Source organism: Eurypyga helias, unplaced genomic scaffold (assembly GCF_000690775.1).
Source record: "Eurypyga helias isolate BGI_N326 unplaced genomic scaffold, ASM69077v1 scaffold2914, whole genome shotgun sequence".
Classification (NCBI taxonomy): domain Eukaryota; kingdom Metazoa; phylum Chordata; class Aves; order Eurypygiformes; family Eurypygidae; genus Eurypyga; species Eurypyga helias.
Genome location: NW_010246635.1, coordinates 5,429 through 77,517, shown reverse-complemented (window position 1 = coordinate 77,517; position 72,089 = coordinate 5,429). Strand labels below are relative to the sequence as shown.

The 72,089-nt window shown below is 40.9% G+C and overlaps 1 protein-coding gene across 1 annotated transcript; it reads left to right on the top strand.

Moving 5' to 3' along the window:
• Positions 1-32,626: 32,626 nt before the first annotated feature.
• On the top strand, positions 32,627-65,511 carry LOC104508737 (UPF0606 protein KIAA1549-like; the record flags this gene model as incomplete). The annotated part of the gene is made up of 9 exons (XM_010150458.1): positions 32,627-35,327; positions 36,972-37,060; positions 42,543-42,720; positions 44,264-44,391; positions 45,785-45,968; positions 53,141-53,200; positions 55,802-55,947; positions 63,256-63,433; positions 65,327-65,511. Coding segments are annotated over exons 1-9 (3,849 nt in total), but the record flags the coding sequence as incomplete, so codon positions are not given.
• Positions 65,512-72,089: the final 6,578 nt, after the last annotated feature.

Below are 72,089 nucleotides of genomic sequence, written 5' to 3'. Positions count from 1 at the left end.
ATGTTTCCTTGACTTGTTCCGTAACTGTAGGCAAGACCATTTACTCACAGTACTGCAAATATGATCTGTGCCAACAATATTTCAAAAAATGGCTGGCCTAATGCCAGCACCATTATCCTGTCATTATTCTGACAGTAAAGAAAGGCAGATGTGCTCCAGTTCGTACTGTCTGAAACACTGAAGAATGAAGAACAATCAAAGTACATCTGATAGGATTTTGGCACAACCTTATCTCGGGGGAATCTGGAGGGGAGGGTGGGGTTGGTTCAGCTCCCTTTTTACATCAGCTCATTGTATTCTCAACAATACTGGCTCATTCGTGTTGGTAGTGGAGCTAGTGGCGAAAATGGACTTTCAGGTACTAAATTAATAATTTTATGAAAATGGTGCTTTATAAAATGGGAAGTTTTACCCTAAAACATTGTTTTTCGAAATGTCTGTATGCTTCTACTGTACTTCTTCCTAACTGTGCAAGCATTATAGTAAACGGGGAGCAGTGAGGTGTTCGCATTAATGCTGGGGCCTTAGCTATCTTTGCACCACTAACCTTTGTTAGTTCTTCAGAGTGTCTAGAACACTTCAGTGCTAGGGCTCTTAGGGTTTTTAGGCCCTGCTATCTACCTTCTTTTGGGTTGCTGGAGATTGTTTGTACCATGGTTTAATCTAGATAAATGTTCTTGATTTAAACTGTGAATCCTATGAGAGATTCAGCATTGGAGTAAAAGCTGTGCCTTTGCACCATAAAACTTATTTTAATGTTTTTAACTTTTTGTGGTTAAAGCTGCATGTATCCCTCTGTCTCTGCTGTAGGAGCAGTGCTGTTCTAAATAGTCCTATGTCTTCACTTGATATGATTCGTCTGCCCATAAAATTCTTTTGGGGAATGGAGTGTTCAAAAGGTGTGGGTGATAATTTTGAACTTTAGCTAGCCTACAGTGAAATTTTGGAGGACCTTATAGGGAATAAGAATTGATGTAGACCAATAGCACTTTTTAGTAAGGTGTGTAAAGTAGGTCTGGTGCTGCTGGCACTGAATGCGGGCTAAACCAGTGTGTCCCCAGGGAGGTGGGGCTGAGGCCTTTGTGTTACACTTGACGCCGGTGTGCGCCTTAGTTTAGGTGAGACAGACATCCGGTGCTCCTCAAATAGCGCCTGTCACCTTAGCTTATTTTATGTCTGGGAAATGTGGGCCTGTGAGAGACTCAAATTAAATGAGAAACTTGGGAGAAGAAGTTGTGACAGCAGCATGTCTCAGTTGATTCACCTTGCCAGGCTTAGATTCCTGAAAGTGGCTTTACATCTATTGCTTTATTCAATAGTCAGCTCTTCCCAAAGTACCTGCTTGGCTAAAAACATTGAATGAATAATAGTGGTATTGAAAAAAGACACTTGATGTACTAGCAAGGGAAGAAAAACTTCCCCTCCCCCAAACATTTTACCCTTTTAATAAGGCAGAAAATGGTTTTTGTAGTTTGGTTATTCAAAAAGGCTTTTTATTATTGTGATTGTTATTCCATTAGTAATTTGATAGATGATCTCTTGAGTCTGCAAAGGAAAAGAATACAGATTTTAATACTTGTATGTTTGTGTACAGACAATTTTAGCTTACTGATGATTTACATAGTGTTTTCTTGGTTTTAAAATGCTGTGGAACATTAAAAAGCACAAATTATTTACCTCGTCCTGTAGGACTGTGCCTGTTGCATTAATTATCCTGTAAAAAACCTTTCTAGACCTTTGAATTAAAATGTAAGTTCTCATTTCATTTCTTGTTCTCTGTAATTTCCTGGTTTCTAGCTACAGGTGTTAATTATCGAGCTCTTCAGGGAGGTGGCTGCATGCTTCCTTCATTTAAGGAAATAATTTTTTTCTTAGAGCTCATCCACAAGTCATTTTGAGTTCTTTCTGAAGATTTCCTTTTGTCCAAATTGATATTTTGGTGGGAAATCAGGTGGTGGGAGAGGCATGCCAAAGAAAATAGTATGGGTTCTCTTCTGACTACCCTGATGGATACCAAAGTATGCAAAACCTGGCAGGTGGGGGAGAGAGAGAGAGAGTGTTTCTGATTGCTACGACTACTGTCCTGGCTACCTTTTATTTTTTCCTTTCTGTGAGAAGAATTCAGCAATATAACTGTTAAAAAGTTGTTTAAGATGTTGGTTATGTCCAAGATGGCTCGGCACAAAGTAGGCTTGGACGTTGCTAGTTCATGGGAACGCTGCTGTGCTGCTAATTCCAAACCCAGCAGTTCTGTCTTCATAGCCCTGTCGCTGATCTCGCGTGTCCTGCCTGGCCTGGGCTACCCAGAAAGGGGATTGTGCAGGCTGTGTTCCCTCCCAACTCACTACCGCAGCAGTTAGCTAGTCTGTGCCTGGACGAAGGAGAGTTGACCTACTGAAAGGCATCTATTTAGTGACAAGTGATGCAGTCTGTCTGACACAGTATTTACCATGAGGAGAGCACAGTGATTCCTAAATATGTTTTTATATTAGTATTTTCAATATTTTTTTTAATAAGCACAAATACAAAGAACAATAACTTCACAAGGCAAGAGGTGACTTGGACCCTTCTTGAGTATTGTTTGCTTTGTTCTCTAACGTTGTTATGGTTTCAGTGAAGAGGTGGTTCAATCAAGTATTGTTTCCATTGTGCTTTGAAATTCAGGCTATCTCAGTAGCGAGGAAGGAAGAGATAATAAGCACTCAGTTCATAGAAGCCTGACATATCTGTGGTGAGAGCTGCGGCTGCAGGAGGCAGGATGGCTTTTGTAGCAACTGGGCAGCATTGTGGATGGCTTTGGCAGTTCATTTGCATTGGGAGCTAAGGGCTTGGAAATACATTTTACATTCAGGATTTTTCCTGCATATGTAAAATAGCAATCTTAGAGTCTTGGAGGAAAAGAGGATTACCTCATATAGTTTCTCAATGCTTGTGGGTTTTTTCTTTAATTATTTTTTACCACTTAGCATGATCAAATCTGAGTTTATGCCATAATGAACAGTTCAGGAAGAAAAAGGTTAAAGACTGCTTGGGTGATCATACAGACACCTGTTAAGACTTAAGGCATTTGAAGGCAGCAGTGCCCCTGTTTTGAAAGAGACATGAAGAATGAGGCATTCCCCGCTGCAAACGAGGCATGTTACTGCATTGAACAGAAAAGGCTGATTATCCCCCTTCCAAAGCTGCTTCTGGTGGTAAATTGTCAGGATTTTCATCTTTTCCACCAAATCACACCTCAGAAATGATGAGGGTCTCTAACTTCAGTGTGAAAGTGGCTAGTATTTAGGGAAGATATTGCTGCATCATCTTTTATTCATTGTTCTGATTGGCATGGCTAACCATGTGATTTTTTTAGTATTGCTGAACCTTAAATTCTTAAACTCTGGTGTCTTGGACTAACTAGGGAAGTCCTGCTACCCTTCAGTTATACAGTAAGTTTTTTTTTAAGTCATATTAAATGATTCAGATAACTTTTCACGGTGACACAACCTCATTTTTAGACTCACCTCAAGAGTTTAAAACAACACTTTTATGAAAAAAAAATCATTCTATCTTTCAGTGTTCCGATTTCAAGGCAGAATGTCCAGTCTTGTCCAGTTGGACTTTAAAAAGCTGTCCTATTTTTTCTGTTTTCAGTGGGTGGCAGGCCCATATACAGTAGAAGACAAATTAGGTCACCTATATCTCAGCAGTATGCTCCACATGTCCTGTTGTAGTTCCTGGTTCATAAATAAAACTGAAATACTATTAGGAAGTAGCAAATGACTTTGCCCCCAATCAATAAAAATGTAAGAAGGGATTCCCAAAGTATAAAGGTTGTTCTTATTTAAAAAGTTATTCCAGCCTTCTTTATCAATGAAGAAGAAAATTCTGATTGTTATATCTGTTCTGATGACTAAATTTTTATTTGTCCAGATATTTCTCTCTAGGTACACACATGCCTAAATATATATTTAATAATTATGTTTATATAGTAAATTTTCATTAATTTATTATCTGCTTGAGAACTTCCTACCTTTAAAACTTTTGTTTACCTTAATTTTGTAATAATAACCTTATGTGTGATTGTGTTCTGGGCACCCTGCTTTTTTAGTTTCACTTTTCCTTTCTCTGTTCAGTTGGAATTCACTTCCTAGAGCTGCTTTGCTGTTACTTCTCCTCCCATGATACTCTAACCTACACCATTACAGTCTCACAATAGCTTTCTATATAGAAGACTTCAGACTATGAAATGTATTTTTACATCTGCAAAAAAAGGAAAGCATTCTTTAAGTTTCCTAGAACTTTTAAAACTGTATCTATCAGCAATTGAGTAAGACTGGTAACAGGTGACCTAGCACTTCTGCAGTGTGATCTGTTACCATCTTCCTGCCCCCCAGGCGCAGCCCCTTCCCCCCAGAAGTTAGAAGTTGTGCTTCCATTTCAACAACTTCTTTTCATTCCTCAGAAAATACGTTGAAATCAACTTCACCACATTTGATTTGAATTGCTTACCTGTCAATGTGGATTTTTCTCTACTTTCTGTTGAGAGGGAATGGTTGGAATATGAAATTAATCTGGTAAGTAATGGAGTAGCTAAACATCTAAACAAGACTACTTCATGAAGTGATGTGTTTAACATTCTTTCTCAGTGTGATGAATGTTCCCTTTTAATACTCTGTAAGCTGTTACTTTGACTGAGATTTTGGCCTCTGCTGAAAAATCTTGATGAAGACAAATGTTACAGAAACTTGGTCTAACCAGTCATTAGTTCATTTGCCGTTAATGATTTGGCATAATCGGATTTTCAAACACTTTGTGCTGTGTTGCAGATGTTTACACTGTGGCCTCTGGAGTCTTCAATAAGTAGCTGTAGGATGTGTGCAGTTTTTATTTAGTCAATAAAGGTGCAGTCTGTTTTGTATATACTTTATAAAGCTCATTTCCCATGAAGACAGTTGTGTGCCAGAGACTTGAATTATCTGATTTACATGTTCCTGTCTCTTGTTCAGTAATTTAAGCACAGCCCTGCTAGGTTAGATCAGAAATCCTCTGGGTACAATACTCTGCCCCTTTTCGGAGAGGAGTGGGTGATGTTGGGACTGCTCTGCTTGATTTTCCTCACAGTTCCTTCTCTTTATGTTGATCCTCACTGGCCTTGACAATTTTCACTTGTGTTCAGTTAAGTAATTGTGTTTTCCGTTTGTTTTTTTGGGGGTTTCTTTTGTTTGTTTTTTTGGGGGTTTCTTTTGTTTGTTTTTTTGGGGGTTTCTTTTGTTTGTTTTTTGGGGGTTTCTTTTGTTTGGTTTTTTTCCTTTCTCTCCCTAGTGGACATCTTAGGATGGATGGAGAGGAACATCAGTCTGTCTCTAAGGGGAAGACTCATAGGAATAGTGGTCACTTAAAAACAAAACCAAACAACAACCCACCACAAAAAAAAAAAAGTGGATCATTAAGCTTCTGTTGGAGGAGGGAGGGCGCGCCTGCTCCATCAGCATCACTGCCAGGTGAGCTCTGCCAACACACAGGCCCTGCCAAACTTGTCCATGCTGCAGGCAGTCAGAATGGAGTATGCACTCTGTGTACCCTTCCTTGTGGCTCTAGTGTAACATGTAGCTCTTTCCTGTTGGCATGAGATCTTTTCTTGATATCTGGACTTTTACCAGGCCCGGGAGGCCCCACAGCAACTAAACTGCCTCATTGAGTCCATGCTGTACAACCCCAGGTACCCTGCGTGCCTGCTGGATGGTCCGGCTGCTCATTCCGGTATCTGTAGACTTGCTGAATCCTTGCTGATGGAGCTGGTGTTCTCCTGGCTGTATGCACAGGTCGCTGGGTGGTCTGCCTGGATTCCTCCCTCTCTGCCTCAGGTGGGGGGCAGGCATATATTGCATCTGTTGGACTGCAGCACTTCACTCCTCCAGTGAAGACCTCCGCAAGCATTACTGTTCCTTTTCCATTTGTTTCTTTATCTCCATCCTTCCTCTGCCCAACAGTGTTTACTCCTGGTCCTTGCCACCCCACACATCCACAGCAATAGGAGGGGGAAGCTTGACCAGAGAACCCTTACTTACAGGTGTGTGGCTATAGCATGTCCTGCGTGCGCTGCTTCCTCTTCCAGTGGTGTTATGGGAATTGGTTCATCTGGTGTAGCTGAAATGTTTCCATTTCCGTGTGTCTTGGACACTTGCCACTTCTGGACTTTGCTGGAAATGGCACATACGCAGGCTTTCTTGTAAAACTGGCTATGCACATCTGTGTGACAGCAAAATGAGGTCACAGAATGCTTTATTTTGCTTATATGTAATCTTAGGGAGCACAACAGCATACCATATGTCATCAGTACAGGTTTTTCACTACTAGGTGGTTGACCAGCATGACTTAAAACTTGAGAACCTTGAACCTGATGAAGCACTGAGCTTTTGCATTTGGAAGAGCAGCACATATCAGGTCTCTTCTTGCTTCCTAGAAAAGTAGAAGTAAATTTTATGGAGCACATGCAATGTCAAGAGTCAGTAGTATTCTGCAGCAAGGCTGACTTTAAATATATATTTTCAGCAGAATATTTAAGAATCATTAAAAATGAAAATAATCTGTCTTTAATGGTGACTGGTCTTGGAAGAGGTTATAATTTTCCCTTGTTGGCACATTTGTTGGATTACTGAAACTTAGCTGCTTTGAGTAGACTGCTTCAAGTTTTAGATGAGCTAGCAGTTAAGAAAAGTAGTCTTGCTCTGCATATAGAAATGCAGCTGTTTCTTTTTAAAATACTAACATTTCTACTTCCTCAGAGTGTTGGGTTTGGATGAGCGATGTTCCATCACCATCAACGAGCACTAAGTGCAAAGTAGCTTCTGCCTGCCTGTGTCATTCTCAAAACACAGCACGTTCTTAAGAATAGTTTTGTGTAAATTGATGCTGTAGTTTTATATTCCAGATATGCCATCAAGCTGCATTTTTTGAATAGTGAGCAAAATGATGAGCAGAGGATGCACCTTCATCTAGGCCCAGGCTCTGATTCTGTCATGGCCTGAGATCTCCCTGTAAAAGCAGGCAGTGTTGGGAAAGGATGGGGGGTTATATCCCATTCAGTGTTGGAGAAATTCACCCTGCTTTCAGCCAGAATGGGTTGCATCACTGTCTAGCTCTAGCTGAATTGCAGATTTGCATCAATAAAAAATTAATTACTTACAGCCCAGCCTAAATTAAATATTTAAACTTCTCCATTGTGCTCCAACTTTATTGTTGTAAGAAGAACTTGTGCTTAAAGTTTGCCATTCATATTGGACAGGACCTCTCGGAAAATGTTCGATTTTTATGTTAAATAGTTTAAAGCCTTATAGGTTTCTGAATTAAAAGCCTTACTCAAGTAGCCATTTGCTAATTCTGTGATGTGCACCAGAGCAGAGTCAACTACAGTTTTGCTAAAAAATAAATAATCCTTCTCAATTTCAGCTGGACAGTATTTGACAGTTCTGCTCTTGAAATTGTGAGCTGTGCCTTTCAGAGTACTTGCCTCCAACTGAGTCTGAAAGGCTTCATTTTAGAGGAGAGAATACTGAATTTAGGGCTAGAAGGGAGCTGGGTTTTGAATTTCATTTCCTGCTCATGAAAGGAATAACAGCTAAGAGCTAAATACTTTTGTACAAAACCATTTCTCTTGAGTTAATGTTCTGCCAATAGCAAGAAAGAGAGTTTTGGGGGGCATAAATTAGGTCCTCTTGTTAGTTCAGGATGAATGGCAGGTTTGGTGGACTTAGTAAATCAGCCAACTAGCTGAGCATGCCATTGCAGGTGTATTTTATTTTTGTTCCTCTCTAAAAGATTATATACTGACATCTGCAAATACTCTATGTAGTATTCCTTGTGTCTTTCAAGGTAAAAGAGCTTATGTTTGTAGTGTTCCTGAACTGTTAGTGCTGATATCCACTTCTTCTTCTGTGACCAAAAGAGGGAGATGGTTTGAAAAAGCGAGTGATATTTATTTATTGATTGAAGTCCTTGCTGTATGGATGACATAAACGTAGGATTATTTAAAGGAAGAAGTAGCTCAGTAAGATCTTGGATTAATCTCGGAGAATCTAGGATTGGAGGTGTACCGCTGATAACCTGTTGAATTCTGTGAGTTTTTAATGTAGTTTATTTCTGGCAGAGAGCACATGGAAGCTTGTAGGAAGAAGTTCAATCTTAACACAAAGTACTTTTCTCTAAGTAAAAAGTAAGTATTATGTGAATTTTTAGAGTACAGAGAGAACATTTGGTTGCAGAATGTTTGACATACTTTGTAATCGGGTTCATTTGGGAAAGATGTAGGTTCAGTAACTATTAAACTGTTGTATCAGGTTACTAAAGTACTGACTCTTTTGTCTGACCTTTGCTTTGGTTTCCATAGTTATGCGTATTTATTGTTGCAGTTCCATATGGAGCAGCTGTAAACTGCAGTGTATAAGAACATCTGGTTATGCAAACCCTTGCTGATGAAGGGAAAGGGTTGGAAGTAAATTTAATGTACTAAAAGACTGCTGCCTTAAATGAAAAACCTTGCCTGCGGAGTTCAAGTATGGCATGAGTTTTGTTTCTTTTTTTAACATTTTCTGAAATAACACGTGTTTCTCATTGTATGGTTTTCTTAATGTTTCATACTTTTTTCAACATACATGACTACCTAAAAATCAAGAAACAAAATGCTCCTCATCTCTTTATCCCCATTTTTTAAGACTTCCATTCTTCTAAAGGTAGAAAGGGTTTGGAGAATGCCAGGCTGGTGAGCCTCTAAATATGTGAAGCTAGGAACTGCAAATTAAACTTGTCTGCAGAAAGCAAAGCCCTTTGGACTCTGTGAATATCGAAGTGTGATTATGGAATCATGAAATAATCACGTAGATAGAGAAAAGCAGTCGGTTTTACATTGATTAGCTCCTAGGGGAGTGTGTTCACACTCTAGGCAACGGCTAGTGTATCTTCTGGAAGCACTGGCACTTGCTCCATCTCTGAGCCACTAGCAGTTGGATCTTTTTGTGTATGTTATGTTCAGATGTCTCTGTCTTTCCAGCTGAATGACTATAAAGAACCTTTAATTTGCAACAGGTTACCTATTACTTAAGTGAAAGCCGCATTCGATGTATTCATTAGAAGTATGTAAATATTTGATATTCATATAATACTCAGACTATTCTTTACTGTGGTAAGGAGTTGGTTTTTTATTTTGGTTTGTTGTGAGACTCTTCTGGAAGCTCTTTATCAGCTTCAGTCTGCTAAGTCCTCTTAATAGATTAAAAAAAAAAAAAAGATAAAAATCATACCTTCTTGTGTTATAAAGCTAACAGGCTGTTGCCAATGAAGTGCTGCGCGGTTGAATATTTAGATGAATAAAGGTGAGTACATCTAAACTGCGACTACCTTGGATTTAAAATGATCTATACTTGCCCACGTGGAAGAGTAAAAGGGAAGTAAAGGAGGGAGATGGCAGATGGATCTCAGGATTTAAGTCTTCAGAAATTTTTCTCCCTTTTTTGTTTGAATTGTAGCAAGGTGGGAGGTTATAAAGGAAAAATATAGTAGTTTTTGAGCAGTCTTAGGGATTACATCTTAATGTATCACCAACACAGCTGTTACATTGCAATACTATGTCATGATTACATTTTACAGAAGGAGGAAAAAAGAATTAGATGAAGCGATCCCTTAAGCTCCAAGGGTTTAACATACTGTTCTAACATGAGGTACAGCTTTTAAAAATAACAAAGAATAGTTGCTTAATATTTACTTTATGGTTTTAACGAGTATGGGGAACATGGGGATCCAGAGTAAAACGTTCACAATTTTCAGAGCATTAAATGTAGAATGTACTGAAGTTAATTTGGAGTTACAGCAGCCTGTATGGCACTCCTGTCTTGAGAAGGATTTCTCAGCCCTTCTGGGATAGTTAAAACAAACAGGACAAAAAGCCAGTTATTTTTTATAATACAGCTCTGTCTTGTTTTCATAGTGCAACTACATGGCACTGCATCAAGGAGAGACTAGCAGGACTAGAAAAGGAAGTGCTGCTGAGGATGAGAATTTGTTGGAGCTTTGCTTTAGAGAAGCTAAAATAACGCTTACTAGGCCATCAGCTGTTGGGAGAATCTTGAATGATGTGGCATCATCCAAACTTGGATGTTACTCTCTTTTGAAGTTGAGTTGGGGATCCAAGGAGATTTCGGAGCCTCAGGTAAAGGAGTGTGTTCTGAAAAGAGGATGGAGGCACACAGAAAAAGAGGGAAAAGCACAGGGGTGGAAAGGGTAAGGTTTCTTGGTGCTGCCAGAGGTGTGGAGTTCGGGGACCTAGGGAGTAATTAGAGTTGTAAGTCACAAAATGCACAAAGATTTTATTCACTGTATGCTTTCATTCTGAAGCTTTCATTTTGAGGTGCTGATAAATCTACCATTTCTAAGTAGCTTGACGTACTCTAATGAACTTCAAGCCTGTGTTCATGAAGACAGACTCATACTTGGTGCACTCTGTTGGACTTGCACCCTGAGGACTATGACTTAAATCTTTGCTTAGAAACTGGCAAATTGTAAAGCATGTGAAGACTTCATGCCAGATGTGGGAGCTGCAGGAAGGTACTGTGATATGGCTGTGTTGATAACCAGGTCAGTACTGAAGCATGTAGAACTTTAAAGTTATATTAATTGGTACAATTTAGTTACTGGTGAAGTATGTCAAGCATAGAGCTTAACGGGAAGAAAAAGCAAAATGAAAAGACTGCATAGTGAATCAAAACTACCTTATGAAAAATATGCTGCTATCGAAGTGTACCCTCCCATATTAAAAAACAAAACTACACAGTCTGCTGTGCAAATTCAAGTTCTAGCATTTTGAGGCCAACTCAGATTCTATTGTTGTTTTCCTCATTCTGAAGGCCAGATAATGTTTTATTGTTGCAACGGTCCTCGTAAATGTCAGGCTGATGCCGGTGATTTGTTCTTAAACAAAATCTCAAAGATCTCCTCTAAAGTAAACCCCACCCATGCCAAGTGTGTTTAGATTTACATTGTTAGCATATGGAAGGAAGCAAAAGGCGGAACAAATGTTATAATTTACTTTTAAAGCATTCAGCACCATCAACACAGTTTTACTACTGTTAAGATCAGCGATGCTCATGAATGTCTTTCTAGAGGGAGAGCATCAGCTAGACAGATTTTGTCTGCTCAACTGCTTACATTGAAACTTTCCTAATTTAATTTATTCTTTTAAGTTTTTTCTCTTTTTTAATTTTTTGAGTGTTAGCATTCTGTTGGTGCTTAGGTGACTGAACTGTTTGCAGCTGCTCAAACAGGGAGACATCTCACTTGACTTCCTCCTCCCACTGGTCTCACTCTTGCCAAGCTCCTCTTTTTGGGTGGTTCTGGTACACTGTGGACTCTTCACTGAGTCAGTGTGTCTCACTAATCCAACAAAATCATTCTGCTTTTACCAGTTCTATTCCCTTTCTAGGCCACTCACCTGTATCATGCTTACTGCCTTTTAAACAATTTTGCTGACATAATTGCATCCTATTTTTCCTGCATGCCAGAGCTACCCTTGAAGACAGGGCATTAAAGACTTACTTTGCAGAGTTTGAAAGTTTGCAGTAGTTAAACTGACTGCGAGGGGCACTGCAGATCACCCAGGACAAGCAGAATTCACTGCTGAATTGTACTGTTTATTAGTGCACTGTTTTTAGACTTTAAATCTGATCAACAGAAAGTGGAAAAAGGTTGTACATCAGGAGTTACCAGCTAAATGCATTCTCAAATAGATATAAGTCCTACATTATCTCTTCTCAGTCTCTGAAATCAAATGCAAAAGAAGCAGATTTGTTGAGGTGTAGATGTTTTTAATCAGTAAATCACCATTTGTTCTTGTTTCACATTCATAACTGAGCTTAGCCAGACTGAGCCTGGTGTCCTGGTTACCATCATCCGGAATGCTGTGCAGTTTCAAACTACATTTATTGTGTCTGCAGTGCTCCAGTACTTCCGTTCTTGGTACCTCAATGAAGTACTTTGTGATGTTTCTTCTCCATCTCATCTTGCATGTTTTTTAGTCTTCTCTGGGTATAAGGAAATAAGCAAGAGGTGACATCTGATTTGCCTTTGATTGCTGTTGTGAGTTATCTGACAAATACCAAGCCAAAAATTATACGTATGTTTTGCTAGCTAATCAGCTACATTATTAAATGACAGTAGAGCATCTCTTCAGTCTTGTTCTCTCTTGGGATTTCATCTAAACTTGCTGCTCTGTGATACACTAAAAATGGCCTGATTTTCCTTGACTTTTCCTTTGAACTGTGTCTCACCCCTCACTATTTGTTCTCCCTTGGGATAGAATTAGTGGCTTCATTTTTGGTCACACATGTGATTTTAAGCTGCTGCAGGTGACATGTGTAGAGTATTTTAAGCACTGTGGTCTTTTTTTCTATCCTCTTTTAAATATAAAGGTAGTGATAGTATTAATTGAAGGTAATAACCTGATTTACAGTCATTACTATCACTACTTAGGAGTGGATGCTTCCTTAATATGTTTAAAGAAAAACTAATTGAATCCTAAACTGACACTAATGCTGAAGAATTTGGTTTTGTTTTAAAATTTCAAACAGCAGAAATTTTAAGAGGTGGTAGATACTTCTTTTCTTTTTGGTGTTATTCTTGTTTCTGTGATGTTCAGCATAGTTTTCTTTACTGTTACACTGCACTGCACCAAAGTCTGACTTTCCCCTTTTCTTCAGCCTCTTACTCTTTCTCCTGCAACAGAAATGTCCTTGCACAGCTTGGAAGAAACGTAAGAAACATGCATGCGCTGAGAATGCGGAAATTAAATCTATGCAGCTGTTTAGTTCATTAGCCTTTCTAATTCCTTATGGGAGTTAAATTACTGGTGGGATGAAGGGAATGGAAGGTTCCCCACAGTGGGATTCTTGGATGCAGTGCTAATCAAAGTTCACTTAAAGCTGACATGCAACTGGTGGCTGCAGGGTTCTATGTTATTTTGAGAGACAGGAAAGATCGTTACCCTGTTCAGTCCCAGTACTGCACCAGATGAGTTTTCTGAGGAGTTAGCATAACATGCTGATTTAGCCTGGTTTATATAACTTTTTCCTGGTAGGGCCTTGTTTGATATTAAAACACCTTCTTTTTCAACAGATGCTTAACCAGATATTTGGTGTGTTGCTTTTTCATGTCTTGGCACATTCTCTTCAAGGGTTACTTTAGTTTTGCTGCTTAGTGTGTGACAGCCTGGCTTCTGACATAACGTGGATAAATTGATGGTGGTTATTCTGTTCTCATATAGCTCCCAACTAAATCTTTTGCATCTACAATGACGTGATTTTGGAAAATAATCTGTAGATTGTAGACATCCGCCCCCCTAAACCGCCTCTTACCAGTTCCATAGGCTAACCTGTGCATATTGGAGTTTAAGACGTCGAGCCAGAATGTGTAGCATATGTGGGAAAGCTGAATACCCTGCCTTTAGGCCAGATCTCGCCTGCTTGGTGTATTTATCTAGGTCCTATGACAGATTGTGCAGAATTTTAGCTAACAGCTTTGAAGTAGAAGTAAAATTTGTGATCCTTCGAGGCTGAGAGGACTAACTTCTTAATGTGAAATAATACAGTGCTGCTTTAAATATCCAGAAATGATAATTCTCTGATGAGCACTGCAGAGCCTAATTAGAGATTTTCTAAGTCAAGTCATTAAATAACTTAAATGTGTGATTATACTCATAATTTAATTGTGCACATAAATTAGTTAAAGGGGGCAAAAATACTTTGGATCACAATGAAGATCCATATCCTACAGCCTTTTCTCTTGTCCTGAGTGATGCGGAATACAGGGCTTTGACTAGTGCCTAGTGATGCAGTCTATTGCCAGCGATTACTTAAATCTGACTCATGGTGTCCGCAGGAAACCTGCAGAGAACGGAGAATAACATGTGCCTGGTGCTAAGTAACTCCAGCCTTTGGTCCAAGTGATAACTGTAGTCTGCTTTACCACTTTAGTTTAGAACTCTGTATGATAAAACGTAAGCATAAATTCTACTTCTCTCTGATTCTCTTACGTCTTGTCAGATAAGACACTCATTTTACATTTTGTATTAATTAAATTATTTCTTTTTTGAAGTGAACAAAGTGTTCAGTGGAAGGAAACAGACAATCAACCTTGAGAGGACTTCAGGCTGCAGGCTGAAGCGTAGGCAATGCTGTAGTTGCACATTACCCTTCCATTATCAAAACCAGATGGAAACCATGCTTACTGTCAAGAAGTTTTTGTGGTATTTAAAGCTGGGAACAGGGTTTAGGAGGGGACAGATTTCCTTGAAATACAGGAATTGGTCGTAGCAGAAGAGGGGACTATCAAAGGAGATCATCTTAGGATGAAAATTTGTTGTGACTAATGTGGAGTCTGCTTTATGGGCTGCCATTGTTGTCTGCCTGTGAAGTCTTTCAGTAATGGGAACAGAAGTTGGGGTTGGAATAATGGAGCAGTTTTATAGCGTTATCATCATTCTTGTCAAGCCATTGTTTTAATCTTCTTATTTGACTAATGAGTGGATAATTCTTCTTTTCTCATTGTGGTGAAAACCCACTGTGTTCTCTTGCTTTTGGACATCTGCGTAGTTTGCCAGGTTGAGCTTTGCATCTGAAGGTATCTGACTGCTCGGTCCATGTGCAGAAGTAACCTGAAAGAAGGATCCGTTCTCTGAAGTGATGAGGTTCAGCGTTTTGTGCAGCCATTTGAAAACTGTGGTCGTGACTAGGTGGATTTGGGGATTTTTGTGCAGAACATAACTAAGTGGGTGGATGAAAGAGCAGCTTGGTCTGAAATAGATCTCTTCCACGATGGGCAGAATTCAGAAATCCCAGGGCCTAGATATTAGTGCCCCATTTCCCTCTCCTTCCCTCCATCTCTGTCCAGTCAGGGCAGTAACAGCAGATCAATGTCAGAAAGATACGTGTAGAGGGCAAGAAGCAGTATGTTTGGTGCTATGTCTGGAGTTGTGGACATGCAAGTTTGCCAGCCAGTCTGCTCCCAACTCCGTGTTAAAAGCTGAGCTCTGCCTGAGTGGAGAAAAGGGCAGGTGAATGACTAATTCATACTTTTTTCCTCATCTCAGATGGCTATGTTAATGAATTATGTGTGAAACTGGTTATTTCTGAGTTGCTAGACTTCTGTTGAGTCTCTTCTTTGGCCATTGGATTCAGAAGTTACTGGGGAGGACAGAATGCAGAATAACTTACTTCACATTCCCTTGGAAAGCAGGCTTAGAGTAGTGATTTTTGAGGTTACGGTCTGGGCAGAGCTGTGTGTCCTTGGCAGCTGGTAGGAGCGGGTCCGCAAAGGAAGCTGCTGCAGAGTCTCCCAGAGACTGGGCTGGGAATCATGCTCCTCAGTGCCCTTTTTCCTCCCCTGCCTTCTACTGGCAGGATGAACAGCATGCTTTGTTTACGTGCCTGGAGTCGTGATTTCTGGCTGGTTTTCTTGTAGCCTTCCTTAAGGTGATCTCTCACTTACTATGCCCAAAGGCCCTTAGAATTTTTAAAGGTGGGCCAGGTTGTTTGAAATCTTCAGAAGAGCGTGGAGATCTTCATCCTAACTTAAGTTGCTGCTTGAGAATTGGGGGAAGTGGAGAGAGAAGAGAGATAGAGGTGAGGATTTAAGTTTCTCTGAAATCATGGCAGAGTTTGCATATAAGCATTATGCAATTCATTGTACTTCGATCCGACAGTCTGAAGATGTTACTGAAACAAGAACTGAGTCTCCGGCTATGAAATTGGGGAAATGTCACAGCTTTAAGCTCAGCTGTGTGGGAGCGAGGGCTTAGAACCGATCTAGAACATGTTGATGTGTTCTGTGCTATGAGTATCTATATATTAGATCTAACATGCATGTTAATGTGTCTGTATAGATGTTTGATATTTTGCGTTTTGGTTGTTTTGGGTTTTTTTTAGACCTTTAACTGTAGATTTTGATGGCGTGAGACCCCTTCATTTGCTTTCATCTTAAGGTGGTTTCCATAATGTGAAGTTTCAGAGACCTGGCGAATATGAAGGTACATCCCATGTCTTCGGGCACGGAAACTGCTAAAGCTAAAACTGCCGACCGCAGATAGTGCATTGGATTTGAATACTTTTCTCCTATCCCTTAAAAAGATAACTGGTCCTTTACTACAAAGTGTGGTTATTCGTTTGAGAGTGCTGCAAGATGTGTGAAAGTGATTTTTTTTTTTTTTTGGATGACTAGTGTTAGCAGAGATTTTTGAGTACATAAGAAGATTATAGGGGTAATTACAGGGACGCCTGGACCTTGAGGGTCTCAAGGAAGCTTGTAGTTTGGTGGCTGAGCTGCCTGTGAAGATGACTGTACTCTGCCTTTGTGAATACTTGAGCTAATATATCTCTTTTTTTCTGTGGTTATTGTTTCTTTATTAAGCAGGCAGTGGTTTGACTGAAACGTGTAGCAGACCTGGCTGTGTTTTAAAACAAAGATTTGTTGGATGGGAGCACTACTGCTTGCATCTCTTAGCTGAGTTTGGTACTAAGTTCGGCCTTTTTTGTCATTCATTTGGAGAGAGAATAAGCAAAACCACTTGCGGGTTAAATTATGCAGTGATCTGATGGACCAAAATGGAAAATGCTGTTGGAAATAATCTTAGTGTTACTCTAGAAGCTGTAGGAAGCTTACATGGACATATGCTTTTAGCTTTTTCCAAATCCTGATTAATAAAGAATGAATGTGTGTATGTGTGTAAATGAACGAAATCTAAGTCTGAAATAGAAGTGGTGCCAGGCAGTCAGCTGTGCAGGGAAGGAGTAAGGAGCTTGAGCACAGACACACTCAAAATCTTCTGGGTCTAGTTTCAGTAATTTAAAATAAATTTAATTTAGAAAATTAGGGCTGAGGCAAAGCTCCTACCAGTGCTTACTGTAATTTTTATGAAGCAGGATGCCATGGAGCAGGTGTTGCCAGGGCCTGGAGTCTGAATCTCTGCTAGGGGCTTGTACATGGTGCCATGAAACAGCAAGTACCAGCAAAACATCTTTCACCTACTATAACTAGAAGCATCACCAAGAGATCTCATTTTAACTATTCTGCCTGTCAGATGGCAGTGTGTACTAGAGGAGGCAAATCACACTTTTTGTTCCTAGGATGGTGATGTTAGAACAGCCCTGTCTCTAAGGGTGAGGCATGTATAGCTTTTCTTCTAGTTTTACTTCCAATAAAGGACGGCCCCTCTTGCCTTCCTAATGGGGCTGAAACATCCAGCACTGCTGCAGGCACCAGAGCCGTAACCCTCCAGCACAGAAGCATAGCTGTCTGTACTCATTTCTCATCTGACCTTCAGGTGGAAGCGTCATATAGTATGAGTTTGGGGAAATTTTTTCAGTCCTGTGTGCAGTATATGCTCACAACTTTCTCTCACGCAATTGTTGTCAGCAGTGATAGGAATTTAAAGCATTCCACAGCAGCAGGAACTGTCCTACTTTGCTTTTAATCTCAGTTAGCAGGGCAGCACTAGTTGATAAAAATGTGTGTAGTTTTGGAGAACCAAGTAGGTCTCGAAGTGCAGCTGAGGATAACCACAGCCTAGGTTGCTGAAGAAACTTCTTTGCTAGCTGCAGGAGTCCAAAGCAGCTGAGAATGTTTTTCATTACTTTGGTTTTATCCTTCAGGTAGGTATTGTGGGAAGCAGCAGGGTGGGGAAAGAGAGAGTGAAATAGCATTGTGAAGTCGAAACTGGTATGCGTCTGCGATGGGGAGGACTTCCTTGACTGTGCAATTGTATAGGCATTTGTCTTGTAGTGCTTTGAAAATGTTTGTAGTTGTAACTAAGAAGCTGATTGTAATTCTTTCTCCTTTCTTAAGCTAGTAGGGTGATGTGGAAAGAGTTTTTGGGGCATTGCTTGTATTCTGCTTACAGGTGGAAATATTAGTTTATTCATTTGAGGCTTTCAGAACGTTTGATTTCAATTTTACTCCAGTGGTAATCAAGGACTTAACAGTCTGGCATTTGAAAGGGAATGGGCAGTGCTGGAAGGCAAGAGAGAGAATTTGGAGGCTTGCCTCACTTGAGAAAGGACCCTGACAGCACAGCTAAACAAGTTGTGCTTCTATAATGAGTCCTGTGGTTGTTTAGAGGTACTGTAAATAACACATTCACCACAGAGGATGCACAACTGGTGACGAAGTCATACACATACTGCCTTCAAACACTGGTCCCTTTTACTGCCGGGTCCTCACTGGTGTGAAGTTGTTTGTATATGCTTTTATGCATCTCAATACAGAACGTGTTGTTCTGTTGCTCTTAGAGAGTAGTGTGTGCTTTGCTTACTTCCCATTGACAATCAATGGCTAGTTAGGATTAGGGAATTCCATATAACCACTGATTATAATCCCTGCTCAGCGTACCTTTAAGTGTGTTAGTTGACCTATTCCTTGGCAACCTCATGTTTATGGTGACAATTCACTATATATAAGCTAACATTTCTAATTTAACAGAACCTGGAGAAATTCCTTTCTCAAGTAGCAAGAAAGTCTGGATATTCATAGACACAATTTATTGGATTTTCTTTAAAAAAGCTTTTCTGTGTATGAGAACTGCACAGAAGGTTTAGCCCTTCAACTTGGTTTTTTTAAACACATGTGACATTGATTTTCCTCTACAGTGCATCTGAACAGCCTGCATCAGAGGAAATAGGTCTGAAAAGAAGTCTCAAAGCCTCAAAGAAAGAATCAGCTGTGATTATCATTCCTGATGGGGTGGTTTGAACTATTCTTAAAGACCTCCAGTGATGGAAACTCCTGGACCATCTGGACCAATGCTTTCCAATATAGAGCAACATTGACCTTTGGAAAACTCATCCTAATGGCTATTAGGACTGCTGAGCTGTCCAGTATAGCTGTGGGAAAGAGGTTATTTCTCTTTGGTGTAACCTCACATGTGCTTAAAAACAATTGGCATATTTTATTCCCCTTGTAATCACTTTTCCTTTAGGATGATTAATCCCAACTTTATCTCAGTCATTTGATCATTAGACAACCTCTGTCCTTTCTTGTATGCTTCTTTGGGTTCTTTGCAATTAGATCGTGTTTTTCTTTAAGTACAGCATCCAAAACCAGACACAAAGTTACAGAAAGCTCTTTATTTTCCTTTTTTAGTATCACAGCATGAGACAACCGACTTGTATTCATACACCTTCCTGCAGAAGCCTGTGCAGGCAGCTTGGCCAGGAGCGCTCCTACGGCGCTCAGGGTGCTTTGCACAGGACTGCACTGGAGGGGCCAATCTCAGCTGTACCACTGTGCTGGGTGCCGTGCAGTGTGGGCCCTGCACGAAAAAGTCTGCACAAAATAAGAGAAATCTTACTCCAAAGGTTGAATAAGGCAAATGGGAGAGTTTAAATACAGTACATTTGAGAGTAAAGCTCGAACTGTCATGTTCCCAGTGCATTTTCTCTTTTCATTTTAATGAACAGTTTCTCTCTGCACCGTGCTCTTTTCCTGGATGAGACCAACATGAGTTAATGGACCGAATTCTCCGCGTAGGCAGTTATTTGCTGTGCGCTGTGTGTAAATTTTCCCAGGTGAGGGTAACAGCACCTTATAGATGTGTGAATACCTGTGTAAGGGTAAAAGCAAAGGATGATCAAGCTCATATACTCCAAAATCATCTCTTCTTTAGACCTTCTTAGGCCCCATCTGTTCTCCTTAAAAAGAAAATAGAAATTTCTCTCTATTTCCAGAATGATTTCTTATACTTCGGGGAGGGAGGGGGAGGGATTTGGAAGGAACCTCGCTGAAGTGCCTTTTTTCTATCCAGGAAGCAGAGAAATGATGCCTTAGGTCTATGGTAGCTATACTCCTGCCAGTCTCTGTCTTAGGTCAGTTTACAGCAAGAGAGTCTTAGTGGGATAGTAGGAATATCGCAGTTAGAGATAATTAGGCTACAAATCCATTCCCAAGTGACTGTTTGTTGGAGGGGCATTTGAAACCACAGGGAGTGAAACAGATTAAACTGTACCTCATAACTAGTGTAAAACTGACCTGCTTTTCCTTTAGCATAAATAAAAACTTTATACTAATTTGGCTACACATGGCAAAGTAGCACAGAGTATCTGTGTTGTGACCTGATCCAGAAACACTGGCCGTTTCCAATCACAGTCGCTTAAGCAGCATGACTTGTGAAAGGCCATGCTGATCTAAGGGAAAATAAAATAGCCATACGCATGATGCAGCCTCTTAAATAATTGAAATCAGCTTGATTATAGAATACTTTATCCTCTTTTACTGGGGGCCATTCTTTTCCGTAGGAAGTATTTGCTTTTGAAGCAAATTTAAAAAAAAAAAATATTTTTTTTTTTTTGAACAGTTCTTGAGGTAGTTGCTTACAAAATTTTGGCTTGGGGTATCTCATCTTGGTACTTCTGCTCTGGTTTCGAAGATGTGGACGTAGAGTGAGTAATGTTATTTTTCCAGGGATTAGCATATTAGGAGAATGCATCAACAGTCAACCAGAATCTTGAATTCATCACTTCCATGAAAGAAAGGGGAAGAATCCCAACATAAGGAAGCCAGTGTTGGCTCTAAAAGAGTGTGTCTGATTATACCTAATGTGCTGTCCTGTAGCAGCCTCTTTCCTTCAAGCCAGGAGTGGATTTTCCAGCTTTGTAAGGGACTTATCAAACAATGTTCATGTACATTGTAAATACCGTAGCTCAAGTACCCGGTAACTTACTAGAAAAACTTAGTGTATTTCTTTTTCCCATTCTTTTAAACCTGTTTCACTGCAGATAGAATTCTTCTGAACAGCAAATTTCTTTAGGCTGATACCCTATGGAAATTATCATATTGATGTTATTTCTTTACCCAGTGATAGTTTTTATTTTAACGTTATCCAGAATAAAAGTGAAAGTAGTTATTAACGTGCAGCAATTTTAATTTCATTTGAAGACATGAAGTGCATAAACTGATTTATTTTTTCAATCAACAAAAGTGTACAATTACTGTAAATTGTACTAAGCATGCAATAAAGGATAATACTTGTGTGTGTTTGATTAGAAAAGGGTCTGTTCCTTATTTAGGAAAACCATACCTATTTATTTGTGTTTAAATGCAAATAAAGAATAAGCAGCAGCCTTGCCTTTACTTTGTTTTTATTCTTGGAACTACTGTCGTGATTCCTGACAAAACCAAACTCTTGCTTACCCACAGTTCTGCCTTTACCCTCATTACGGGTGTAACTGAATTACTTCCTTCCTCTTGGAATATTTTGTAAAAGGCAGGGAGATGTGTCAAATTTGTGGTACCTTGTGGGGAACACCAGCAGCCCCATTCATGCTGTGGAGGCCCAGATTCAATGCAGTGATATTTTTCAAGTAGGAATGTTAAAGCTATTCGTGACATCAAACCCCCAGCTTCTAAATTCGGTTTAGAATCCAATGGGAAGCTGTTTCAGCTCCCAAATGTAGTGTGCTGTCCTGAGGCATGCCCCATATGAAAGGAGCTCTGGGCTTCACCAGGTTTAATGTGATGATATTTAGGTTGAAGCTATCGACAACATCATAAATGAAAAGCCCCACTTTTAAGTTCAGTTCAGATCTAAGGAGTATCTTTTTGAGCTTCCAAAAACATTGTGTACTGTCCTGAGGAGTCCCACATGCGGAAGGAACTCATCAGTGCTTCACTGGGTTAAATTTTTCCAGGTTGTCCTCAAATGTAGATCAGATTGGTTCAAAACAAATACCGAGGTCTGAATTAAGAAGCCTCTGTCTTCCCATGAGACCAGTGTTGGCGTCCTTGAATGTTTTTGTTAAAACTGTCTTTTGAGACTATGCAGCCAGAATCCATCTCAGCCCTGTTTCCCAGTTGCGTTCTCCAGTGTGCATGAGTATCAGCAGGATTTTAATGAGATGTGAGACTCAGACGAGGAGTCCAGACCTGGCCCAGGTTTTTTCAGTGGGGAGTGCCTTTAGCGGTGCCATCTCTGGTAGCTGGCGTGGTGCACATATAAATTGTGCTGCAATCTATAGCCCCTCGCTGGCTCCCGTCTCTGCGGCTTTACTGGACAGTAACGGAGATGGGTTGGAACCTTACGCAGCAGAGCATATGGGGAACTGAAGGGGATGGCCCAGGGAGCCAAAGGACCAGGAAAGGGCCTAGTAAGGACTTAGAAGGACCATCTCTTCAGTGTCACCGTTTGCTTTGGCAACAGTTCACAGCCAAGCTAACATGGCACTGTTTACAGGAGCCTGAGAAGTCTGACCCTAATGGGGTGCTTTACGGCAGCCAAGGTGACGGGCGTGCGGTGATGGATGTTACTGGATACGGCAGAGTTTGGTTATCGTTGCCTTGCCCCGCCTCCTTTTCTTCCTGTTGCTTTAAGGAAAATACACTTTCTTTCGTGGCACTAACAAATGCCAGTTACAGCAGCAATGTCTCTCCGAGGCTAACGTGGCTGTGCTGTGGCTGTCTGCGTTCTTTAATGCCCATTTGCTCCAAAACACGGTTCGGTCGCCCTCTGCTAGCAGTTTGGCTTGGGAAAGACGCGTTAACCGGTCTGGTTCCCAACAAGTCGTTTCTGTTTCTAGTTTGTGTTCCGTATGTTAAGTCTCGATGAGAGGAGATTCCTTGTCTCTTATTTTTATTGTTGGCTTTGTAGTGTATTTCCCAATATGTTAATGACGAAGTTTTACTTTGTGATGTTTCTGAAGAGCAATTGTTCCTACAAAAAAAAAAAAAAATGCTGTGGGCAGACAGCCCCATAAGGTAGGACTCAGTAACGCTTTCCACTCTCATATTTCTCTGTCCTTTGCAGTTGTTTCATTACCTTTCTGATTTTCCTATACATATTTCTAGTAAAAATATTCTCTCTAGATTCTTTTTCTGGATTACCTGTGTGTTCACTGTTTCCTACAGCAGATCCTTCTTCTGATTTGTTTCTGCTACTCTTGAAGCGTTACTCATTCTTTTATTTCTGCTGTTAACCGAGGCCATGAAATTTCTAGGACTCTGCAGAAACTGCAGTTTTTATTACAGGATGGTCTTATTACCAGGACCTGGGTGACTCCACAGCTTCTTTCTCTTAAGTTTGGAGTGCCCCATGCATCTTGAGTGACTAAAGTACTGAAGAAGACTCACATCTTGGTATTTTGGGTGTTTTTCTACAGCTGATAACTTGTGGTCCCACAGCACCAACTTCAGCACTGGAAAAAGATGATGCAACATTGCTGGAGCCAGTAGAGTTGAACTCATTTGTGTTGGTCACGAACTTGGCCCCAGGTCTGAAAGCTTAGACAGCAGTAGCTCAGGATAACCTGTTTCCAGTAGAGTGCTCAGAGAGCGGTGATTACGCTTGTTGTATTGCATTAAGGACACGGAAGAAAAGGCTATCGGCAAGTTTCATTTCTCTTAAGATGCTAGCAACTCCAGTTTCTTTACTTGTCCTGTTTTGAGGATGTTGTTAGGGAGAAAAAGACAGAAAGTCCAGAATTAATTGCTAAATCTTGAGGTACTTACATAAGGAAACATACTACACTATATCATAATTATTCTTAGAACGAGTGCAGTTCCAGGTTCTCTAGTAAGGATGTTTGCATTGAATTTGCAAATGTTGTGCAGTGGATGCTGAAACCTAACAGCCTTATAGGGAAGGGGCAGAAAAGTGTGGGGGTGTGTTTTCTGTGTGTGTTTGGTCATTTGGTTGGTTTGTTTTAATTTGAAATAGTACTTGTGTTGTCTTTTTTATTCTTCCATAGTGGTTTTGCAAGGGAGTTATCTTCTGGAAATGGAAATAAATTATAGCAGAAATTTGATCTATGCTACTGTGCAGTGATGTTTTTCTATTTATTACAGGTTTGAGGGTTTTTTTTTTTTTGAAATCTCTCTTTTTCCAAGTGAGATCAAGGCCAATAAAACTTGCATATTGTAAAGAAAAATCTTAGGTAATGTATTTCAAACCTCTACCTAAAGTACTTCTTGAACATCTGTTCCATCTCTTTGTGCGTCCCTTTTCTTTCATGTTTTCAGCTCTTGGTAAGCACTTAGTTTCAGCCCCAAAGGCTGCGGTAGCTGAGACTGTTCTGTCTTTCCCAGCTTTTCTGTGAAATCTCCATTCTCTGTGAAAATGCACTGACAGATTCTCTCTCTTGTGACTTGATTTGCCGAGTGATACATACTGTGAGTACCACTAAATGCCTTCATATCCGACTGTGCAGGAGCTTTTCAGTTTTATTTGCTTATGCATATACAGCTGTTTGAAAAATGAAGCATGTGCTGGCATGTTATGATCTGGCCTTGGAGCAATGAAGTTGCTGTTTTGTGAGTTCAGTACAGAGTGATCTTAGAATCACAGAACGGTGTGGGTTGGAAGGGACCTTACAGACTATCTAGTTCCAACCCCCCTGCCATGGGCAGGGACACCTTCCACTAGACAGTGTTGGTGTTATGCAGGTTGCAAATCTTATCTTTTCAGACTTATCATCATGCATTGTGTAACACAAGTCTTGTAAATTGACTTCTCAAAGGAGCGGCTTTTAGGTGTTGCAGGTTTGGACTTCCATTTACTCCTTGAAGTAATTTGATTTTGGAGTGACAAGCCTGCTGACCTGACCAACTTAACGCTTCGTCAAGGGTGTTTTTCCTTTGTCAGCATGGCACAGTTAAGGATATGTGTCAGTGAAGAGAGTCCCTGTGGATAACTGGGTTACTAGGATACAGCGTAGACTCTTTTAATTAGGCAGTTACTCTTGTCTTCAGGCTCTCTGTCATTTCATTGCTTCTAGTGATTTTTGCAGTGTCAGCGCAATTTAAGAAATAAAAAATTACTTTGTTTTAAGGATGTATTTTTTGCCAGAAGTATTTGTTTGCGTTGGGTGCAAAGTGCTACTCACTGACTTGTCATCTGCACAAAAGAGGCGCTAATATAAATTTAATTGGTCTTTTCGAAAGCTTCCAGGATCTGCGTTTGGGAGGACGCTGCAATGTTGACCATAAACAGAAAGCTTCCTAGTAGTTACTTGGTTGGATGAAAACTGACACTGGCTCTTTAGAGGCTAAAAATCAAGTTGCTGTGCAGAGAGCAGTTAAAAAAATAAACAAACAACGAAACACCCCCCCCCCCAAACCCAAGCAAACAAAACAAAAGAGGATGAGGGGAAGGCAAGCTTTTTCTTTTTAAAAATGTGACCTGGTTATCACGATGAGCAAATCTGATGAGAGTTTTTCTTAGAATTAACATTTGTTAAGCCAATTCAAGTTTGTGTGTACTTTATCCCTAGCATATGGCTTCCCACATGATGATGTCATGTAGGACTACATGCCAAAAAAGCGTGAATGCTCCAGCAAAAGCTGCACTTGGAACCAGGGTTTGATTTGAGGTTTGTTGTGCATGTGAGTGCATGGCCAGCCGGCCGGGCACATTGGACTGCTGAGCTCTGCGTGAAGCTGTTGCTCTCCTCAACTGTGGGCAAAGGTCTGTAGGAACACGTAGTGGCCATAGAAGGCGTCTATATGGGAAGCATCTACCTTTCCTCTGCCCGAGATGTTTGCAATGGTGTGAATTCCGTGGCTAATTTGCTTTCTCACCTCGCCATTCGGATACCTCTGTTGAGAGAAGCTCTGGAGTGATTTTCAGCTGGAGGCATCTTGGTGCTGTAGAGCTTTGTGCCGATCCCCGAGTGAGGGTTTCTGTGTTGTTGGGGTTTGCAGGTGGTGTGTCGGCATGACAAACCATTCTGTGCGTGGGTTATGTTCCCAGCCCGCTGGTTAGCAGCCTCGGGGTATTTCAAAGGCAGTAATACTGTTTGGGAGGTGGATCTCACCGTGCGCTTCTGTTTATGGAGTGGGTGATGGGGTTGTTCCCTCCCTCCCCATCTGTACGCCCTCCTGCCTTTACTTGCCCCATCTCGGGGTGTGCTCTTGTCTCTTGGCTTAGACAAAGTTGCAAACCAGAGTACTTTACAGTGGTATCTGATAAAGAGAAGCTGTAGGTTTTTTCTTTTGATCTACCATTTACTGTAAGCTACTAGAGGGTCCTGTTTTGACTCAGCAGTGGGTATGTTAGGAAGATTCCTGGATCAGGACATCTGATGAGGTGTTCCATCATCCATGCAGTAGAAATTGAGATCCCAGACAGCCTACAGCTTTTTCATACAATAGTTACCAGCAAAAGTGCCCTGAAGGAAGTTTTGAGGGGTATTTAAATACTGGATTAGAAAGAAAATGTAAATGCTACTGCCTGGTGTCATAGATTCATTGGTATTGGTTTTCAAATGCAATACTTGATGAGGAGTGTCACGCTGTATTTTTTGACTCAGGTATGAAATACAGTTAGACTGTCTTCTGCTAAACTTCCTCCTTCACAAAGCCTTCATCAGCCCTGCTGGCAAGCAAGCAAGCCTTAGCTTTGCCCCTTCCCTTTGTGCTTTGGTGCATCTTTTCTCGTCATGCAGAGATGGAAGCCAGTGCTCATGTGCTGCGCAGGAGAAGGAGTCTCGTGTGTGCTCTCACCTGGGCAGCAGCTGAGCCACATCCGTTTGCACGTGGATGAAGAATGACTTCAAGACGTTCCTCTTCTTTCTTGGCTATGTATGGAAACCTGAAGCGTGCCAAAGTGAGCGTGTGTGTATGCAGGCACTCACTTTGCATGTCTCCTACTATCACTGTTCTTCTCTTACTACATCCTTTTCTATCTGTTACAAAATTTTATCTTCAGCTGCAGTGTGAAAGAAGGATGAGACAACGTAATTTTCTGATTTCTTTACGTTCTCTCTCTTTTAGCCTATTGGGTGGTACAAACAGCTTGATCATTTTGAATTCGTAAGTGTATGTGGTAAATGATGAGAGAGATTCTTGATCTTTTACAGTAAGAGAATGAACATCTTTGAGAAATAGCTGTTAGGACTAAGATGATTTGTGTTCCTTGCACAGCCTGTGCGTGTGCTGCCCCAGAGGAGCTCTGGGCATGGGTACAGCCTGTGCTCTGGGGAACAGAGCCTTCCAAAAGTTGCCCAGAGCCCCACAGCGGAGCTGGAGCTCAGGAAGTAAGGAACAGTACAGGCTCACATCCCCTCCTCGCCCTGGCTTTTATATGCCAGGGGTGATTACTGTCACTGTTCAATCCATGCTTAATGCCTCCCAGAGAAGAAAGCAGACAGCTTTTCAGCTGCACATGCTTCTGTGACTGGTGTTTTCCTACAAGCCAGACATCTAAGAAATTTAGTTAGAGACTTACACAAGAGAACTATTAAAATTTTTTGCTATGACCTAATGCGTACAAGCTCTTTTTGATGGAAGCTGAACTAGATGCTGTTAAATAGATTAGAAAGTTATTAATTGTTAAGCCCATATGAGGAAGAGTTATGATTTTTTTCAGATACATTTGCATCTATCATTCTCTCTACCTATGCGTGGTCTCACTCTACCTTCAGTTATTTCCATTTCTTGCTTTCCGTTTCTCAAAGAAAATTTGAATGGTGGCGAATGACAAAAATGTTCTTAACAGCTTCCATTACATATGATGTGCTACACTACCCCATAGTCAGGGAGCTGTTTCAGGTGGTGAGTTCATAGCTTTAATCATAGTGATTTAGGAACTGTTGTTACCTAGTTAGTTAATAGGGATTTTCCCATAATACTTGTAAAGCATGTAGCATCGGTTGCCTGTCTGCCTAAAATGCCTGTTTGAAACAGTGGGGCAGCAATAGAAGAGCAATTTTTCTCCTTGCCTAAAAAATAAAGGCACTAAAATTTAATTATTTAGATCATTGTGATAGTACACAGAAGATTTTTTTTTTCTTTGAAGTGATGTACATTTTGAACTGTTTTGCTCCTACACTGCTGGCACTTCCTGATGTTTGGAAACTTAATTTGCTATTACTTAGTTTATAAAAAATAATAGAGCAAAAATTACTACTTCTACTCTCAAGGTTTAATTTTATCACAAGTAAAGAATTATGTTGTATTTGTTATTGTCATGCCTGTACCTATCATCTATAATTTAACATCTTTATATTATAGGAAAGTACCTATGTTATAGTAGATGTTGATAGTTGTGATAGTGTACAAATGCCACGTTTTAACAGTAGAGTGCAGAAGAGTGATAACGACTTTTTTTGAAGTTGCATGAAAGATCAGTGGCAGAAGTGAGATTAGGTCTTAGACTCTGCTTTTACAAATACGTGAAAGTATACTTATAAAGAAACAAAATAAGGAAATATGAAAGTATATGTATATGTTACTACAAACATATATTTTTGGAAATCATCCTTTTTTACTTTATTATAGACTATAGAACAGATATTACCTTTCAGCACTGCAGCTACAGGAAGGATGAAAACTGCATCCCTCTAATTACTTTCTGGAAAAATGACTAGTCTAGCTCCTGGCTTATGAACGCACACAGCTTTCTGGCAAGCTGACACGGTGTATTTATTGTCACCAAAGAAGTCTGTATGGTAGCCCTTTTCTGTAGTCATGGGAAAGTGCTGTCCTGGTGCTGTGGCCCTTCCCGAATTCACACAAGTCTGCGCCAGCGCTAATGGTGCATGGCCGTATTTCTGTGAGTATGGGTTTGGCAGTGAAGGGGTCCTTGTGTTCAGCGAGAGGTTTCACTACTTGTGAGTTCTGTTCAGGCTCTTACCTGTTTTTGGGGGCAGCAGAAGCCTCAGCGAGTTCACCACCCCAAACCTGTCAGCACATTAGCTATGCTGTCACTCCTCCCGAGTCCGAATGCTGTTGTCAGAGCTGAGGCATTGTACTGGTGCCATCTGTGCCTTCCGTGGCCCCTGCCACAAGGGCTCTCCCCTTTGCCGTAGCTTGGGATCACAGCTTTGCTTCCTAAGCTAGCTATTCTTTTGTGCAGCGTTATCAGCTTGGCAGAGTTTGGCTTGTCTGATTGTCATCCTGTCAGCGTTGCCTAGCTCAACGGCTGTACGGTTGCTGGATGGTGAAACCGTCACCCAACGACAGCAGCTGTGCAAACAAACAAGTCACCATTGATATTCATCAATAGCTTTGTGCAGTTGTGGCATCGAGGTACACCAGAACGTGTGCAATCTGTCTGCTTCCTTTGTCCCACAGCATAGCCAGATCGGCTGCTCTGCGCTGATGAGGCCGTGATTGTCAGGCCATGGTGCGTCTTCGCCTCCTTCCCTTTTTCCTTTGCTTTCCCTTCCTCTTTGTGGGCTGTCTGGCTGCTCCTGGGCACATCTGCTGCGCGTCCCATCTGCTCTCCACGAGGCGCGCACGGTTCTGACAAGCAGTGTTCAAGTAGTACACCCTTCTTCCGGACACGACAGAAAACAATAATTTGTATTATTAATGGCATGTCACTAACGCTCCCTGCTTCTAAAATGCTATGCAAAGCACATAGCGTGGAACATCGGCTTGCTGCCAAGTATTTTTTCAATATCCTGTATAGCATGGTAGAATCACGTAGGTTGGAAAAGACCTTAAAGGTCATCAAGGCCAACTGTAAACTTAACTCTGCCAAGTCCACTGCTAAACCATATCTCTACCTGCCACATCCACGTGTCTTTTAACTACCTTCAGGGATGGTGACTCCCCCACTTCCCTGGGCAGCCTTTTCCAGTGCACAAGTGGATTTCTCCCACTCCACTTATCTCAGGTAGGAGTGCTCTTACCTTATCTTACAGCCTGTAACTTCTTTTCAGGACATGAAGTGTTTTCCTCAGAAAAAGGAAACATCTTTTTTGAGCTGTGTTCTTTCCTTCTTGGTGTCAGTGGCAAGGCTCTTTACATTAAGTGGTACAGGTGTATGATAAAATTATTTTCTATTACTTTGTCTTTCAAGGAGAAAATACTAGCATACCATTAAGAAAAACCTAATTTTAAAGTCAGAATGAGTTGAAAGCCAATACTGCCCTTGCCCCTTACGCGTGTCTTGAGGACAGCTTATGGTGGTGCACCTAACTCTTCAGCTTTCTGTGATGTGAGGTCACTTCCAGCAGGGTCTTGCCTTGACAGCTCCCCTGTCAAACTGAACAGAGATCGAGGGAGCTCTCTGGGTGAAGGTGATGATACACAGTATAGGCAGTGAAGCTGGTTTGTTTGTGGAATCACCTCTAGCTTTGGGTCAAAGACACATGATCAAAAGTGCACCTTTGCTAGTCATAGTACCTCTTGTGTAGCGATTCCATGTGTGCGGTGCTTACTGCGTTGAAGTGAACGCAGTTGTCTGGCGTTACTGCTGCAGGGGTTTACAGTACAAAGGGGTGATGGACAGGAAGAACTGTATCTGTCAGCCTGTTTGCCTGCAATCTTCAGTTCGCTGTAAGCAAGTGGCGGGTGTCTAGAGTGTGACTGGAGTGGACAGGATTTTACAGGGCTGGCTAACAGGAGTTGTGCATGCCTATAGGGAGAGAAGGGATTAATTTTGGCAGTGTTTATTTCATAACCATCTAAGTTGTTTCCTTTAGTAACTCCCTTCTTACTCAGAATGTTACAAAGGGAAAGGTGAAGACTGGAAGCCTATGTCAAAGGAAAGGGGGAGGCTAGGGAGACTTTGCAAGGAGAAAACATGAAACAGCTTTTGGTCAGCAATCAGAGCTGGCTCAGGGTCTGTGCTTGCTAGAAACTGCTTTTTCTGTTATCCATGTTAACTGCTTGTGAAAACTGTTATTCCATCGTTGCTGTACTGTGCTGCACTGTGCCATGTTCCAATGGCTGACCTCCATGGAAGAAGTCAAGGATGGACCTGTATATTTCTTGTATATAGCTTTTACAAGCGTCTACCTGTCTTTTCTTCCCTCCTCCCTGAGAGCTTTGTAAAGCAGCATATTTTATGATCACACCACAACTAACCATCATAAAGCTGGCAGTGCCTACAGTGAGTTTCAGGAGGAAAAAAATGGATTGGGACTACTTGGCAGAAGAGTATCTGTTATGTGGCAAAACACTGTGTGTGGGATCTGTGAAATAAACTATATTATCACAGCGTTCATATTTGATTAGGTATGATTAGTGCAACAGTGCTATTAGCTCTGTGCGTTAATTCTTGTAATTGTGCTTTTCAGATCAGCAGATGCAAAACTTACCAAATCAGTGTGTCAGTGCTTGAAAAGTTGTGTCAAGGAATTTAGCAAACAGACCAGGGAGGAGGGATGAGTACGCAGTTTATCACCTGGGAAGTGTTGTTAGGCTGACAACAGTGTGTAACAGATAGGTGAGCTATTCCTGCAAGATGTGCCATGGGTTACTGAGTTCAAGGCATCCTCTAAAGAGTTACAAACGTAGTTACAGTTGAGCAGTGTACTGTATCACTGTCTGGCACTTTCTACTGTGTATGCTCCTTTTCATTTTAAACTGGTCCCTGCTGGTTTAACTGAGTGGGATTCCTCCGCCTCAGCCCTCCCCCAGCCTTTTTAATGTGTATTGTCCATAGGTTCCAGCAGCACTGCATGGATACTCCCATATGAAAACGGAATGATTAGGTGGGATGGATAATATAAGGATGAAACCATTGTGTGTATTGTTGAAAAATATCCGGCAGCAATTTTCTGTGATTTTCTTTAACATTCGGCTCAGAAGGCTACTAATCCAGTCCTGACATTTCAGAAAAGTACTCAAGCAATAATCAGCCTTTTCTCTGCAAAATGCTTCCATGGTTGGAAAAAGCTTATGTACAGATCTTCTCTGTAACCCAAGAACACTTTTGAGAGAGAGGAGGAATTATAGGCAAGTTATGCAAATGATATACATGATTTTTGCAAGTAGCTTGTTAAAATATTGGTGAATTCTTAGTTTTTTCTTCTTTGTGTTCCAACCTGGCTATTACTACTTGAATTCTGCGAATGGGAGCAGTGAAAGTTTTATTGCAGGTGGCCTATAAACAGAGTACTCCTGCACTAGGTTGTGAATAAAGATGGCAGTTGTGTAATGAAGGAGTTTGTCACTGACTGCTAAAAGACGAGAAGTTAAATGAATGGCTGACAATGTAAATGCAATTACTGGACATGTTACTTAGAAAATCCTTGCCGTTGATACCAGATCCACACTCGCCGTATGTGAAGGGAACTTCTCTTCATCTCTCCTAAGTGTCACTCATTTCTGATGCTGGCAGGGTCTAGTCTTTGAAACAGAACAGATCTGCTAGTGAGCCTAATATTAAGATATAATAAAACCAGAGAAAATGAAATTATACTAGAGGAAAGCAGGGGACCTAAAGTTACACAGGATTTTTCCCTGCATTGTTCTGTTACCCTTTTTTGGTGTGTTTACTTGGTGTGACCATTAGCTGCCATGCACTGGAGCCTTGCACAAGTAAGAGGGAGCCACTTTCTGTCCTTCCATGGGGCTCGCTGCAGTGCTGCTGTAGAGAGACGAGTAGGTGCAGAGTGAGAGGAGCTTGTGTTGTCCTGCTCATTTCCAGGGAATGTTGTTTCACGGGGAATTGTACTAGTTGTGCCGACTCACTGATGGAGGTTTTTCACTTACCAAGAGTTTTTGGCTTAGCCCTTGAATTCTGGGCAGTTGTCTCCAGAAATGCTGTGCGTGAGGTTTGCTCATTGCAATCGTACTACTTGTGCTAATGTGATGGTTTTTGTTTTTCTCTCTCCCTCTTGATTTAGATGAGACATCCTTGGAGCAGCAAAATTTTTCCTTTTTCTCAATGGACTCAAAGGTGCACCAAAGCATATCAGGCAGCAGGACACAAATGGCCTTAGCAAAAAGTACTTTGGAGTCCCAAGAAAGTAATTTCCTTCGAACAGTTTTGTCATCAGTTACCACTCCCTTGGATGTGACTTTATTTAACCCAGAAGAAACGGTGAGGATTTCGGAAGGGAGAAGTACGCCGCTGGTAGATGCCTCCGTAACAAGCAATGAGGCGTTCTTAAGTGACGGTGAATTCGTTAGCTCATTTCCAAAGGCACAGTGGACTCCTCCCCTGAAGTCTTTTGCAGCTTTAACAGATCATCACTCAGTTAATACGGTAGAGCCACCAAGAGAAATTTTAGAAACACTGTTGCTAACCCCTTTGTTACCTGAGCTTTTTTCGCCATATGGTATCTCAAAAACAGCACAGCAAAAGACTCTAAGGAGCGCTGTCCCTGAACACAGTAACGCTCTTACAGAATTGAAGCCTTTTGTACCAGATAGTGAAATGCTAACTGCAAGCAAAGACTTGCCATTGCACCCTCCAAATACAGCTATTTATTTCGCTTCCATTCCTTCAGAGGCAGGAGTTGCGGAGCAGGAAAACATAAATGCAAGTTTAACAGCTCTGCCTTTTGGGCCTGCTTCGGAAGGGTTGCCTCTTCATCCTGAGCGGCTGGATAAAAGTCGCCCTGCGTCCCCAGATGCTACAGCACAAAGTGCAGATCTGTATGGTGATGTTTACACCGACGTGAGTACCAGGGCAGCAGAAACTCTTGGTGTAAGGCCCTACCCCAGTCCAAGCAGTCCAAGCATTCCCTGGGTCACGCCAACTTCAGCAGCCACTGCTGAGCTTGCTTTGTTCCCTACTAGTCTTCCACCGACGTCTTACCCCCTTCACTCAGCTGCCATTCCCACAGACTCTGATATGGTTCTTAATGCCAGCCTGTTTACATCTGAATTCTCCAGGACAACACCAAATTTGCTTGCTAGTTCAGAAATACCAAGTCAATCAGAGCTTGTGAGTGAGCTCACGAGTCCAGTGCCTTTCACGAGATCATACAGTTCTTGTCTGTATTGTGACTCAGTTTCACTTCTGCCAGAAGCAGGCTTTTCCCCAGAAAATGATGTGGGCTCAGGCGATTATCTTGAAACTTTGTCTATCAAAGCCTCTGAAGTACAAGGCATAACTCCATTTACAACTATAATTGCTGACGGGTATGAATTAGATGAGCCTACACCTGATGTTTTTGATACTACTTTTCCATCAAGACCAGTTGTTTCATTTTCTTCAAGATTTGCAGAAACCCCCGATTCAAGCACGTTTTTATTAAGCACTGCGGACGCTGTCCTTGACACTAGAACACCTATAACAATTTCTCCTTCCTACTACCAGCTCCCTGGAGAACCATCACTGAACATTTCTGCCCAGTTTTCCCTTCCTGTTCTGGAAACAGTTTTGGTGACACCAAGCACTCACGTAGAACTTCCTCGTGCCACCACTGTCCTGCTTGACTCTCCGTTCATCCCGAATGAGTCGGTAGCATCGTTTGCAGTTGGCCGTACAACTTTGCTGGAGTCACTAGAATTAATGCCATCAGAATCTGTAGTTTTGCTTGACAAGACATCTACAAGGGAAGAACAGTCTTTAAATAACTCAGAATTTCCATCCAGTCTTTTATCAACACCATTTCTTATTGAACCCAGCTACTTGTCTTTATCATCAGCCATGCTAAGTTCTTACTCTGTCGTGCAAGGTGATTTATCAACATTCTTACCTCAGACCTTGTTGACTGGGACATCAGTACTTTCTGAGGATGTTTCCAGCTGGGAGTTAGGTGCTGCTGTCAGCTCTGACACTGACACCGAGGTTTCTCAGTTCCCTCTTGGCCAAACATCACACTTTTATTCAAATGCCTCCTCTGTTCCAGCTGCACATGTTCCTGAAATAACACCGTCATCTGATTTTCACTCAGCGTCGTCTGTGTTTCTGGAAGTGCCCTCAGTATCGGCAGCAAGCTCTGAAGTTGTGTTTACCTCAGCTGTTACAGGAGCTACCTCTCAGCTGGAGCCTTCATTCTCCACCTCTCACCCTGTGGTTCCTGCCCTGGTGCTGCCCACGTCTGACACCTGGACTGTTACCAGCAGCATCTTGCTCAGTGAAACAAGTCTGATCTCTTTGTTTACTACCACTTCAGCAACTCCAGTCTTAAATATGTCTTCATCTCTGCTCTCAACTGCTCTGGGTTCTGATGAGGATATTGGTGCTACAGTTAACCCCACGCTGCTTCTAACATCTCGCAGTGAGGGCAGTGCCCACACAGCCCTTCCTCCCACAGACCCTGACAGCCTGACGCTCCATGCCAACACCAGCAGCGTGATGCCCTCTCCTACAGCATCTCTGTCAGGGACCACGTTGTTTGCTCCCACGCAGCTTCCTCCGACTTCCAGCCCTCCCACTGAAGTTCCAGCAGGAAGCAGCGTAACTGCTGGTACTGATCCGTCAGGTGCTCCCACCACTGTCCCCACGACCACAGCCACTGGTGCCACGGGCAGCCGCGACACGACTGCTGCAGGCAGCCTGGGGACATTCTCCTCCACCCCTTTGGCAACCACTACTCCATCTGACCCTGGGGTCATGACCTCTGGTGTGACCACTACGAGGCAACCCTATGTCTGCGACATCACGGTTCCTGATGCTTACTTAGTCACTGCAGGTAAGAAGTTCTTCCCGGAGAGGGTGGTGAGGCACTGGCACAGGTTGCCCAGAGAAGCTGTGGATGCCCCATCCCTGGAAGTGTCCAAGGCCAGGCTGGATGAGGCTTTGAGCAACCTGGTCTAGTGGAAGGTGTCCCTGCCCATGGCAGGGGGGTTGGAACTAGATGGTCTTTAAGGTCCCTTCCAACCCAAACCATTCTATGTTTCTGTGACCCCCTAGCTAAATTGCAGGTGTTGAATTAGCTAAGTGAACCTTTCAAATAAATATGGTGTAAATTCAGACAAGCAGCTGTAAAGGCATTGATTTATCATTTACTCTTGGAAATAATAGAATTCACTTGAACCAAGTCTGTTGTGACAGTGAGTTACATGTACATTACACTGCACAGGGAATGAAACTGCCTTCTAAAGTTGCTGATGTGTCTGTACAAGTACACTGATACAGAGGCTGGTTTATCATCTCATGGGCTGTAAATGAATGTTACTGTCATGGTACTGTTCTGCCAAACGTTTAAATGTTCTGACTGAGTAAGTTTCTCCTTTCAGTTGTTGCTGCTGTTTGTAAAAACCTGCATGTGAGGTAATGTTGTAATGTGAAAGAGGAGAGTGTTTAAGAAATGTTTGAGTTTCGTTACCATTTTTATAATTTTACCATACTAGCATCTGTTTATATTTTCCCTCCTCCCATACTTACTTCAACTGGATTTGGTGTGTTTGTAACCAGAAAAAGTGATGTTAGTGTGTTTCAAAATTAATTGTCTCAGCATCTGTGTTTGCTTTTTTGGTGTTTTCCTACCTCTTCCTAGCTTGTTAACAAAACAATACCAGCGAACTAATCCAGGGCAGCTGCAGAAGTGCTGCATGTTCTGTGGTAAGCAACGCATTTTGCCCTTAAGATTTACTTGTGATACTCAAAGCAGAATGAGCATAATCTCATCCTCCAGATAGGAAGGTGAGCTATGCTGTTGATGAGGAAGATTTTTTTTTTAAACTTGCCTATAAAACTAGTCAAATTACAAGTTTCTGATGAAAGATAAATGCAGGATGACACCATGACACTTTTCAGTTGTTTCCTTGACTTTAATCACAGTCTCAAGTGTGACTGTAGCAGACATGACATCGTAGGGATGTGAGGTTTTTAAAGCAATTTCTTACTTGGTGAACATCCCTTTCAGTAAGCCATGTCATATTTGTTTATTTTTTAAGAGAAAAGCAGATGCATATTTTCTGTGGCTTTTTTCTGACCTCATCTGCATTCCATGCATTGCCTACAGAACCTTAACTGTGTTACGACAGCAGGCTCATTGTGCGCAGGTCAGACTGAATGTGCTGCCACTTTCAGATCCAGTTTGAATGCCTCGGTGGCTCTTTAGAAGATGCTTTTACTGGAATGCGAAAGACATTAGATATGGAAAAACAAAACGGGAGAGAAAATAAACCTGGAGTTCCTTCAACTTCGTGTACAGTCACTTTTTAGGATACAGTCACACCTTTACCTGTTTCCTTGTCCATCATCTTACCTGTTTGATGCAGTTGACCTCATTGCTTGCTTTTTCATGCATTGCACAATTGAAAATGAAGCTTTGAACCAAAGCCCAAGAGATGAAGCTAAAGTGTATTTACTGACTGACATTAATTTCCAGTGCTGGCCCGAAGAGCTGTTCTACAAAATGTCAGTGAATCCATCAGAGAAGTGCTCAGAGTTCAGTTCAGGCGATCAGTAGAGCTAGAGGTAAGTGGTATGAAGTGTGTACAAGTACTCTTTGATCAATATAATGCAATAGTGGTTTTAGTTCACAGGCTAAAATGGTGATTTATAAACAACCCATGTGGGTTGTTTATAAATATGAGGGGTTTATTCTAACTTAAACGTTAGTCATGGTTTGGTTTTTGCTTGTTTTTTTATTTGAAGTGAATATTACATCAGCTTCTTTACTTTCAGAATGTCATAGTTTTCTAGGACAGACCTTTCTTGGTTTTGCCAGACGTGTGCAAGCAGTGCCTAGCCTCTACTGCTCACCTCCTTTGGCTGGTGAATTGAAACTGAACTGAAAAACTTTCAGCATTCAAAATAGCTGTTTAAAAGTTTTGTTTCTTCTGCTAGCTGATTAATATACTTAGCACCTTAAACAGAACAAAACCCTCTGCACAGCCTTGTGCTATTTCATGTTGGAAGTGAGGCCGTCAGCAGTTGCAGGGAGAGTGGTGGAATCCCAGGTGCAGGATTTGGCAGATGAAAAAGTCAGGGGAGAAAAAAAATCAGGTGTGCAATGGCAAGATGTTATTTTTAAGCCTTCAAATAGGTGTGACTCTTGTCCTTCTGCCACTCACAGGTCTAGGAATTGCTGTGCTCTTGGGTTGTGGTTTTTTTTGAAAGCTTCCTCTGCTTTGAAGTTCACAGTCATCTTCGAACAACATTTCAGTGTTGTTGCCTAACCTCACAGTGAGTGTTTGGTTGAGATGGGATTTAAAGGCTCTATTCCCTGACTTTAAGAGGAAAAGACTGTGAAGGTGGTTTGGGGGTACCTTTGTTGTGTAGTCAGATACTTCAACACTGGAGACAAAATGAAATGTTTTAATGGACTTACTGGAATAGGTGCAGGTTCAGCTGCACTTGCAATTTTTCATGTCTGTGTTTATCCAGTCACGATAGACCAGCACCACATTATTTTACTTTTTTGAGTCAGTGATCTCATTTTCATGATGAAGTTTACTCAAGTAGCAGTTTGAATTTTGAACATAACTTGAGTTTTCCGTGCACGGAATCCTCTGTCTTCTGCTTCCCGTTCTCTACGGGGAAACTTGACAGCTCCTGCTATAATCACTGCACTCGGTAATTAAACAACTCCTGTCTGCTGTTTGAGAATATACCTCTTTACTACTCAGTCAGGATGGGAGCGTTACGAATTACTGCCAAACATCAGCCACGGCGAGCTGCCACTGTAAATTATATTTGTTTAGGTCCTATTAGCAATACCTGCCCATAAGCTTTTTTTAGGGTTTTTTGTAAATAAGCGATTTTTCTTCTGGCTTGTGAATTACATGTTCAGATTGTGCAAACTGGCATAGTCGAGTAGAAGTCAAAAGTTCATGAAGATAGAACTACACTAATTTTCAGTGACCTTATATGTCTCAGCGATATGGAAGCACTTATCCTCTTAACAGTAACAGCAGTAAGACAAAATCTGTTGCTAAATATTTGAAGGTTGATTGGAGCCAACATTTGATATCTTGCTTCTTTATATTTTTGCCCTTTAAATTCCTTCCTTTCATGCCCACTATTGCCTTGTAAAGCTCTCAACAGGATATTTTGGCCCTGAGGCTGCTCAGAAGCAATTGTTTTTATGAATAATGCAGTTAGCCCAGCTCCATTCTTTGCAAATTCTTTTTTATCAAAAGGAAGAAACATCTCTGTGGAATCAGTTATGCTTATTTTATGCTAGAATGCTGCTGTCATATGTGTTCTTTGGGTATGGGTTTTGCACTAAAAATAATCACTAGCAAATGTTTTCACCTCTAACGATGAAGTACTAACAAAACTGTTACTTTAAATAAAGAGCTGTCAAGAGTATTGGCACGTTTAATGGTGACGTAATGCAAAATTTAAAATACAATTTGTCCATATTGCTAAGCTAAGTTAATCAAACAGAGCTGACTTTTGTTAGTCGAGAGTACCCAGGAACCGTGTGTACATTTGCAATTTATGCTAAAGCTGTGCACGTCTGTAAGCTGCTTTTTTACTGTGTCTCCTATTGCAGCTCACAGATGTTGTTCCCTTGGTGTGATGTAATGCACAGTAAATCAGGAGACAGTCTTGTTAACTTTAACTTGGTAGTAATGTATGCTTTAAAAATAAAATCCATGGTAACGGTGGATATAACCACTGCTCACTTTAAATACAAACCAAATTTAACACTGAAAGGAGAATTAAAACTTTTTTTTTACCCATCTTTGAAACTTTGGTCTCTGCTTCTTTATTATTTCAACATTCTGAGTTGTTGAAGTGGAAGAAAACAAAAGGAGGCAGGCTTGAATCCTGCCTAATGAAAAAGACTTTTGTCCATTTTTTTTTTTCTAGTGAAATCCCTTACAGCAAAGTGAGAATAACCTAAAATTTTAAAGTTCTTTCCAGTTGGTCTCAATGTATTGCATCTGCAAAACAATAAGACTCTATTGTTTGAATAAGAGCGATTTTTGTCAGCTTTTTCTAATGTAAACCTTATGACACTCTGTTAAGATCTGTTATGCAATGTTCCCTTGACTTCGCTTTGTTGCACTGGGGTGTGAAATAAAATCGTGTTGGCAGTGCCTCACTGCCAGGACCCCTGGTGCCGTTAAGTTCATGCCAACAGGAAAAACCTTTTTGCCAGCTCAGTTTGTGCTTGGTGATTTTATGATGGCCTGTCCTTAGGGTATTGGTTTCTATAATCCAAACCAATGGATTAAACCCCCTGCCTTCAAAGTTAAGGAGATCAGTTCACTGTCAGGAAGTTAAATACTTACTTTGAAGGTGCCACTTCATGGACTTGCTCTGGCGTCACCGCTGCTGAAATTCTGGCTGGTACCACATAAGTGCATAAAACCAGTGAGAGAATTGTTGTCTTAGGACCTTAATGTGCGTAGAAGCAGAAGCTTTGTTTCATTTTTAAGACCTGTGAGCCTTTGCAGCCCATCTTCAGGAAGTTAAATGCTCTCTGCAGGCTCTTTACAGGATGCTTAATAAGGTGGTGGTGAGGAAATCTGTTGTTTATGCTTTCTACCAGATGTTTACACAACATATTACAGTGGAGTGTAGGCGTGGATTACATTGTAGCAAAGGTGTATCTAATCAAATATTTTATCAATAGCAAATGCTTAGGGAGCATCATAAGGGACAGAGTAAGCATACAGCAGTGTATTCCCCAGATACTCTTCTAGCCTCTAGTAAATCGAGGCTTGAAAACTTTCTGTACTAGAAGCACTCCCTCTTGTGAGGGTGGCCTTGAATGGGATGGGTTGTGTCCTGGGCTCTGCGGAGTTGGATTAGCCGTTGCACTTTGGAGAAGGGATAGCCTAACTTCAGATGGTGTGAGGGTTCTCTGCTCCTGCCAGAGGTTTCTGGTTTCGCTGTGGGAACGGCTCCAAAGTGCACGTGGAGTTTTCTGTGCTGCTCCAGCTTTACGGCCCATCGTGTTAATTTAAGACAGGCATTTGTACTTGTTTACTTTAATAGGCGGCACTCTAAAACGTGGCGGTTCAACAAGGCACTTTGTTAGCATCTGGCTGCCCTGGTAGTAAAGGTGAAACCTCCAAGAGAGGGTTGGATGGACGGCTGGGTTTGTGAAGGGTTAGAGCTGTACCAAGTGGAGCTATTCTCATTCATGAGTCACGAGTCCTGAGCTATCCTCATCTATCCTAGACAACTTTGGAGAACTATCTTGTACTCATCACCGTGCTGGCATGGCTATGTCATTTCTGTCATCAGAACTGGGTTGTAGAAACTGCTGCAGTACCCCAAGCAGAAATAGCTATTGTTTTGACCTGTAGTGGTTTGGGGTAGGTTGCTTTCACTGCATCCATGGTGCAGTGCAACAGGTCAGAGATGGAGACAGCTGGGTTAGCTGTCAGAGGTTTGCTTTCTTGCCTGAAATACCTGACTCTTGTGCAGAAGTATAAGTCACCGTCAAATTATCACTGAGATTTGTAATTCTAATTCCTTTTTCTTGCCTTTTAAGTAGTCTCCTTTGCAGTCATGGACAACTTTCTTTTTGCATGTCTTACCCATTATAACTGCTGTTCCCATTTGACGAACTGAAGCTGCGGAGATCATTTCATCCTGAGATAAAAGGATAAAATTTCAGATAAGAGGAACTAAGAAGAGCTGTGCATATTACTTATATCAAACAAATTTGAGTTCTGTGGCTCTAAATTAATTTAAAATAAAAGCTGTGAGCAGCACATATTTGTGGACTAAGAAGGAAAAAAGGAATAATGAGCAGCTTAGATTATTTTTTCATTTCTTCCTGCTACTGCGGTATTTTCTTTTGGTGAAGATGATCTCTTTGAAAATACGTGTTTTTTAGAGGACAGGAAAGAGCTGCTTGATGTCTCGTTTAAACAGCAATTGCCATCATTTTACACTGTTGGAGAAATACCAGTAAGAAACGTGTGGGTCACAATTTAAGTAGCACTGTGTTTTTCTGTATGGCTGATCCTGAAGCTGAGGATATCTAACATCCTTTCACCAGCACAGAGCCTGCAAGGTGCTACATCCCTTCATCTAAGAGATGTGCATTTATCAGAACCTGTGTGTCTCTGGTTTAGGTTAGTTTTTTATTTGTGAGGCCATCATGCTCGATGTCTTAAAATATTTTAGTGTAAATATCTTAGGCAAATAAAGCAAACTGGGGGAGTAAACCAAAGGGGGAAAAGTAGTGCTGGGGAGACAGATGTCCTTGATATAGAGAGTATTTCTCTGAAGTGGAGAAGACACTGCAATATGTTTAAATAAATAAAAGCCTTCAGTTTGTTTTTACTTAGGTGACAGAGAAATTGGGGGTAAGAGTGTCTGCATGGAAACGTTCACCTAGGCTTATATTTAACTTACAATCTCATTTCTTTTACATAATGACTCCAGCTCCTCAGGGTCTTCAGGAAGACTTAAAGTCAGTGAATTGGAAGAGGGAAATTGTAATTGTGGTAACTGTGCTGAAATAAGCAGCTAGAAGCCTCCTCTGGCATTTCTGAGTGTGAAAATTGTGTCCATAAACCACAGGTTACGTGTATTTTGCTTCTTGTGTATCACATGTGAATGGTAGGGGATGTATTTGCTATGCAGTATATGACTGAAATGCAGAAGCTGTGCAGGCGGTTCAGTAAGTAAACAGCAATTTTAGACAGGAACTCATGTACTCCAGGGAAATGCAGGCGAGGGGGAGTGCTACTATGCTGGGATGTGGTAAATCAGGAAGTGTTGAGATTGGGGTGTTGGACTGAAGATTGTAGTAGGTGCGCCTAGCACAGGGGAGGTGCCTCTCTGCTCTGGAGCAGAGGGTGTGAGGCACAGCACTGTCAGAGTTTATGCTTCTGCTCTCTCTCTGAAAAACAAAGGTTGCATTTTCCTACCTCTTGATGATGTGTCTTTGAAATGTGTGAGACTATGCAGTTCTAAAGTGTTGCCAAATTTCGCATAGAAGATTTAAAAAAAAAAAAAAATTCTTTCTTTTTTTTTGTAGGTTTATAAAATTTCCCCCAAATTTGCTTTCTTGGTGACATCAGGTCCTTTTGTTTACACGGCAGTAGCTGTCATAAATGTCCTTGTGAACAGCAGTCTTCTTCGTGGTGAGGCCCCCCTGATCCTCTCACTGCATCCTTCTTTCACGGTGCCAGATAACAGATTCCAAGTTCAGACAGGTGAGTTTTTCCTAGCATGAGGAGGAGGAGACAGAGCTTTGTATTGATTAACACTTCTGCACGTGTGATTAAGTATGCAAGGTCAAGCCAAAACCCTGCGCTCTACTGCTAGGGATCTTAATTCTTGATTGTTAGTGAAATACTTGCCGGATCTGTGGTTGAGAGATGATGAGTTGTAGACAGTGAACCCCACAATTTCATTATTTTTTCAGAAAATTTTTTTTTGCATGTCACAGAATAGGTGTGCTCTTTCTCTTGTTCCAGATGGTGAAAAGAGGGAAAAAATCAGTGAAACATTTACTCATAAATACAGTGTGGTTACTTTATAATGCTTGAGTCAAGTTTCAAATTATGTTTATCTTTTTAGAAAAAAAATTATGTCATTCTTTTTAGAATTCTCATAATGTAGGAGGATTGGTGAGTAGGAGGATTGATTACTCATCTATAATGTGAGCAGAAGGATTGCTCATGTAGTACTCAGCTTTCCATGGCTGCTGTATGGCAGCGGTTTAGGTGAAGTCCATGACTACTAATAATCTAAAGCAAAATATTACCCTTGTAATAGGTTTTGAGTCAGTGATATCATCTAACATTTTCCTTCAGGTGCTATTTACATAGCAAAACCACCTGCCTGGTTGGTTGACTATGTAACGAGGTAGTGACAGGACTGAGTATATAGGCAGAGTTAATTGATGTCAGACATAGGTACTTTTGCTCAGGTATGTTTCACGTGTTGTTTCTGCTTTGTTAATAACTGATCGCTGCTTTAATCGTGCAGGTGTGATGTCTTTTTCCACTGCTTAATACTGTTATACAGATAGACAGGAGATATTTTTCTGTTACTCTGCCTCGTATAACGTTGTTGTTAGGGTCTGTAACATAATCATAGCATTCTTTTGGGTAAGACTATATCAGGAAGTCCACAGATGTGCATGTAGTTAAGGTCTGTGTGCGTGCTTATGTTTCCTCCACACCCACTCTTTATCCCCTGTGCTCGGTCTTTCTCTCCTGAGAAAGACTTTAAAGTGTACGTATCCAGATTTAAAAGATCGTTTTCTAAGTAGGTGTTTTGAAAGTGTTAGAGTGATACTGATGTGTATTAATGGACCCAATATGTGGTCTTTTAGACAAGCTAATTACTCCATTTCAGTCTACAAGAAAAAGGTATTTGTGGCTTTTTTCCTTAAGATTTTCACCGATGTGTTGGGTACTAAGATTGTGGAGTGGCTGATGGAGTGATCAAGTCCTGTAAAATTAGCTACATGTATGTAGTGAAGGTCTTTCAGTATGCAAGAGGAAACAGTGGGTATTTTCTCACTAATATCTTTGAGTAAGTTAATTACTGCTGCAAGAGATATTAATGAGTAAAGTACTTACTGCACCAACACAGAATTAATTTTTCAACTGTATTTTTACCCAGTGTTTCACTGAATATGTCCTGAATTCCATGAGAAAGTGATAGCTCTGTGGGTTTTCTTGCCGGTTTTGTTCTCTCTCATGGAAGTACTTGTCTGTAGGAATAATATGTACCTTTTGCCTCCAGTGCTTCAGTTTGTGCCTCGGAACATTGACGTTGGGTTCTGCAACTTTAGCCGGCGCATTGAGAAAGGGCTGACGATGGCGTTCATGGAAGTGAGTAAACACCAGGAGTTCCACAACTTCACTGTGCAGGTAAGATGGTTAGCACGCTTTCTGTCTGTCCCTCTTTCCCCTCACCTTTGGTTGTCCTGTGTTCCGTCCAGCCAGTAGAATGAGTTTGGTGTTCACTGGCTATCACTTGCCATATAGATCACGTAGAACTATGAGGCTTTGTCATGAAGTTAGGATTTCTGCCCCCTGTAAAATAATATGGTTTCAAGCTTTTTGAAAAAATGATCCAAGATGATGATATATATTGAAAAGCATTATTGAATATAAGAGAGTTTATACTTTTCATGTAAAGGTTGCCCCAACCCTTACAAAATCATTCCCATCAGATTTTACTATTAGAGTAGCGTGTGGGTAGGATATTTTTCTTGGAAGACAACTTTCAGGTCTTATTGCCGATCAGGGGATCCTATCAGGGAATATAGGACCTATATGCACTCTGCTATGTGAGCAAACATGCTAGTTGCTTCTGTGGTCTAGAAATACTTACAGCAGTATATGATGTCCCTGGCAGCTGCTGCTGGAACTTCGCATATGAAATATATTGCCTATGTGCTGGGTATTGAATCACATAGCAGAGTTTAAAATTCCCTGGAAAGTCAGTAATTCATCTTAATGAGACCAACTCATTAAATTCTTAAATTTCAGCTAGCTTTGTTGTAATACCAAAATTAGTAAAAATTTTATAATGTTCTTTAACGGGCACCGTAAATGCCCACCTGTGGTACCCTAAAATAAAATCATAGCAGGAAAAATGCCATAAACTTTATAGTACATAAAGACCTATATAGTACGTGTAGTAAAGTGCTTGGTACTGAATGACACAATGTGACTGGATGGACTGAAGACAGAACATGCAAAACAATATATTGGACTATCAGCTTAGCAAATTTTTATTTTAAATACTTGCTTACTGTCTGGAAGAGGTTTGTCTGCATGAACACAGTTGCTGTGTAAACTGGTGCCAAAATAAGGCTTTTAACCAGTGGTAGGGTGTGGGCATGCATGATACAGGAGGTTTTGACCAAGAATACATCCATTTTCATAACATTTCTTTACCATGTCTCTTCCTGTCTTTTCCACAGAGTTTGGTATTCATCTAAGATTTTTTTATTGGTAGATTTGTTTTGCTGATTCTCTTTAAGTGGTTTTATTGTCTTTTTCTGGACTGTGGTTTTCAGATCATTCTGGATTATGAATGAGCTTAAAGGATAACTCTGAGAAGAGGAATTCACATGTAACTTTGGTTCAGCCTGCTGAGGCTCATAAGAGGCAATCTGGAATAGATGTTCCTCTGTTTTGATGTGGATTGTCTCCCCCTTCATATTAGGGGTTAAAAAAAAAAAATCTGTCAAGGAATGAATAGAAGTGCCAGTGATTTGATTTTGCTAACCCTGCTTCAATCTTGTCTTTTCAGATACTGAATATAACTCTGAGCAGGCCTGGGATAGCATTTCGGCAAGGCCCTGTGAGCATTGTTTTTGCCATCCGAGACAGATACGGTTTTCTAAATGGGTCCGAAGTCAGTGAGCAGCTAAGAAACTTGTCCGTGGTGGAATTCAGCTTCTATCTGGGCTTTCCTGTGCTGCAGATTGCTGAACGTGAGTACTTGCTGCTTGTCAAGAGTGCAAGACACTTCGTATTTTTTTCCTCTCTATAATTTTAATTTTGTGCCTAAGTGATAATGCTGTTTCAAGTACCTGACTTGTATCATGAATTCTGATGGCTTTTGTCGTCATTCTTTCCGTTTGCGTCAGGTCAGTTGCGCTTAACCTGATTTTGTTAGTCAGCTAGCCCAGGTTAAAAACCAAGTCACTTAGCTCAATATTGCTGTGAAGTGAAACCCAAGATGTAGCTCTGTGGTTATGTCTGCAGGGGCCTTTGCTGCTTCTCAGCAGGGTTTGCTGCCTTGGGCTTTGCGTTGCACTTAACTGTGGCTCTGACTTGTGAGAAGCATGGGACACTGGCAACGTAAGCTTATATTTGCCCATATAGTCTATCTGGGTTATCTGTTAGTCAGCAGCAGTGCTTTTTTGAGTAGTGTGTTATCTTTTAGGGTATTAATTTTTTAGTGTATCTCTTGCTTCTTACGTACAGCTTGCATTGCAAGTCATTTTTTCCAGTCTGTGGCCACCGTAAACTCAGATTAATGGGAACTGCCTGCATGGCAGAGTTTGCTTGACATCCAGCCTTTACAACTTATGTTTGGTTAGATTTTTCGGATTACCTCAGTCTCATAAATAGACCAAGTTTCTAAACACCACACTTATCCTTGTACACTAATGGATTGTTCACGACAGAAATGACTCATGAATGTAAGCAAGTTACTCAGTCCATTAATTCCCTGTTTCTCCTGTCTCACTGTGCCTTCCAATGCAGATTTTTAATTTTCTGAGTTATTTTTGTGAGCCGCATAGGTGTGTAACACCTGATACAGTGATACCTGCTATACAATTAAACATCTAGTGGAAAATCAGGCCTAATGGTAGCTGCTGTTCATTCTGCAGCTGTGCGGTCGTATGTCAATGAAGGTACCATAAAGAGGGTGACTGTCAACAGAAGTTCTTCTCCATAGCACCTTACATTTATGTAGGTTTAAATGTACTAATTTTTTTGAAGCTTTGTTTTAATTTTTAAGCATTTTTTAACCCTCTGCTCCAATAATCAATTAAAAAAAATGTACAAGGTGGTTGGCTCATTTTCTTTAAACACTTCTGCTGTCGTTTGGTCTCACATAGGCTCTACCTGTGCAGTGGTAGCTGTAATTGAGCTGGGACCAAAAGCCTTGAGAATCCCTGTCTGTAGATGACCAAGATTTCTTTTCTTCCTTGTGAGGCCACAGGACTTCTCAGGTTGCAGGCTGTGGTCTTTGTCTCTTACTGCAAATTAAATGTTGCTTTTGTCTTGATTGCTTGAAAGACATGTCTCTTTACTCTGTGTCATCTCTTTTGCCCTAGAGTTTAACTTAGTCTCTTGCATAATATTTTTGGTGTTGTGGGGCATCTTTGGTTTTTTTTTTTCCTGTGATGTATGTACATCTGGTCCTAAAGTTTTTAGTTTTGTCCACGTATTCTGCATTGGTATTTGTAGTGAATTTGCAGGTTGCCCCTTGCTGAGAATCCATCTTGTGGATTGTGCGATGGAGCCACAGTGCAATTAAATGACAACAGGATTTATACCTCGACCAGTGTATCCTGAAAGTCAGGCTGGTCATAGGGGAAAACAATCTTACTAAACATGCATGTACACTGCTCTCCTTATTGTGCTTTCCTGGTGGAACGTAGGAAGTTTGAAGGTCATATCTTCATTGCTCCATAGCAGGAGGTCTCCCTGTGTTACCTGCATGCTTACAGTGCTTGGCCAGTGGGGCTGATGCCGGTGGAGCTCGGTGGTAGCTCACGTGTTAATGAGAAAGTCATGCAAAGTAGAGTGAGAGGCGAGGTCAGGCAGTGCCTTTGGAACGAGGTCCCGTTTGGATTTCTTCTCTTTTCCTGACCACTCTAAGGTTTGCAGTGAAGCAATGTAGATGTTGGCTGTTGAGGCCTGGCAGATGTGGTCTCTGTTATGTCTGAGCCTGTGGGTGAGTTAATTCAATAACTGTGTTTCTGAAGATTTATCTGCTGGCAACTTTAAACAAGTATTCCAACAGCATGGTAATTTCTTTCCCGCAAATTCCAGCACAGATCTTGAGACTTGAAACACAGAATTATTCTTCCTCCCCTCACATCCACCAAATCTCCCAAATAGTACCAAAACTCGAATCTCCAAACAAACCCTTAGTGTAGGAAGGCAGAGTTACTCATCAGTGGTGACTAAGTCTGTCATGATAGACACTTTCTTCCACGGTTCTCCTGTTTGGAGCTCTTGAAAAATGCTGTTTCTTTGGTGCACATCCCCAGTAGCGGGGATGATGACAGCTGAACAAGCTGTGTATACCCCCATGCCTTCAGTGACCCCACCTCACTGCTGCCATAGTATATTGGATGAATGTTGCCAACAGAACATAGCACTTGCCTCGGAGAGCTTAGCCAGAGTGTGGTGGTGGTGATGTCTCTGACAGAGAAATTTGGAAGATGACGTTCAAATTTGTATAGATTGAATTTTCAAAATATATGATGTCTCATTAGATGTATTTTATTTGTTTTAATAAATCAAGTTAAAATAAATATTAAATTTCAATTTAGTCATTTAGAATTTTTAGGAACAATGTGATCTTCCCAAAGTTCACAGTGTAGAAAACATGAGGATTTGCTGGATATGGTGCCCTAAATCAAGGAGCAACTGGGCAGCATTTGACTTGCTGGCCTCTAGAGGAACTCCGTATTTACTGTCGATTGAGCCCACTGCAGGACAGCTGGGTTTGCTTTGAACTGGGCTGGCGTGGTCTCAGTAGTGCTTCGGCAGGTTTGCAGTCGCCGTCTTGGAACACCAGGCATGGTACGACTGGGTAAGTCAGCAGAGTGGGAAGAGTTTCTCAGCTTGTTAGAGCTACGCATCCCGTCTGTCAGCCAGTACAGTAATGGATGTAGCTCATAGGCTTTTATAAGCGAGGCAACCACATTCCGTTATTTTTAGCTTTTTCTACAGTTTTTTGCGTTGTTGCTATGACTGTATTTTTGAGCCAAAAGATTTTTAGATCTTTAGTATTCAAAGACAGAAATAATGCCCAAAGGCTCAGCAGCATCGGGCAGATCCTTCTTGAGACATCTTACTCAGCAGTCTGTTGAGGATGCCCAACAGCCAGATCCGCATAGCTGCTTTGGCAGGAAAATGCCGAAGAGCGCTTGTTTTCTAGGCTCTCTCTGCTTTCATGCTGTCCCTCGGTCTAGAGGGGAGTCGTAGCAGGGGAGGTGTTGTGAAGGCCTTCCTCAGACAGGTAGCTGCTTTGCTCTGTGGAAATTATTATGCAACCCTCTGTTTTTCAATGTGAATTTTGGGAGGAATTTTTTTATATTCATATATTTACACTTAAACAATTTATATATAAATAGTAACATGTGTAAATTGTTTATACATAAATATGAAATGTTCCTTGCCATACTATTCTGTGCCAGCTGTGCCTTAGTTTTCAGGCATGGTGACAGACTACTGGTAATGATTTTTATTCCTCCTCCCACCCGCCCACCTGAGGGCTCTGTATATGGTTTTCTAAGTTTTATAGTCTGCATCTGAAGAAAATTAACTGATTTGTAGGTGAGCCAAGCTGTCAGGAGGTTGAAGTTGATTCATAGTAAGGAAAAGCTACTTGTGTAGTATCACTGTATCTCAGCACTGTTGAGTGAAGTGAGACCTTGCCTTCAGTATCACAAATACCAGCCGTGTTTGAAGGAATGTCTTTGCTCCCTGCTGCTTGTTCACTTCCACATTGCCTTTCCCACACACAGCTCTTTCACTGGATTTTACACATAACTAATTTGTACTGCTTATACTTTTAAGTGTGTGGGTTGTCCCTGTGCAGTATATCATTAACAACAGGAATGTCAGCTTTTCCCACTCATTTAGAGTCATGGTCAATAGTGGAAGTTGTTAGTTTGGCAGAAAGGGCTGTCCTGTGCAAGCATAGGATGGTTGGAGTGGTCGAACCTGGAAAGTTCCAGCCTTAATTTTCTTTCCCTCATGGACTTCCGGGTGACTTCAGCAACATACATATATTCAAATGTTCTGTTTGCCCCTTCTTGAATGCTTATTTCACATTGTCCACCTTACATCTCACGTTTTAGATTCTAAACTGGTTAGATGGTCGTGAACTACATGTCAGCAGAAAGAAAACCAAGTCTAGTCACAGGTTTTGGGTGCCAGTTTGTTTTAAAAAATAGAAAATAATATATTTAGTATCTCTTTATGGCTGGAAGATTTCTCTGAAGATAGGCAAAGGCTAGTTGTGGACTAGATGAGGAATATTGGCCTTCATGAACTTACCTGAATAAATGTCTTTGGTTTTATTATGGCTTTAAATAGAGAGAATTGCCTTGGGACTTGCTATTTTTTCAGTGCTGTAAGTAGCACTTCGATGGGTGGCATCTATTTCAGATATCTTGGAGGTGTTGCAAGGCCAGTAGGCTAATATAGAATTGTATGATACAGTTAAACTGTGGATATATTTGATATAGAATTGTATGATACAGTTAAAAAACTGTGGATATATTTTACAATTTTTATCTGGATGGATTTTGGATCAGATATTTAAAGATGCAGTGTGTTACTGTTGCCTGCACCCCAGAATTTTCAAGGAATCTTGTCATTTGATGCCTTCTCATTCCAAATATTGCATTCCCTCCGTACTTCCTATTGCTGTTTCTCCATTTAGCAGAAATAAGAACGATCAACATGGTACTGATTCTATCGTGCATGGTCCCACAAGTGTCTATATGAGAGGGTCAGAGAGACCCTTGTTGGAGCACCTGGCGCAGGCCACGTTGCCCGAGTGGCGGGCTTCAGGCTGCTGTCAGGAGGTTTCCGGGTGACTAGGTGACCCTTTGCCTTTTCAGTCGGCGTTGAATCAATGCTGTTACACGGTGTGGTGCTTCAGGGCTGTGTGTTAAAATCTTCTAATGATGATAGCGTCTACTTCATTAACGCATCTAGAGTCATTAGCCGACCAGCCGCAGTCTAACTAATAATTGCATTTTGTCTCTCCAGCTTCCCCCTCAGAATAACAATTAGTTTGTGCTGATTTTAATCGTTAGTTCCAGGGGGCATTAGGAATCTTGCAAATATGATCTTGCTGCAGTGCTGAGACTCCAGCTGAGCTCAGGATCTGGTCACGTTTGTGTTGGTGGAACGTGAGTGACCTATGGAATAAGAGTTGGAGCCTGGATTTTCCGACTCCGGAGCATGGTATCAGTTGCAGAAGTGTCCATTTCATGCATTCTTTGTCAGGTTTTAGAACTCAGCCTTAGTTGCCAAAGAACACAGCACATCTTCCTTTTCAATTTCAAGATTTTCTGCTCAAGTTGTTTTATTTTTAAATTCCATTAATTCTGTGAAAAGTTTAAGTGAATATCATCCAGCAATTTGCATGAATTAAATCATTTTCAAGTACTAATTAGAAAAAGTGCGAAGAGCGCATGAAGTATTGAGGCAAAACATGATTTTGGTTTAAAAGAAGAAAAAGCTTACGACTGCTAGCAGTTCAAAGTTTTATGGCCATTGGAAGGTTTTTGATTTTCTTATCTTGCTTTTTCCATGCTTTGGAAAAACAACAGATGCAGTTTAGCTTATGCTGTTTTGTTCAGGTTGTATTTCTAAGTTGGAGTAAACAATTGCATGACCAGAGTAAATAGAACTCCAATCTGAAAGCTACGATCAGAGAATCATGTAGCAGGATGCCAGAAATAAACGTGTTTGTTTAAATGGACTGTGAGGTGCTTTTTGTGTGTCTGAGCGTTTGGGAAGTTTGATGCATCCTGGTCACTGTATAAAGGGTATATTCTGATACCCATCTTGAATAGTAAGTCAGTCACACAGTATCTCCCAGGTGGTTCTCTTGAAGGTAGTGGTGCTGTTACTGAAATAAAGGTGGAATAGCCAACTTTTCTTTATTTTTTTTCTTTTTTTTCCACAGGGCTATTTATAAATCTGTGAAAATAACAGGTACTAGTGATTGTTTTGCTCTTGCCTTAAAAATTTCTTGAGTTTTTTAAGGGGCAAAAGAATCAGGTTTTAGGTACACTGACAGAGGTCAGCTACTCTACAAATTATTGCATAATTAAATCAGAAAAATGGTAATTTTCTGTTTCGCTGAAACATGCTATAGTGTGGCAAACTGTTCTGCAACTGCAAGACAAGACATCTCTACTCTAAATTGATCCCGCATGGACCAGGGCATTTAATTGTTATGTGCTGCATTCTTTCTAGCCATGAAAGGGTTTGAAAATTAACCTCTGTATAACACTTAGCAAACTGCATCTGGATTAAATATTTTGAGAAAGTTAAGACCATTCCTTTTCCTTATTGCCATAGTGAAGCTTAAGACTTCCCTTGAGGAAACTGTTGGCCCAGCCCCCATCTTCACTTGTTTCCCAACATGTCTTTACTGCTCTCCAGTGGAAACCTTGGGAAAAATCTTATCCCTACTGAAGTCAGAGGAAATAGACTTTATTTACTTCACCGAGGCAAGGATTTCACTTTGGAGCAGAGCTTTTTTTGGAAGAATTTAGAAATTAAGAAAGCTTGGAGCCACCAAGCCAAACACAAAAGCCATGAGATTAGTCTACAGCAATGTTTCTACATGCATTTATTTGTATTTTTTGTTTAAAAAAAAAAAAAAATCAAGGGAGTGTTTTTTTTAAATGCTTCCCCCTGCGCAAGTCTGGAACACAAATCAGATACATTTAGTTTTCTGCTTTACATTTAGTGTTTCCATGTACTTTCTGCCTCACAGAAGGTCTTAATTTCATTCTGGGATACTCATGAGTTGCCTCATTGCCCTTTGAGCAAGTGTCTGATCCTGCAGCTAGCTCAGTAAGAGTCACAGTTCAGACAGTGAGCTTTTAAATGTCTAGGAGCAATGACCTCAGCACAGCAGCTTGAAATCGTTCAGGTAATAAATCTGACTGCTTCTGTTAGCTTCTTTTTGTTAGATGAACGGGGGCGTGTGTGTTCGGAGCACTCTCCTTACCGTTGTGTCTGCATAGCCTCGGGAGTAGTAATACATCTGTGTCAATAAGATGCTTACTGACAGTGTAAATTATGAAGTGGCTTCTTTTTTTGTGTATGTTGTTGAGAATACTGTTCTTACGGATGTTTTTCCTCCATTCTGTTTTTCCCTCAGCCTTTCATTATCCTAAACTTAATGTGTCTCAGTTGATGAAATCTTCCTGGGTGAGAACAGGTATGTACAGTCTCTGTGAGTAAGTAAGAGCGCTATTATTTCTGTTAGCAGGATAACTAGCCTACCTAAGTATCTATGGCTTAGGGGTGCTGCATTTTTATGAGGTAATAATGTGCCTGAGATGAATAAATTCTAAAACCAAAGGCCTGGTGACCTGGAATATCTGGGAAATGTAATTCCTGGGTCTAGAATGAACTACTGCAATTCCTCGATAATGCACACGAGGTAGTTTTTGTGTAAGAAGCAGTTCATTCTTAGCGAAACAGCTTACACTGTCAGGCATAAAGTGTCTACTTTGCATGCTGTAAATATACCACATTGATTTTTAGCTTCTTATTTTAAGTGAAAATGAATTTTTTTTTTGTGTGGAGCTTTCTACCAAAACATGCCAGGAATAAAAGAGAATGAAAATAGATACATTTTAAGTACATGAAAAAGTTGCATCACGTTTTATTGATCCCTTCCGATTCTTTCATAGCAGATCCCTCCCACCCAAGTCTTCTGGATGTTTTATTCTATAGTTCACAGATATGGTTGAGCTGCCAGGTTTAGATGCTCAAAGGCTGTTGAGGTTGCCTGCACACTGTAGGTCCTACCTGCTTCTCTTAAGCAGAAAGCCTGAATGGTGACCAGGGCTACGCCCAGCAAAGTTGCCATAGCGTGCAGATGACCCACGGGATACACTTTTGTATTCCCATTTCTCTGCCTGTAGCTCACCAGCAGCACAGACTTACCCTTTCTTCATGTATCCCTGTGTTCTCTCACCAGTGACCCAGTTTACTTTTTAAGCAGGGAGCCAAATTGGACCTTATTTTCTGAAGCCCACACTCCTTTTTTAGAGAAAAATGAAAAATTTCAGACCATGTTCAATACCATGAAGAAAGCTACATGTGTGTATCCCACATCCAGTGTCATTCTTCCTCAGGGATTTATGTTGGCTTTTTTGGTCACACCACTACCCTGTCTTGCTCAGCCTTAGGTTTGATTGTCTGTTGTTGGTGGAAGTTCCCTTAGGTCCTGCAATAGGAGGAGGGTTCTTCTAACTCAGGAATCATGTCCCTTTGGTTTTTTCTAAACTTCTAGACTGTAAGATTTTGAAAGCCAGTTACAGCACCTTTTTTTGCTGTAGAAGAATCCATTGTAATCCCAGTTCTTGCAGACAACCTGAGAAGAGCTGCTAGACTTTGGCTGGCTCCATCCTTTCAGTCTGTATATTGTACTGTATGCGTAATGACTCATGACGTAGGAAAATTATATCATTTAATCATGTAAAGGTGAGGTTTTTAATATTAGATTACCCAGATATATGTGCATGTATCCCAAGAGTCATAAAACTTTGGAAATCTGCAGTGTTCTCTGTAGCTGTCCCTCTCAGTTGTGGAATACAGTTCATGCTATCAGGCATAATTCATTGATATGGAAATTCAATACACAGGCAAGAACATTCTTCTACTTGCTGCATGTAGTAGCCTTAGGCCACTGTGTTAATTTTGCTATTAATTCTGAGATACTTAGTCTGTGATTGAACTTAGAAGGCAGATGCTGTTGATCTCTGAGAAATCATGAAAATGTTTCCTTTTTCTGACATCTGCTCTGAAAATTTTTTAATGAAAAAGGTCGTTTTAATATTTTTGTTTTAAAAATTAAAACAATTAGAATTATATTTAATTGATTTTAATTTAATTTGACGGCTTTTTAGTAGGCTTAAAAAAACCCCATGAAAACACTTACTGAAAAAGGGACTTTAAAAAATATAAATCATTTTAGTGCAGAGCCTCAGAAATGAAAACTGAATTGTTTTACTGCAGTCAGCAGCGAGTTGCTTTACTGTACTTCAGAGTTGTTGAATTAGGTCATTTCAATGACAATTGTTCATTCACGTTTTTTTTTACTGGACGCCACCTTGTTAGTGAAGGTCTCCACTTTTTTCATGTTTCCTCTGTTGTTCCTCAGGGATTCTTCTCAGCGTTAGCTGCCTCAGTGACCCGGCATACCTGGAGTTGGGAAGTGGGCAAGGCTACCAACCAGGGTTTTTTTGTGTACTATGATTGTCATACTGTTAATCTTTATCCTATCTAGGCAAGATGTTCTTGGAATACGCAGCTTCATTCATGTGCTGCTGGTCTGCTATTTTTATTTCTTCATTCTGAACCCATGCCCTGCCCATCTCCAACACTGTATCACTTCTGAACACAACATTTTGACTGAAAGTAGTTGCAGAAGACACTTTAGACTGAATTTTCTCTTTTATTTGTTTTTAAATAATTCACTGAATGCTCGTAAGCTTATGGTTTTGGAACTGAAATGGTTTCTTCAATATCCTGGGTCTTTCTAGACTGGTTGTGATTCCAAAAATTACCTCTGCCCTATTTTTTTTCTTTTTCAAATTTATTTTTTTAACCTTTTTCCACCCAATGTCTTCCTTTCCAACATGTAACCTCCAGCTGAACTGGGCAGTATTCCCATATGAACACAGCTGCGTTTGAATTTTCCGCAAGATGTCACAGGGTGACTCTGATCTTGTAACTGAAGTTGCAGGAAAGACACTGAAAACTTTCACTAATTCGTTTGTGTTCTTGGGTTACTTTCCCTGCAATGTAGTTCTCTTGGGTGTCGTCGACCAGCGAATTCAGGAGGAGGTGTTTCGGGCTGAGATGGAGCGGAAACTAGCTCACCTGTTAAACGAGGCTTTGGCCAGAGGGCGGATATGGAGACGAGCCAGTTTTGCAGGCAGCAACATTGTGCAGGTATTAAAAGCTCCAAGTCAGAGGAAGAAATAAAGGGGAATAAATTATTGAATCAGTTGATACTGTCTTAGTTTTGAGTTGAGAAATGTAACGCAAAAGCATGTCTCGCCTTCAGTTAGTTGATGATGCTTGTGTTTGGCACCTTAAATACAGTTCTTTTGGTTATGTTGTTGTCTTTTAAGCTAAACGTAACAAATGAAAAAACCTGAATATTTTAAGTGGCTACTAAAAAATTTTGGTGACTTCTTCAAAACTATATTGAAAATTATTTTACCAGCAGCCTGTTTTAGGAACTTGCTATCTTGTCTGACTTTGATGAGATGCCTAGGAAAAGGAGACAGGATGCTCATCCCAGTCAAAGTAGTACTCTGCTGGAACAGCTACTTCACAGATCTCTGTAGTGTTTTGATACTGGTGTAGAAATATGAAATAGAATGATGTGCAGCTTGATGCCACAGGAGAGTAGTATATTCTGCCCCTTAACTGCCTCTTTGTCACAGTACTCCTGATCGCAGGAATGGCTTTCCAAGTAAGCGATGAATCATGTCATATTTTGCCAACATGGCAGCTTCTGCTATCTGGATTCCAGTGCTGCTTTGGTGTTTTGTCACAGACAGAATTATTCACATAATGTCCAGGAAGACTTGGATGTTTAAGTTTTAAATTCTTACGTGTTCGTTCTAGCCAGTTCAACAAACTAAAGGTAAAATACTTTTTAATGGCTCCCCTTCTTAAAAATTACTTTTTCCAGCTAATTTGTCGACAGTTGGTTTACCTCACAGATGCCCTTCTAGTCGTTCAGACCTATCATCTTTATTTAATTTAATCCTATGGTTTTTGCTACCACTTACATTTCCAGCTGTTGGTATTTTCTTACTTCTGTTTTCCTATCTCCAGAAACATCTGTTTCAGTAATAGAGATTTTATTTTATTTTTCTTTTGTGCAGCTTTGAATTGCGGTAAATAGATGTCTGCCTCAGATCATCTATTCCCATCACCTCTTAATGCACTTTGTTCTTTATGCCTCAGTCCTCCTTTTGCATATAGATTAAACAAATACTCCTTATGTTGCTAGCAAAGATACCGCAGCCTATAAAATGTGTATGTTCAGATTACAGTTTTACTATTTTACATAATAAAGCTCAGGTAATTTATTTTTGCACGCACAAAATTACATGCAGGTCCTTTCTAGCTGAATAGTATTTTGGAAAGTGAAAATACAGAGTTTTTCTTATGACTTTATGTTACTTACTGGGACATAAGATGAGGCATGCAGCTCCTGTTCCAAACAACAATGCTGCTCATTTATGCCACCTAATTAGTGCAAAAGGTCTGCAAACCACTGTCTTTGGGCAGTGAAGGATTCTCTTAGCTATGGTCAACACATCATGCCATCCCATATAACACAGGGCTTCTCCAGGTGCTCACAGCCCATGCTGTAACAGGGTTAGCCCTGTAATAAAGGAAATGTGGGAAAAGGAAGGCCGAAGGAGGTAACTTGCTGCTAGGTATCCGTGATAGACATCCTGCTTCCGTGTGCGAGAACAGAAGGTACCGTCAGGTACTATAGCTTCTTGGTAGCTTGCTTGGGCCAGATGTTTGGGTCTGTGGCAGGTGAGACAGCCTTAGTTTGCAGCTGGAGTGATGCACCTGGTAGTGGGCTCCTGAGTGGAGGATGATTTCTTTCAAGGATGCTCTCCTGTCAGTTGAGGGTCTGGTCCATTGGCATTTACAATAAACCTTTTAGTTTTTCTGCTGCTGATTCTGTTCTTCAGAGCTAAGTTTATAAGCTGTGTTTGAAGTGTGTTTATACATCTGTTTGTGTCCTATGGGAGAGTTATTAATGTTCTTTGTGCTTTAGATTTTCCCATATATATTTCTTGCACATAAAACAGCGACTGCTAGGATAGCGAATGTAAAAACTGAAGCTGCTAGTAATACTGAAGTGTTGGATACTTGTATTAGCAGAACAGACATATATCCACGAAAGACTAGACACACATTTCGCTTGTGCTGAGCCCCTCTAGACCCGAGTTATTCCTGAGGTGAAAGATATTTATAGTATATTGAAATGTGACATTTCTGGGCCCTGTGGAAAATCAGGACTGTGGGTCAGAAGGTGAAGCAATTATTTGTGAATGTTACTGTAGGCATATTAGTTTCCTTTCATATACTAAGAAAACAGAAGTGATATCTTGTGAGGTTTCGATTTCATTTCTAAAGGCCTGTGTTAGGTTCTAGGAACATTAAAAATTACTCTTTAAATCTAGACACTGTGAATAAGGCCTTTGGACTACCTAGGGTGCTCAAATAGCATGCTTTCCCCTCCCATTTGCCTGTCTGTGCTGTTAACAGGTTGAACTCCATGATAAAAAAAGAAAAAAGCCTATAACCATTATGTACAAAAAAAAACCCTCTGAAGCTGCACACCTGACTGTTATACACGAGAGAGTTCCATTGATTTTTGTGATGCTCATATTAATTTTTCACAGAGCAAGTCATATATATTTTTAATATGTATCTGCTGTTGCTGCAAATTGAAGGCACATGTTTAATGCAGTTTGTATTGCATCCGCAGAGACTAGGCCCTGTGCTATATTTTGTCAATAGTTTACCATAACAACTCAATTCTCATTAATTTTTTGAGGAATTAAATGGCTTAATTGTGGTTTAAAAATACACCAGGAGCTAATACAAAAAAATAATTAGTTTTCCTTCATTTCAGCATGCTTGGTCTTTTGAACCTAATAGAAGGTGAAGAGGTGACCCTACTAAGTAACAAAAAAGAATGATGTTCTGATTTAAAGAGCGTGTTAGGTGATGCTGTGGTTGTAACGTGTGTGAGGACGTAGTAGCTCTGAGGGGACATAATGACTGAGCTGAGATTTTCATTAAGGCAGAGATTCATCCTCTGGGTGGGTTTTCTATGAGGGCTTCGGTGTCTCTCCCAAGTGTGTAATCTGAGTGAAGGCCCAATCTTGGTGGGAGTTTTTAGGTTTTTAAATGGAGCCTTTGGGGATGGCTGCTGCATGACCTTCTCCTCAGGCGTTCCAGCCTTCTGATGCCTGCTGCAGGCAGAGGCCAGCCCTTCTGCTGCGTTGCCCACTGCCCATTCCTACTCCTGCTCTGGCAAACCGGTTTCTTGGCTGGCCAACAAGCCTTTGTAAGCCAGCTGAGGGAATTCCCTTTGCCTTGCCCTGGCCCCCTTGGTTCACTCAGTCTCCACAGCTTAGCATAAGGAGGGGCCACCAAAGTGGGCCAGTGTTTGGTGCTGCGACCAGTGCTGCCCTGTCCATCCCCAGCTGGAGCACCCCAGGAGGAAGCTGGCTGCCCGCAAGCTGCACCACCGTTTCCTGCCCCGACAGGTTTCTGTGAGAGCTTTCTGGGACTCCAGGCAGGTTTTGCATGATGCCTGTTCCCCATATGCTTTATGTTGCGTTGTCTGCTGAACTGTTCAGAGCAGAGTACAGCTTGATTTAATTGCCTGGACACTAAAATCCTACTTCTAATAAGGCAGAAAGCAGAATATTTTTTGCTTATTTTTTTCCTAGGGGATGAATGTAGTGAAAAAGGTAAAATAATCCTTGTACATGCATTTTGGAAACTCTGTGTGTGTGTGTTTGCTTGTTTCTAAGTAACACTCATTCCTTCAAAACCCCAAACCAGTTTACCCAGGGATTCCTTACGCCTGACATGGTTGCTGACTGGGACGTCCCGCTGACTGACTGACACTCTGTAAATACCTTGTGAGCTTGCCCACCACCTGGACTTCCCCCGCTTTAAACTATGAGCTAGGTTTGGTTACCAAGGCAACTCTGTTCACTGACCTATGATATTCTCTTGAAAACACTTTTAAATTAAATCTACTGACACCTGAACACGGTTAAGCCTATACTCTGTGGAGGTTAAATGCACATCTAGTATCAACAAAGATGGTATCATTTATGTACACAGAAGTTGAATTAGTATTTTTTTTCGTTTTTCTGCCTCGCATGTATTGAAAGTCCTGTATCTCCTCCCTCCCTGTGTCATCCATCAGTGACAAGGTATAAATATAAAATACTTAAATGCTTCCTTACACATGGGTTGCTTTGCTGGATGCCTGGAAAATACCGTTTCTGCCTGTGCTTGTACTCTTAGCACTTTTAAGGATAGAGACACCTCTGTAAAGTATGAGACAAAACCAACCTGAGGCTGCACAGAGAGCATAATTTGGAGCAAAATGGTTCAAAACTTAATATACTGAAGCTGTGTAAAAACATGGCACAGTGGCTGTATACCTTAACTTTATCATCAGACTTAAAACCAGTTCAGATCCAGTGTCCCATTTTCTGTGTTGCAGCAAACTCAGAGGTTAGTTTAAAAGAAAATAAATTATACTTAACCAATGTGACAGAGATGAAAACTGATGTATAGGTACTGTCAGAGTTGCTGAGTTGACGTACAAGTCTACTTGTGTCTCATACCTCAAGAATACCCTTCTCAGCCATCAGCTTTCCCAGAATAGAAGCTCATACCCATCTCCCCTTGGATATGGCATTTTGTCTGCAGCTTCCCTCAGTATGGTGTGAGCACTCATAAAATACTGTGTATTCATAAAGAACTATTTCAGATAAAACTTACTTTAAAATGGCGAGCTTAGTTCATCAACGCCAGCCTGCACTTCCACCTTCCACTAAATTTCTTTATGCTTGTTTCCCAGTCCTATACACTGTGCCAAAATACCTCCAGCTACTTATCTCCATTCTGTTCTCACCCATCCCTGTTCCTCAGGGAGCCATGCACTGTTGTTTTTAATTCCATGTTAAAATCGTATTGGTTCAGTTGTGGCAACTTGCACTGGAATCTGTCCCTTTCCCCTCTGCCCTTTCTAAAGGCAGCTGTGGAGAGGTTCCTTTTTTAACCCATTCAGCCAGGTTCTGTCTATTACCCCTGTAGCAAGGTGTTCTTGGCCACCACAATGCCATCAAGTATATGACAATTCCATTTAAGAATCATCCAAATTTCTCCGATTCTGTAGCTTTGCCACACACAGGGATGTCTCATAAAATTAAACGAAGAACCCAATCTACTGGCTTTCAGTCCCATGTGGTCTTTCAACTCCCTCACTCTCGACATGAGTTAAGTGCAATTTAGGAAGGACTCATCCGTGCTGAGAGCAGATACCAGTCCCTACACCCTGCTGCTCTGTGCACTGAGGCCAGGCAGCCCAGCTGGAGTGGATATATGAAGCTGTGAGCATTTCTTAACTAATGATATATCTGGGATCTGTGAAACCAGATTCAGCCTTACAGCTGCTGAATATGTGTGTTGGAACCTTATTTACTGATACTCTGGTTACCTTCAGTTGGAGATCAGTTGTCCCTTAGCTGGTAGAAGAGTGAAGAGCAGTCAGGACAAGAAGCGGCATTGGTTAATAGGTCATGTTAGCAGGTCTCCCTGTGTTTCAGAAATCACCTTTTTCTGCTGTGTTTGTAGGTGTTCTGTTTCTTACCACGACATACATCAAATATGACTGATGTTGAACATTTTTCTTCGCTTTCAGTTGATTTAGCCTAGACTTTTATGACAATTGTGCTTTCTCTCTTTTTTTTTTTTTTTTATTATATACCTTGCTGCTACCACTCCTGGGAAATGTTTTTTTTTAGGACATGCTGAGTTGATGTCCCCAAAGACCAAAACATCATCCCTGTTGAGCTAGAACATCGCACTGCTTTCTTTCAACATGATTGTTTTGTTGGAAACGGGAGGAAAAGAAATAGAAAGCTTTTCTTTTGTAAGCCTCAGACATGCAAACATTTGTGTGTTTGCTTTACTTTAAGCCTGTGGGCAGTGTTTGAGATTCTAGTTTATTAAATATGTATGCCATAGTAAAGGGTAATTGTGAAGGAAACTAAATATTTTGCTCTATTTATGGTAATTCCTTCCAGAGCTTTTCAAACTCTGGTTTACATGATAGGATATCTCCTACTATTTCTTTGGCCTAATTCTAGGTTGAGCTCACCACTACATGTAAATGGTTAAACAGAGGAGCGTTGTTATATACAAGATTTAATTTTACAGGAAATCAAAATTGTTTTGTGAGTCTCCTATGCAATGTAGATGTTTGGTGGTTAGAGAATATCTACAAGGCTTCCTCATAGCAGACATTCTTTTTGTTATTAATGTCTTTAGAAGTAGGTAGGAAGAATTGCTTCCCGCAGCGTCAAATACATTCCTTCCCGAAGAAAGGTGGATGCCAGGGGAAGCTGCTTGGAGGATGGAGGTGGCTGTGCAGACACTTTTGCTGAGGAATTGCAAACAGTTCTGATTAAAGCTAACAGACTATATTTGCCTGTGTAGCTGCTTAATATTTTGAAAAACTGGAATGAGGAAGCATGTGTTATGAATAACAAAGTGAAATCAAAGGCTGCACTTAGAGAAGGAAAAGTGCAATCTCACTAATCTCTCCAGCAGCTCCTACTAACTGACAAATGCTAAAGGCAAGCCATGCTTCCCGGTGTTGGCATCTTTAGAGTGAATGCAGTTGCTCACTTCAGTACTGGACCAATACGTTGTCGTGAAACAAATAAGAAAAAAAGAGAAAGAAACTTAAGTTTTGCAATAAAAAGGTATTTATAAAAGGGATCACTTCCCTGGAAATTTTCCTTTCAGTTACAAAAGACATATTTCTGTAAATTTCCCAGGGTCCTGGAGCACTTGAATAGTGCTTATGCAATTAGACACCAATATTCCAGCAATGTTGTCTTCCTCTGGAAGACTTCCACTTGTAATCTTTTGTATAAGTGTAAGGTGAAAATATCCAGAATTTTAGTTTGGTAGCAAACTGTTATTGCTGAGTATTAGCTCTGTGTATCCACACTTGTCTACGGTTGACTTATTGTCTTCTCAGATGAGAGACCTAGCCTGTGTGTATGTTGCCTTTGCTGCATACAGCAGTTTGGGGCACTACTCACGGCACGTCTTCCTGTCAGGCTTCTTGGGATATTGACAATTTCCAAACTGTACCAGTTCACAGCAGTTACATGGTTAGTATAATATCATGTTCTTTGGTGTCACAGATAGAGTGATTTTCTTTAACAGCAATTATATTTCTATAGGCAAAATCTTTTTTGTGCACTAGGGGTTGCCTACAGTGACAATTAAGACAGATACTGATGCCATGTTGGCAAAGCTATTCCAAATGTTTCTTTTTAGATGTGTCCTTAAAGTCTGGGCCCTGTGGGGGGAGAGAGGGTAAGGACTGAAAGGTCAAATGTTTGGGAGCACCAAATAAATACAACTTAAAAACTTCCAATTTCTTTTCAGATTGTGAATGTATCACGGTTGGTTGGTGTTGATAACCCTGTGGAGCTGATCTATTTTGTGGAGGACCAAGATGGAGAGAGACTCAGTGCACTGAAGTGCTCAGACCTGATGAACAGAGTTGATATCCAGCGGGCTGCAATCATCCTTGGATACCGCATTGAAGGCACCGTTGCACAGCGTAAGCCCTATCAAATCCATCCACACTGATGCCAGCAAAGAGAAACAAGAAGGGCGATATTAGCTTTGGAAATTAGAGCACTGCACAGTGCTCACTCTTGCAGTGTTTTTGCTTGTGATGCTGCAATTTTGATACTCCTGAGGAAACAAATTTTAGCAGTCTTGCAGTGAAGTGTGGTGTTGCTTTGCTTCTTGAAGACTTTACTGAGCTTGGAATTGCAACAGAGTCCTTAAGTGCGAGCCTCGCTACTTTGACTTCAGTGCTTGTGCTAGATAAATACTGTACTAACTAGATACCTTCTTGCCATCCTCGTCTTGTTCTGCTAGTCCAGAGCTCTTTACAGCTTACCTTGCCCAGGAGCTTTCACAAAACCCATGACTGTGGGATGGGAGGACGTCAGTGTGAAATGGGGATTTCTTTTAGCTGAGTAATAGCAGTAAAGTTTAACACAAGTCACTACTTTTTGTTTGGATTATGCTTTCTAGGAGTGAAAGATGTAGACTAATGCTAGTTTGGGCATTTTTTTAGGGTATAAGCAAAAAGAAACAGTTTATCTCCTCCACTGAACATGATTGACCTTATTTGTTTGCCCATCAGTAATATAAAAGTAATATGATCTTTTACTAGATGCACATCAGAATAAATATGGCAGGTCATATAATTACTTTATTCAAGAAGCTTGGTATATAAATAATTTGCAGTAAGGAGTCAGACAAACCTACTCAAAATTTCACATTATGATTGGGAAAGAAACTTGAAAGTATTTTAAAACAATAGCAGACGTGTATCATCTACAAAATATGTCATTGATATGAATGCTTAATTACATTTTCTATTCTTGTGCAATATGAAGACATGAGTTACATTGTACCATGGGGTATTTTGCCAGTAGAACAAGCATGTGTCTAATTTTTAAAATTCTCTGCAGAAAGAAGAGAAAGAAAATAGTAATAATTGGACCATCTGGATGTGTTTCTAAACTTTGTCCCTCATTAAAACAGTGGTTTAAAGATAGGTCAGTAGCTCATTAACATCTGCTTAATATCTGTTAATGGACTGTAATATTGGTTAGATGGAAATGCAGAAAGTTGCAAGAATAAATTCCCTTTACAAAGATGGTGAGTGTTGAACAAACTTCATGAAGTCTTCAACTTGAAAACACCATTTTAAGAAAGTGCATCAGTTTGACTAGAAATAGATTACTGCTGTGGTTTTTAGTCCCACACATAAGCACCATGCAAAACAGAGCAAATGAAAGTTTTCTTGATTCTTCCAGTTCACTTTTTACAAGTTTGACTGGTTTCATTATGCTTTCCAGTAGTTTTGTCTGCTGTTTGGGGCTAAAGGATCTTACACACTGGCAAAGAAACAGAGAAAGGAAAAAAAGTAATGGAAAATGCAAAACTATACGTATCAGGGAGGAAGGTCTTACTGATTTCAAACTGACGGTGATCATTGAAGGGGAAGATTACAAACTCGATAAACTTTAGTTAAAGAGAAGAGGCAGCTGATAATACTGCTTTAAGCAGGAAAAGGTCAATAACAATAGGAAGCCCTTCTCACCTTCCTTAGTGGTAAGTCATTTTTGTGGACCCGTTTCGCTATGTCAGCTCAACTTTGGGTTACATAGTGAGGTACAGAAGTATATTTTCATTAATATTTTAAGCACAGGTCTTCAGAAGGTAGGCCAGGACAATTGATCACCTGCCTCATGGTTTTGGAGCATGACATATGTTTACTTATAAGTGGTGTGACATTTCCTGTGAGGTGCAGCTGGTTTCTGATAAATTCCGTAAATAGCATTTACAAAAACATTAAAATACATAACCTTGAAGTGTCCTCAGTTAAAAATATATAACCACATAATATTGCTGTCTTCTTTTAACTTCACAGCTCTGGAGAAGCTGAAGGAGTCTGCTTCAGAGTCACAGAACAGCAACCTCTGGATTATTGTTGGCGTGGCAGTCCCCGTTGCTGTGGTGCTCCTGATCGTTATTATTTTATACTGGAAACTTTGTCGAACAGACAAACTGGAGTTTCAGCCAGACACGATCAGCAACATTCAGCAGCGACAGAAGGTAAAAGGGGAAGCGGTGCTGAGAGGAGCTTGAGTATTCTGAGCATGAAAAACCGTGAGAGTCTAGGGAACACCTAGCATCCTTAAATAACATGTGGATGCACATTTTCAGAGCCTTCTGATAAAAATTAAAAAAAAATTGAAATGATAGTTGAAATCAAGAATCCCAGAGTGTTTGATTTGTTCTCCTAGCTGGTGATAGTGCATTAGATAGATACATCCTTCTGAAATGTGGGCATTGAGGCTGAAAGGAACCTTTCTTTATCGCTTCATTTCAAGGCTTCAACTAGGACTGAATAAGAGGAGATGTACTGAGTTGAATCACTGACCTTGTTTTCTGCAAAGGGCTGAATTTTTCTTTGGAGAGCTTCTGTTAAACTAATTTGACAGCTGAACTGCACCATCCGTTATACCTCATGCTGGAACTAGAATTTGCCAGAGCCTGTCCTTGCTGCTCTGTGCTCTGCCGCTGCTCTTGTGTCGCTGTTGAGAGAGCCTGTTGCAGGACTAGATGAGTGGGTCTGCATGAGACTGCATGGGTGAGCGTATTGGCCAGAGTGTTGGAAGACTGGTTTAAGATGCTGAAAAATTCAGCAGCCTTGCCTTTTTCCTGCCTGAGACTGTAAATTAAAAAATACGTGAACTAGGATTTTCACAAAGGATATATTGGGTAAAAAGAGTGGAGAAGTGACTGAAGGGCTGCAAATCCTACTTTTCCTTTTACAGTTGAAGATAATCACTCAGTGCGTCAGAGATGCTTATTACTGACTATACCTTCAGAGGCCTTATTAAAGGCAAAATAATCTGTCTGTACTAATTCTGTGGTACTGTAGCCATGTTCTTGTACTGTCACCTCATGTTCAGTCATACAGTTTTCTCCGTAACAAGTCTTGTCTGTACACCATGCTCTCTTTCAAGATAATTAATGATGTGAAAGATGTGAGAAGCAGAAAGCAGTTGCACTTCCAAAGCAGTCAGAACAAATCAATAGTAACTTCCACTTGTCTTGCCACTGCGGATTGAGTGTCAGAATCAAGGTCAGCAACAAGTGGTACCCTTTGATGAACTTCACCCCCTGGTACCTTGTTTCACCTGTGCTGTGCTAATACGTAATGCAGGTCTTGATTGAAGAAGTTCCCTACAGTAGTTTCAGCTAATTTGTGAAGGGTCATACACAAAAGGCAAAAGGGGATCATCACCCTTGGTACCTTATTTTATCACATATATTTTTGGTCCCTCTCTGCTGTTGCAAGCTTTTCATAAGAAAGCAGTTGGGTTGAGTTGACTGCAAGGCCAGAAACGTCTTTCATAGTTTTACTTTCTTCTGGGAAAATGGGGCTCAGTTGTTTTTCTCCACTGCTTCCACAGTATTCTTTGTCTTTAATAATTCATGAGTGAGAAGCCTTGAACTTGTTTGCATGCAAGTCTCATTTCAGTTCGCCTAGGGAGCCTGTCACTTTGGCTTCTTTAGGGAAGTCACCATAAGCAAGCTAGAAAGAACCAGTAAGGACATCTAGTCCAACCCTTGTGCCAGTGAGTGGATCATGCTTTAATACTAAATGAGGTAAAGCACTAAAGCATGTCTTAAATTTTTATCACTTAGCACATCAAACTCCTGGCAGAATCTACTCTGAAAGCCATTTTCCTCCATTGCTGAAGATCCAGAACAAAAGTAGTACTCTGGCTTCTTTAGTAGCAGGCTGTCTTTGGGCTTTCTTCATGTGTCTAAACAGTGGGTTGGATTTCCAGGTCAGAATAGGGCATATTTCACAGGCACTGAAGACCCCCAGACAGTCAAAACAGCATACAAATGATTAGGGACGTTTGGTCTGGTCCTGCCCTTTAAAATCGTTACAGTAAATGCTAAGAAACTATCAAAGGAGTGAAATCATGTGACTGGGGATTTAGGTTTGTAAATAAACTCAATTTAAAAATGGACTCACACTCCCCCTTCCTCACCCCACCCACAATTATTTCCATTCCCTCTTCACAGAGCTTGACTTTGGTACCAAAGGAAAGTGAAGGCCTGCACTGCATCTGTAATTGGAAGGATATTTAGGTTAAAGATCTAGGGTTTTCTCGTGGAATCAATATTTCATTGGTAAAAACCATAAAGGTGCGTTTCTAGTGCTAGCTCTTCTCACTTCCATTAATCTTTAAAAAAAAAATCATTTAATGTAAATACAGATATGGAGAATTTATAAATATCAAAGTACTTCATTAACATATGCATGACATGCCCATCCTGGAAATAGAAGACAATTCTTTTCAACCATGTAATAAGTCTACAATGTGTCTCGCCCATGTAAACGTGTGTTGGTTGGAAGATAAGAAACTGAGACACCCTTTTCTTGTTCAGGTGATACAGGATATCATACTGCACTGGTGGATCTCCAGAGGTATCACCAGTGTTTTATAGTGTGTTTAATTAGCCATCTTAACACAGCAGATCAGTGGGCAGCATAATAATCTGTTAGAAGTCACAGTAACAGCTGATAGCAGATTATGTCGCCTGTGACGTAAAAGTGTGGAGCAAGGCTGCGAGTGGGGTGTGAGGAAAGCCTGTTTGCCTCACGCTGCCGGGGAAAGACTTTGCCACAAAAAGGCTGGTTCCTTGAAATGGCAAGGGGCAAAACTTCTGTAAAAGTGCAGTAATGCAGATTACATAAGTAAGACATAAGTTTTGCCGTAGCTTTTTTATACTCAGTTTAGAGTATCTTTTACAAATTCGCATTCTTCTCTTCAGAAAAATGCTTCACAGACATTACAAATTTTCCTGGTTTCTGTAGCCCCATGTGTCATTCTAGTACCATCTTTTCTTCCTTTCTTCCTTCCTTTCACTTAATCACTTAATTCTGGTGTTAAACTCCTGCTTTTTTTCCTGAAATATTTTGATATGCACTCAGACAATGTAATTATTTAAGTTTTGATTTTAATCTTCTATATGGAAAAGTTTACTTTTACTGGGTAGATAGAATCTCTGTGTTCCTATGGCCACCATTAGAAGTAAGTCATAAGCTCCATACCCTCATAGTCTGTCTTATGAAGCAAACCAGTACTATTATCTGTTGGTACTAAGACCCTACATGCCTTTTGGGTATGCCCTGAGGGTTTGGCTGCCCGGGCACACCTCAGTGAGGCAGAGATCACCAGGCTACCCAACACAGCCATCACAGTGGCCAGCACATCATGCCAGCACAGCTAACCTGCTTTGGTCCCTTCCCTGCTCTGTGGGCACCCCTTTAGGATAGTTGGGTCACAATCCCTCACTTGTGACTTTCAATAATAGCTTATTTCCCACTTCAGAAGGCATAGCTGTGTTAAAAACACTCAGCTCCTGTGGTGACAAACCCACAGAAGTACCCAAGTTTGCATCTGTACGTATGTGCCATAGCAGCCCTGAAGCTGGGCTCGCGTCCGATTTGCTGCTTATCCACCCCCACCTCAAGGCCAGGTCGCTCTCAAAAGTAATATAGGTAATAGCAAAGGTAATGTTTCTTGTGGTGATGACATGGGCAAGATAGGCTGTGTTCAGCAAAGGCCCCTTCTGCAAGTTGGGTGTACCATGCCACTCTGCCAGTCTCTCTCCACCTAGCTTTGTAGTTTCATCACAGGATCAGTGTCTGCAGACAGGATAGCAGAAGTGTCCTTAAAAAGGTCTGTAATGTTATCTTCTGCAAAGGATATATAGAGCCTCAACTCAGACAATAATAGGGGATATTTTACTTCTGGATAGTCTCAGAAGTCTGCTACTTAAGTGAATATAAACATAAATACATAGGAAAGAACACTTTTGGGGGAACTGATGCTAGCAAAATCAGGTTCTAAGATAAAGTAATTAAAAAAAAAATCTTGAAGAGACTCTGATTACCTAATCCATCATTCTGTCTCAAAGCAGGATAAACAATACCTGGAAAACATTAGTTTACCTTTTTCATTCTGGAAATCAGATGGGAAAACATGCTTAGATCAGAGTTATTTGGACCCTTTTTAAACTGGGGGTTAAGGAAGCAGGTCAGAGCAGTGAATTCCTATGCAAGATTCATTGTTCTGTGCAAGGATGATTCTTTTCAAGAGAGGGAACTAAGATATTTAAAGGGCACATCAAGTATTTATGACTTATTCTGTAAACCATAGCATCTTACTGGAAATTCACCTTGATGTGATCTGGCTTGTTTCACTGGATAAGATGTCTTTGCCTTTGGAAGTAAAAAGATGCATAACTGGCATTTTTAAATTACAGGAGTCTCTCTCTTGCCATTGCCTGTCCCAACCTGAGCTGTTTTTTCTTGTAAAGGAGTCATGCTTTTTGTGGGCAGTTGAATTATTGCCATGGATTATTTTTCTTCTTCATGAAAAAAAAATGGATAAATGTCTTTAATGCTCAATTCATCAGTCTACTCTGTACTGGGCTACTGATGTTTTTTGTGCAAAAACGCTGTCAACTCCTTTCCTCTGCCACAGAGAGCAGAAAACAAAGTCCTACATACTGTCTGTAATGGAAACAGAGTTGGCAGTATTATTTCTTTCTCTATGGACACACAAAAATTAAAATGGAACCTGGTTCACTGGGGATTTCACTTTCCCTCCTGTGTACAAGTGTTTGGAGAAAAATCTCAAATCCTGTGCTAGGACCTTCCTGAGGTAGTTTCTGCTCTAGAGTGTTATTCAGGGAAAGGCTCCCTGCCCTAATGACAAGGATCTCACGCCTGTGGACAAGCTCATTGATGGTTGATTTAGAAAGTCTTGATGTAAATGCTGGGCCTGCTGAATTCATTTCCTTGGCAGTGCTAACTTGGACTCCTGTGTACTCAGCTCCTAGTTTTCCCACGGCTACGTCCTAAAACCATAGGGGGAAAAAGCCTACTTCTCCTGCCAGGAGTCGCTTCTCTCTGGAGCCCTCTGCATGCCACTGTGGTTCTTAAAGGCTGAACACATCTCTCCAGCTCAGTGCCCCTGCTGTGCGTTCGCGTGTGGGGAGGTGAGGTGGTTTAGTCCCCACGAAGCCTTGGACAAAGCGTACAGTACCGCACCTTCTTGAGCACAGCCCAGCTAGCGGCAGAGCTGGAGGGCTGCCTGTTTGCATCGTGTACCCGCAAACCTCAGCTAACGCGTGGTCGCCGGGGACTGTGACCAGCCCTTGCGTGGCTGCTCTGATCTGCCCTGCTTCTGACAGCCAGCCAGACGTCCGTGCGTCGCTCACCGTTATGGGTAACGAATCATGCGTCCTGCAAGATGTCTGAGAGGGGCTTGTGTGGAGTTTTATTTTTCCCCCCAAGCAGAGACATCTGATAGCCAAATCTCATGTGCTAGGTGTAACTTTACACCCCTGACTTAAGAGTTTTGCTTATTATTGTGTATTCAGTAGACTACCCCAGGGATGTTCACAGAATCAGAGGCCAGCCCTTCTGGAGGCTAAATACTAGGCTTCTGCTCCTGATATGAAGAATTCTTTGTCATCCTGTAATGCTTTTGTTCATCTGTATAATGTGGAGGCAACAGCTCTGCATTGCTGAATCATTCCCGTCAAGAGGCTCACCTTAAGAAAGGCATCTGACACCAGTCTTGTAAAAACTACTTCAAAACTGACACAAGGTTCTGCAAGAGATTCATGTCTGTGCGTGCTGTTTGCATAACAAATATCATTCATTTCTAATAGCGATTTTATCTAACTATCCAAAATGTGGTCTTTTTGGAATTGATGTACAGGTTCTGCTGCTTCAGTGTCAATAGCTGAATTCTAACAAGGAACATAATATTCAATGTCTTAATTACTCCTCAACAATGCTTTTTTTTGATGGCAATTCTTCTGCCAAGAGTTCTTTTGTGGGTATTCTGTAGTGAGGATTAACTTTACAAATTGTAGAAATAAAATACCGCACTTACATATACTGCTTATTCTAATAGAGGTAAAAAGTAAAATGTCTCCATTTGCTTTTTTACAAACATTTGAGTAGCTGTCCTTAGGTCAGACCAAAAGGCCAGCTAGCCCAGGTGCCAAAACCAAGAACCTGTAGAAAAGGGTATGAGAACAGGGCAAGTACACGTGATGCTTTGCCTTGAGTAACTTTTCAGCTTCCAGTTATTTGTGTCTCAGGGTCTTTCTCTGAAGTCCTTGAGAAGTGGTGATATTTAGCAACCTGCAACAGATTTCTCTTCTGATAACTTGCCCTGTTCTTCTGAACCTGTCTGAGCTGCTGACAGGGATTTCCACAGCATGTTCTATGAAGAACCATGTCATCTTGTTCTTGCTTTTATCCTGCCATCTCCTTGTTTTCTGCGATGCCCTCTAGTCCTTGTACCGTGTGGGACACAGTGAAGAGCTGATTCCTAGGCATTTGTTCCTTGTCAGCCCTGACTTTGCAGATGTCTGTCATATTGCTGTCTCTATCATCTCTTTTTCCAGATAGGAGTCCCAGTTTCTTATCCCTTCTTTTGAACTGGTCTTTGAACCAACTGCTGGCCTTTGAAAAGGCTAGAACATTGTCTAATTCTTTTCCATCCTTCTTGAGAAGGGGGATACTGGAACTGCATATGCTATCCAAAATGTAGGTGACCCATGTATTTATAGTGATGTTT